Source organism: Mixophyes fleayi, chromosome 9, assembly GCF_038048845.1.
Source record: "Mixophyes fleayi isolate aMixFle1 chromosome 9, aMixFle1.hap1, whole genome shotgun sequence".
Taxonomy (NCBI): Eukaryota; Metazoa; Chordata; class Amphibia; order Anura; family Limnodynastidae; genus Mixophyes; species Mixophyes fleayi.
Genome location: NC_134410.1, coordinates 103939015 through 104011103, shown reverse-complemented (window position 1 = coordinate 104011103; position 72089 = coordinate 103939015). Strand labels below are relative to the sequence as shown.

The 72089-nt window shown below is 39.7% G+C and overlaps 2 protein-coding genes across 5 annotated transcripts; one reads left to right on the top strand and one right to left on the bottom strand.

Annotated features, from left to right (window-relative positions):
* Positions 1 to 32487: 32487 nt before the first annotated feature.
* MRRF (mitochondrial ribosome recycling factor) lies at positions 32488 to 42740 on the bottom strand. Of its 3 annotated transcripts, XM_075184756.1 has the most exons (8): positions 42673 to 42704; positions 41907 to 41994; positions 41387 to 41574; positions 37747 to 37902; positions 36185 to 36303; positions 35772 to 35863; positions 34971 to 35130; positions 32488 to 33406 (listed from the first exon to the last, which is right to left on the bottom strand). In XM_075184756.1, the coding sequence occupies exons 3-8, from the start codon at positions 41538 to 41540 to the stop codon at positions 33329 to 33331; spliced, it is 759 nt and encodes a 252-aa protein (XP_075040857.1). In that variant the 5' UTR covers positions 41541 to 41574; positions 41907 to 41994; positions 42673 to 42704; the 3' UTR covers positions 32488 to 33328. The 3 variants fall into 3 exon arrangements, with proteins under 3 accessions (XP_075040857.1, XP_075040858.1, XP_075040859.1); XM_075184757.1 differs by lacking the exon at positions 41907 to 41994 and having other exon boundaries at positions 42673 to 42740; XM_075184758.1 differs by lacking the exons at positions 41907 to 41994; positions 42673 to 42704 and adding an exon at positions 42521 to 42666.
* Positions 42707 to 69258, top strand: RBM18 (RNA binding motif protein 18). Of its 2 annotated transcripts, none has more exons than XM_075184760.1 (6): positions 42707 to 42814; positions 48694 to 48827; positions 50714 to 50840; positions 53519 to 53605; positions 54876 to 54961; positions 64906 to 69258. In XM_075184760.1, exons 2-6 carry the CDS (start codon positions 48715 to 48717, stop codon positions 65063 to 65065), a joined length of 573 nt encoding a protein of 190 aa, XP_075040861.1. In that variant the 5' UTR covers positions 42707 to 42814; positions 48694 to 48714; the 3' UTR covers positions 65066 to 69258. The 2 variants fall into 2 exon arrangements, with proteins under 2 accessions (XP_075040861.1, XP_075040862.1); XM_075184761.1 differs by lacking the exon at positions 42707 to 42814 and adding an exon at positions 42868 to 42947.
* The last annotated feature ends 2831 nt before the right edge of the window (positions 69259 to 72089 follow it).

Here is a 72089-nt window from a genome sequence, read left to right as displayed (position 1 = left end):
GGGGTGCTGGGAGAGGGGGTGAGAGAGCCGAAGGGGTGCTGGGAGAGGGGTGAGAGAGCCTAAGGGGAAGGGGTGCTGTGAGAGGGGTGAGAGAGCCTAAGGGGAAGGGGTGCTGTGAGAGGGGTGAGAGAGCCAGGGAAAAGGGGGTGCTGGGAGAGGGGATGAGAGAGCCAGGGGGTGCTGGGAGAGGGGGTGAGAGAGCCAGGGAGTGCTGGGAGAGGGGGAGAGAGAGCCAGGGACTGCTGGGAGAGGGGGTGAGAGAGCCAGGGTGTTCTGGGAGAGGGGGTGAGAGAGCCAGGGTGTTCTGGGAGAGGGGCTGAGAGCCAGGGTGTTCTGGGAGAAGGGGTGAGAGCCAGGGGGTGCTGGGAGAGGGGGTGAGAGAGCCGAAGGGGGTGCTGGGAAAGGTGGTGAGAGGGGGTAAAAAAGCCAGGGTGTTCTGGGAGAGGGGCTGAGAGACAGGGTGTTCTGGGAGAGGGGGTGAGAGAGCGAGGGGGTGCTGGGAGAGGGGGTGAGAGAGCCGAAGGGGAAGGGGGTTCTGGGAGAGGGGGTGAGAGAGCTGAAGGGGAAGGGGGTTCTGCGAGAGGGCGTGAGAGAGCCAAAGGGGAAGGGGGTTCTGGGAGAGGGGGTGAGAGAGCCAAGGGGAAAGGGGGTTCTGGGAGAGGGGGTGAGAGAGCCAAAGGGGAAGGGGGTGCTGGGAGAGGGGGGTGAGAGAGCCAAAGGGGAAGTGGGCGCTGGGAGAGGGGGTGAGAGAGCCACAGGGGAAGGGGGCACTGGGAGAGGGGGTGAGAGAGCAAAAGGGGAAGGGGGTGCTGGGAGAGGGGGTGAGAGAGCCAAAGGAGAAGGGGGTGCTGGGAGAGGGGGTGAGAGAGCCAAAGGGGAAGGGGGTGCTGGTAGAGGGGGTGAGAGAGCCAGGGGGAAGGGGGAGCTGGGAAAGGGGGTGAGAGAGCCAGGGTGGCAGGTGGTGCAGGAAGAGGAGTGAGAGAGCCGGGGGGTAGAGGGTGCAGGAAGACGTGTGAGTGCCAGGGGGGTAGACGGTGCAGGAAGACGTGTGAGAGAGCCATGGGAGTAGGTGGTGCAGGAAGATGTGTGAGAGCCAGCGGAGAAGGTGGTGCAGGGGGTTAAGTGAGAGGGATAAAGGAGAAGATGGTGCAGGGGCATAGGTAAAAGAAAGTGTAAAGGGAGAGACATCTTAAGAATTCGAATGTCAGGGATGCAGCCATCATAAAACACAAGTAGTAATGAAGAATGGAAATGCACAGAGGGGACAAGTGTTAAAAAAAAAAAAAATCAAGCCTTCATACTCCATTCACTTATATTTTCTATACCCCCACTTCTAAATTTCTGCTTCGACCACTGCCCTCTGTTCCTGCTCCCGACTGCCTGTGTGAGCTGACAGCTGCTGATCCCTCTTCGCCCAGCGCTCAGTAGGAGAACAGAAAACAGGATGCCATAATCAGGTAAGTTCATATATTTTCTCGTGTGCAATGTGTTTTTAACCAACCTTTCTTGAACTGGGGACACTACAGCGTATCCAATAATGTTTAACACTATGTATTGCTCATTATTGCGCTGTAATGTTTGTTGCATATTTATCTGTACAGAGATTTTTAATTAAGAGGAAAAAACATTGCTTGTCATAAATTGCATCTGATTGTGTCAATATATCTATTTTTGTTTGCATTGTAAATGATGAATTAAGCTGCTCTTGGGACTCACACTCAGTATCTGATATGCTGTACCAATTTTTATTTGTGAATGAGTTTTTGTCTGGGCACTACTAATGATCTGGGGGCACTACTATGGCATAATGTTATTTGGGGGCACTATTGTGGCATAATGTTATTTGGGGGCACTATTGTGGCATAATGTTATTTGGGGCACTATTGTGGCATAATATGATTTGGAGGCACTGTTGTGACATAATATGATTTGGGGGCACTACTGTATGGTATATGTTTTGGGGGCACTACTATGCCATAATATGATTTGTGGGCACTTTTGCATGACCAAATATGAATTGAGGGTAATACTATGTGGCATAATATGACCATGGGGCACTACGATGTGGCATAATATGAACTGGGCACACTACGGTGTGGCATCATATGAAATTCTGCCAAAGGCAAGTCTTTCATTGTTGAATATGATGGGAGCCCAAAGAAGTTGCTGTATCGGGGGCCAAAATTCCTCTTGTCAGCCCTGCCTGTGAGTCAAGGGGGTAGACGTCTCCATGTAAATAATCTAAATGTTTCCTATCTAATCAAACTGATGGATCACATCCATTTATTTCTCACCCACCTCCTCTATCCCCCTTAATTTATATACTGTGTTATTTAAAATGAATAGAAAAGACGCATATCCAGTTACTGTAGTAAAAAAAAAAAAATTTCTCTGACATTTTGCTGTAGATGGAAATACTTTTAATGCGGACGTGTGGGTTCAACTGAACATTCAATAGTTATGTTTTTTTTTAGATATATGTTAGTTTTATTTCATGTGGAATGATTCATGAAAATTCTGCCATTACTATTTAATTGAGGGAAAAGGGTACCTGTTACCTATATGTGTGTGTAAGTACTTTGTTCGTTGTTGCTATTTTGTGGGAGATTTGAAAAAAAACAAAACATTGGTTTCCTACAGTGGTGCCTGTATAATTGGTGGTATTGCTGCAGTACGGGGTGGCGTGCTGGTAGCAATGTTGTAGTGTGTTTGGGGCTTAGTATTGCTAATAAGTAGGAGAGGGTATTGCTATAATGTTGGGGGGTGACGCTGGACGCTGTAATGTGGGGGTTGATGCTGGTTGCTGTAATGTGGGAGGTCATGCTGGACACTGTAATGTGGAGGGTGATGCTGGATGCTGTAATGTGGGGGGTCATGTTGGTTGCTGTAATGTGGGTGGGTATCGATGTAGTATGAGTGTGTGCAGGGGGTTATTTATTGCTGTAATTTGGGTACTAATAATGTTTTGTCACAGTATTTATTGATGTAATTGGGGTGCTAACAATGTAATGTTGAGGGTCATTGGGAGAAATAAATACCCCCCCCACACACACACACACTCATACTACATCATGATGTACAGCGCCAGAATCAGTGTGCAACAATATAGTGCATGGAGCCCACAACACGTGGGCCTGTGTGCTTTAAATGCCAGGGCTGATTTTTAGTCCCAGTCCGGCCCTGCTCTTGACCGTGTGGGTATTTATTTACCAGAGCCTGTGTTTGGTCATGAACAATTGTATGTTGCATTTTCACGAGTACGGAGAAGCAGTGATGTGAAAGTGCAGGTTATGAATACTGCCCTTCAAGGAAGACTGATTGAGCACAGCGATAAGGTGTTTAGCAGAAACGTTGTGTATCGAGAGGTTTTAGAACAGTAAGACGATGGAGATTAAGGATGTGGTGATGAAGATGAAGGATGAGGTGACGGAGAAGAATGATGAGGTGGTGACATGTGGACAAAACCACGTTAAAAAAGGGCGCTTACGTCGGGAAGTAACGCTCTTCCCCTCAGGAGACCTGGCCTAGCCCCAAATGCATGACAAGAACCTTTTTAACACCTTATGTAGCTTGATTTGACTAGAATGCATGAGTATCATGCACGGGTTAACTTGTAACTTGTATATATATATATATATATATATATATACACACAAACATACACACATACGTGTACACATACTCTGCTCATTCTGCAAATCTCTAATCAGCCAATCACGTCCCAGTGACTCAATGCATGCAGACATGGTCAAAATTTTCAGTTTTTCAGACCAAACACTAGAATGGGGTAGAAATGTGATCGCGCACAACAGACTCTATAATTTTCTAGAGGATGGTGCGCAAAACATTCAGTGAATGGCAGTTCTGTAGGCAAAAATGCACAGCACATCGAACCTTGAAGTGGATGGGCTACAGTAGCAAAAGACACCATGGGCTTCCACTCCTGTCAGCTAAGACCAGGATACTGAGGCTACAGAGGGAACAGGCTCACCAAAACTGCACAGTTGCAGATCAGAAAAATGTAATCTGGTCTGATGAATCTAGATTTCTGCTGCATATGCAGATGGTAGGGTTAAAATTTGGAGTAAACAACATGAATCTATGGGTCCCTCCTGCTTTGTGTCAAAGGTACAGGCTGATGGTGGTGGTCTAATGGTGGGGCAATGTTTTCTTGGCACATATTGGACCCCTTAGGACCAATTGAACACTGTTTAAATGTCACAGCCTATCTGAGCATTGCTGCTGACTATATGCTTCTCTTTATGGCCATAGTCTATTCATCTTCTAATGGCTATTTCCAGGAGGATCACAAAGCACACATCTTATCTAACCAGTTCCACAAAAATGACAATGAATTCAGTGTACTCAAATGGCCTCCACAGTCACCAGATCTTAATACAATAGAGTGCCTTTGGAGATTCACAACATGTACAACCAAAAAATCTGCAGTAACTGTGTGATGCTATCATGTCAACCAAGACACTAATATCTAAGGGATGTTTCCAGTACCTTGTTGAATCCATGCAATGAAGAATTCAAGTTGTTCTGGGGTCAAATGGTAGTCCTACCCAGTACTGAAAAGGTATACCTAATAAAGTGGTCACTGAGTAGATAGATAGATAGATAGATAGATAGATTGATAGATAAAAATGTACATACGTATACGTGCAAAGTTATTAAAGTACCAAGATGCATCACATCCCAAAGGCAGAACCTGTTTCTTACAAAGAACTAGCTTGAACATATTTGAATGAAAATTCTTTTTTAATACATCATAAAATGACATGTAACATCTCATACAGTGGGAAAAAAAAGTTTTGAACATCCAAAAATACCATCCAACAGAGGGTGGTAGCAGAGTAAATTCACTAATTTAAATTTCAATAAATGGTTGGCATGGGCAAGCAATAAAACACTGATCAATAGTATATCAATGGATTCTCCTAAATCCCAGAATCTGATAATAAGGAACTGTCACAAAAGACTTGTGCAGGTTCAGGGTCTCAAACACAGGACACTCTTCCCACACTGGGAGTCTTGCAACTTGTACCTCTGTCAATGTCAAGCAGATGCCACATCTGAACTTAATAGGCTCCTGATACGAAGACGCTACCAAGGATTCACCAACAGCCACGCTGCAGATCCTCTTTCTACTATATTCTGGCTTATAGGCTCTGCCTAGATCCACTGGACCTCTTCAGTAACCACTACTTCAGAATATCCTCTTCTGTCCCCCTGTTCCTCAATATTTCAGGCTCACCTACAGGTTTCGCCCGTTGCCCTCTGAGAGAACCGCAACCTGCGGTTAGGGAGTCGCCAAGACCATACTCCCTTGCGGGAGCCTCTGTTGAAAATCTCCCTCTCCGTTAGACTCCGCACCTCAAAGATGATAGTGCTAAACCGGACAAACAAGTCAGGCACTCCTAGACCTCCATATCGTGACACAACCCCTTTGAGATGGACTTATTTTGAGTTACACAGATCCAGAAATATGTTAGCTACAAAGTGTTAATTTTGCATCTACATTAACTGATATTTTGGATCTAATGATGAGGATTGTCTCAACTTTGATTCGGACATGTATCTTAAGATGAGTGAAATACAGCCATGATAACACTCAGTGCTCAGGTACATCTATTTCATATGAAAATGGGGCATCTTTGAGTCATGCCTTTAGCAAACTATCACTTGAAGAAGAGGTTATTTGGCGTAAAACTAAGACCGTGCTTGAACCAATTTCAGCTTGAGGTGGGAGCCAGACTCCTGAACAGGTCTCTTGGGCAGGAAATATAAAGATTAAACGTCCAAGCCCAAGCTTAGTTGGACCCTGGTAATGTGTGCACAGCTTGGAAGAACACACCTCCCCACTACTGAGAACAATGTTAAAAAGTGAAACCATGCAGGCTGCTGCACTTGCTAGCTATATAAATCAGCCTAGATTGTTTAAAGGGGTAGGGGGCTGGATTACTCCCTGTCAACATGTCTGTATGTAGAAACTGCATGTAAATAAGCAGTAGAGGCAATTGTGGATATGCACAATTTTGCAATTGTGGGGTGATCATCCTTACCAACTAGGGGTGTGTAACAGTCCCTGTAAGGACTCTTAAAGAGCAATAAACACCAATTTGTTGATCATGCATGTTGCCTTTTACCTTCTGTAATCCTATGACCTACAGAAAAGAGCTAACTCCCTAATCAATTCGCCAGATGTCATATTTGAACTCAGCATCCTCAGGGAATGCTCTGGCTGCAACCCTGCAGTCTTGATTCAGAGGGAAACAGCCACAAAGTCACCAGAGGTGTTGGAGCAGCTATACAAAACATCCAGAAGTAAGCAGTTTCAGGTGGCAGTAAAAGAGCCTGGTGGTATCAACTGCTCTTCAACAACTAGAGCACAGTTTGCACTAGTAGTCAGTGAGTGTCTGGTGGCCGAATACCACCTGAAGGAGTAGTCTGTAATGGTGGGTTACTGATGGTAACAGGGAACCCCAAGGCAAGAATAGGATGGCAGAGTATGCCCATCCTGCCACAACAACCTGATGCATCGGTCTGCATTTTGCCTCATCATCTGAAGCTAGGGACAGCCAGAACAGGGGCTTGTGCTAGGTTGTCTTTAGCTGGTTGAAGGCCTGTTCACATGCTGGGAATCATGTCAGCGGTCAGTTGTTTTTTGGTTGTTTTTGTCAGGTCAGTCAGGGGCTTGGAGATGGAGCACAAACTTGCTGTAGTACCTAATGTCCCTAGAAAGGCTCAGATTTGTTTTTGATTGAAGGGTCAAGTTCAGGGTAACCTCGACTTTCGCCATCTCCATCCCAGTGCCACAGGTATAGCACCTCCGGCAGTGACTGCAAATTGGGCCAGTACACCACCCTCGTATCTCCTCATTTACGCTGCAATTCTGTGAATGCCCCTCATTGATTTGAACACTTGCAAGTGCGTGTTTATGTCTGTTATGACCTCATTGAATGTGGGCACCTCCCTGTAGCCCAGCTGGGGTCCAGTTCTCTACCCATGGTTGCTTCTGCTAGCCACAGGAGGTGGTGTGGGCAGCCTGATCTAGACCAACTGTCTTGATTTCTGCAGCATTTGATCCCAGGACTACCTGTAGCTCCAATAGGACCACAGAGTCACCCACTCCTGTCTGACCCAATATCAGAAGCCCTCCGCTGTAGTATGGCACTTTGCACATTCTTGTAAGTGTTGCTTCTTAGTCCTCTGACAGGATTGCTCCATGTCAGCAGAATTCTCTAAGCTAACTTCATGGGACATGTCTGCCTCTTGTGCAGGAAGTTGTTCAGCTAAGTACGCTGTCTGGTTGCTCAGTGACAGCTGTTTGCAGAGCTTTCTACCATACAGTGCAACTGCAGCTCCGCCGAGGTGAGTACCAAACCAAATTACAAACTTATTTCCGGGCGCTGAAAACTACATGCACTAAGTAATTAGTGGCTCAGTTCCTGCAGCTGAAAATGAGAACCGTTGAGTTCTCATACAATAGGAAACCATACAAAAAGACAACAAAACAGTGCTTGTAAATGATACACTAATCCTAAAATAAAGAGTTCATAGAATTATAAAATATCAACCTTTATTACAAACATAAATGACAATAAATATGTGTATACAGCCAAAAATATAAGGAGAGCAGAATGCCAAGAGAGCTATTGTAGCTTGAAGGATCCTGGTGTACAAGATATCAGCAAAAAGAACTCTGGGCAGGCATTGTAGTGCCGCTGCACCAAACCCTATCAGGGTAGTGTGTGGGGGAGCCGGTATCCCAGGCTGGGCAACATGGTAACTGTCTAGCTAAACGGTAATAGTAATATTGTGGGAGGATAAGACTCTGAGAGAGACTGAGATTATTACTTTGGAGTGCTGACTGCAAGAGGCTGCTGGAGGGTACATGCTACCATTTACCCTGTATCTTGTGAACATTTTGTTGTGTTGTGCCATCGTAATAAAGCCTTATTTTGGATACACTCTGGTCTACCCGAGTGAATTGAATTCCACAGAGGGTAACTGTCATCCCAGCCAAGGGTGGTATCCTCACAGCCGTGGACAATGGGGTGCCACGTTCGCCACTTGTTGCCCTAACCACATCCCCCTGTTATTTATGCAATGCTGCCAAAGCGCAGCACCTGCCCCCCCCCCACCCCCCTGGACAGAGATCACGATAAGGAAGAATAGTGCCGGCTCTCTGCTCACTGCAGCGTTGCTGATGTGGTCACACTGTCAGTGAAGAGGAGCAAGCAAGGAGAAGAAGGAAAGCTGAGAAGAGACCTACAGTAAATATAGAGAACTGGCAGATGGGAGAACGGGAGATCCAGAGGGAGGGAGAGGGGGAGAGGGAGTGATATTGACAATCCAACAGGGGCAGGCATACATATAGTTATGGCCCACAGAGGCACACAAAACCTATAATTAAAGTTATTGCCATATAGAGTGTCCATATAAATGTAAGAAGTCACAGGATGAAAGTCTGTGGATAGTTTTAGGACAACACTTAATTGTGACTAAAGAGCAGAGGACATAATCATGTTATTTCCCTATTTTTCATTCTTATGGTTTTCAAGCATACAAATGTTTAAAACTAGATGTAGTATTTATGGACTGTATCATTATCATCAGCTATTTATATAGCACCATTAATTCCACAGTGCTGTACAGAGAACTAACTTACATCAGTCCCTGCCCTATTGGAGCTTACAGTATAAATTCCCTAACATACACACACTCAGTCAGAGGGAGAGAGAGAGAGAGAGACTAGGGTCAATTTGATAGCAGCCAATTACCCTACTAGTATGTTTTTGTAGTGTGGGTGGTAACCGGAGTACCACAAACATGGGGAGAACATACAAACTCCACACAGCTAAGGCCATGGTCAGGAATTGAACACATGACCCCATTGCTGTGAGTGCTAACCACTAAGCCACCATGGTGCCCTATACACTAAACTTTTACAATTAGTGGTACTTTATGTGTTGTATCATGCCTGCATAAGATTTTTGACTATGAACTATGTTTTTTTTTTTGTCAATGTCTGTCTGCTTTAGGGACAATTTTTGATTCTTTATTTATGTATGTAAAAAGTCAGTAGAACCCCTGTCAGAGAAAGAATTTGACACCCATTCTCATAATATATAGCCCTATGTCACTAAAATTAATACCCTACTCCGAATCCCCTGATGCTCTCCTGTTCCTGCTAGCAGTGAGAGCAGGCAAGTGTGTAATACTGCCTCAGTTATTGGGTGGGGTGGGGATCATTGGTGGGCAGGAGTCAATCAGGGAGAGGGGGTGTTCTTTTACAAGTGAAAGCCTTATACAAATATACATAATAGAAGACAAGGACAAGTAATAAACTGATAGTATTAAATTAATATATTAATATTTTTTAAATTGCAGCTTACAACATCTATACACATATTTTCTGTACCTATTATACATGTGATTTTTTTGGGTGAAAAGTACCTCTCTCTATGGTAATTAAATTAAATTTAAATTATTTTGGGTAATAGCAGATTTGCTATTGGTAGATATTTTACAAAAATATTTTTGCAGTTGGCACTGTCTGTAATAACAATAATAGACTCTATTAAATGTGCTGGAAAGTTGTATGGTAATATAAATATTGGGTCTGGTTGTGGGAAATGGGAATACTATTAATTTAACGTCAGGTTGATGAGGTGGAGGAATATTCATATTTATTAAATGTCAATGATATTAATTCAGTTTTAGGACTGGTTAGGGTAGGGTGATGTGACTGGATCCCTTATAAATTACTTACTGTATAAATATATTTAAATCAGTGCAGTGCGCTAATTTATATCATTGCAAATGTACTGATTTTTATTATATTGTGTTGCACTTTTGTGTAGGAAATGTATTTATTGCTGAGACAGTATATCAGGGCAGGAAATTGGAATTGTGTAACTTTTTTAAAGTCCCCCATGCTAATTAGACCTTTTGATGTATGAGTGTCCAACACATTCCTTAGCCTGAAGGCCCAGCAGGAAGTCGTTACCAGTAGTCACATCTTGCTAGAGAGACAGGAACCTGTCTGAACAATGTAGATTCAGGATGCAAGTAATACAGGACTTAACATCCAGTTTTAGGAAATCAAGAGCTTTATGTAAATTTTGTTAAAGCTTAAATTGCGTGAGCTCCACAGTTAAAGGATATATTACATCCTAATGGTAATTATTGAATGTGATTCATCAGTCTTTGCAGAGCCATCTTGGATCAAAATGGTCCTGTTTAACTATGTAATGTATCATTCTATCTGTAACTCTTGAAAGATCGCTAGTACCACAAACTGACATTTAACTGTCCTTTTCAGGACTTCCTGAGCTAATAAACATCACAGCTTAAGGAACCCACTTTGATGCCTACTTTCCTGCTATAATTCCTGTGACCTGCAGATTAGACCAAATCTAATCCGTTTTTCAGCTGTCCAGCTGTTCTAAGGTTGGGACAACCGGTCCCCAGCAACAAGACAGATAGGGTGCCAAAGGCGGTCCATCCTGTCACAGATGAACTCAATGGTTCTTGTACTGCTTGGAGTTTCAGGAGATGAATAGTAACTATCTGTTTACAAACAGGATTCCAACATTCCAGCTAAGCTGCAACTGAGCTTAAGACACCAGCAGCAGCACCAGTTAATCAAAGCTGTAAGAACAGGTAGGAGAGCGCAGTAGAGGGATAGAGAACGGTCTAGCACTAGGGTTGGGCAGTATGCATCATTGTCCACCAAGATTGGGGAGAGAGGAACACAGTGGTCTCTCTTGCTCAGGGCACTAAAATGTCTAGTTACCACTCTGCTATTGGGACACTATTCTCATTACAATAAGCAATTTTTTTCCCAAACTTTTCACATTAGCAAAGGGTTTCAATGAGCTTCCTAAAAAAATTTTTTTTTTTTTTAAAAAAAAGAGGAAGATCAGTGTCTGTGTTTATAGGCACCAAGCAGTAGTGTAACCTGAACAAGTGAAAGCACACACACCACAAGGCAACTTTTTGATCCATGGGATTAGCAATTTAAAATGCAGACTAGACCTCTATGTGTACTTTCATTAAACTTTACAGACAAGACATTGATAAAGCCTCAATATGAAAAAGAAACAGTTTTGTTCAAACATTCCACTTCCAGGTTCGCCGTCACACGATCCCATTATTAGATCCCTCCCGCCTCATAAAGAGGCGAAGGGGGATAGTGAACAAGTATTATTCTGCCATGAAAAAGTCTCCAGGAGGAGTAGAAACGCGTCGGGTTCAGAAAACCCCTGCCCTCGGCTGGACATGCTCATAGGAGGAAGGACACCTCATTCCATCTTTGGGTTCTGCAGCCCTTTCTCACAGCTATTTTAGTCCAGACTTCTGGTAGGGTATATACACCCTGATTTATGGGCTTTTAAGAATATGTATGTCTCTCTTTGTTTACAAATGTTTTAATTAAAATGGTAATGCACTAGAGAGTTTTCCTTTATCCTTTTTTATGGTATTGATGTGAGTGGACATTGTTCAGAAAATTCATGCGGAGGATAAAGTTTGGTATCTATACATCGTCAGTATGAAAGAAGAAATTTTGTAAGCATACAGAAGGAAAGGGAGATGGTGGCACGAAACACATGATTAAGGAACTATTAACTTTTTTCACCGCTGGCTTTTGAAAGTCTTCTATCAATTTTTTGGATATTTCTGGGACTTTCCTTTATATTGGAAGACTGATTATTTGAACGTATTGCACTATATTATTGCATTTTATATTTTACATGTGAATTGTTCTATTTGTGGGAGTACAAGAGAAGATTTCATCCAATCTCCATATGCACGACATTGAGCGCTTAATGTACATAACATTTGATTATTAAACCAGCAGATAAGGGAGGTGGCATTGCTATTCTAAGCAAGGAAATGAAGGCATATAGAAGGCTGAAATAAGAAAACAACTTGAGGACCCGGAGACCTATGAGGTTCTCCCAAGAGATCCTACCAAGAGTTACCAAAATGAGTTAGAGTCACTTCTGGATGAAGCAGCCATAAAAGGTTTTCTCAACAAAAAGGAATACAGCTATCTATTAATTAAAAACTCTAGGCTGCCAGTTATATACCAACTTCTTCCTAAATTGTATAAAATGCTAGACAATCCTCCTGGGAGATCGATTGTCTACGAGATAGGAACCCTTACGAGCAGCCTCTCGAGCTATATTGATCACTATTTGCAACCAATAGTTCAGAAACAAAAAAGCTTTCTGAGGGATACTGGACACGTCTTTAATATCCTAAAGGATATAAAATGGGAGGATCATTACACTCTTATGACATGCAACGTTATGTCACTTTACACTATTATTGAACACCATACTGGATGTAGTCATGTTAGGAAAATATTGGAAAAGGAGTCCGACCTGCCCCGAGACCAAGTAGATTTCCTCCTAAAAAGCATTCACTACGTATTACAGTACAACTACTTCTGGTCCAGTGGGTCATATTATAGACAGGTTTGCGGAACTGCTATGGGCGCGAAGTTCACGCCTAGTTACGCAAACCTGTTTAATGCCCACTGGGAGAAAGAGAATATCTGAAATAACAATCCTTTTGCAGACAAAGTCCATACATGCCATCGCTATATAGATCATGTTCTGTGTATTTGGACAGGGGATTCGTACGAGTTGGACTCATTCATTGAATATATCAACCACAATAAATTGAACATTCAATTCACCTCCAGCATTAGTAAATCAAAGGTCAAATTCCTAGATTTGGAGACTTATGTTCTTAACAACAAGTTTGGAACTAAAACTTTTTTCAAACCCTATTGATTGCAACTCTTACATACCCACATCGAGTAACCACAACACCAATTTGTTGAAAAACATTCCTAAAGGCCAGTTCATCAGGCATCAGGCTGAGATGTAATTGCTTGGATATGGGACAGTAGGAGGATCAGGTAACTATTCTAAAACAGAGGTTCTTAGAGAAGGGCTATAGTGAGGTATTGATAGACAGGGCCTACACTGAAGTTAGAGACACTGAGAGAGATGATCTTTTGAAATTGAAAGAAAGAGAAAACAAAGAGAAGGGAACTGTTTTAATTCTGTCTATCACCAAACACAATAGAGATTCATACAAAATTGAAAAAGGCATCAAGAAACATTGGGGAGTTCTTCTAGATGATCACACACTGAAATAGAGGGCCATAGGTTTTTACAGGCCGTACAAAACCTGCAAATACTTTTAGATCCAATGTCACCAATGTAATTTACAACATAAAGGACAAATTATTCTGTGACACAGCAGGGATCGTCTATTTATTGGAATGTTACTGTGGGAAACAGTGTTATCGACAGAACAATCAGAAAACTAAGCACTAGGATCCAGGAACATCAAAGGAACATAAGAAATAAAATGACAACACATAGTGTTCCTGACCATTTCCATCATTTCTATGACCATGACCCTTCCAAGTTGAATTTTTTTGGTATACATAAGGTCAACAAACCCTATCGGGGAGCGGATTGCATATGGTTGATATCTCAAGAGGAGACAAAGTAGATCTTTAACTTAAAAACCTTATCACCTAATGGTCTAAATGTTGATGTTGACCTCAACACATTTTTATGAGCAACACTATGTGAATTTTTCTTTGAGCACTATAATTGTGATTTCTTAAAACGGAATAATTGAACCATTTTTAGTTTGTAATATTAGGCTGGTCACCACCAATATGGTTCCCTTAACGGTGGACAAATAAAGAACACAGGTTTTCAACGCACTAGTATCATTGCCCAGCAGAATTGAAAAATTGAACCAATAACCATGGCTATATGCAAATCAAGCGATCTTTGATTGGCTGGAACCTTCACAGCCTATTCCACCAATGATTGACTATATCTATTTCTTCATATCTATTTAAAGGTCTCATTCTCTCCGCTTTGTAACACATCCATCCCTGAGGAAGCCCAGTCTAGGCGAAACGCGTAGGTTACCCACTGACATTTGCTACATACTACATCTGACATCAGAGACCTACTACTAAGCCTGCCGTTAACTCCCCATCGTACATCTATTTGACTTCGTGGAGCTGCTAACAATGGACTCCTGTACAAGCAGAAACCGCCAAAAATGCTGCATATGCGCACGGACGCACCACCTGAATATCAGCCACCCGTTACTCTGGGTAGGTAATAGGAGGACGATTAAGGACGTTACATTGACTGCCCTGGAGATCTACCATTCAAGCGGAGGCCTGTTTATTTGGTTTATCGCTATATCATTATTTTTGAGGACGGAGAACCCCAGCAGTGGTGACCGTTACACTTTGGATCACTAAGAGACAAACTGGTGCCAATTAATTCCACACAGGGTTGTTGCATCTCTTTAACCTGATACAGCATCGCTAAAGAAAACATCTGACCACATCCTTCCTGCTTACAGTATCAAGGTTATTCAACAAGTGAGTGGGAGTTGTGCATGGTTCTCACTTAGGGTATGCTTTTTATTCTTATTGATTTACTGTAACCGGACTCTGGGCTTATACATTGGAAATCTATCCTTACTGAACTTGTCATATTTTATTGAGATGTTGGACTTCTATTTATTTCTCTTTACCTCCGGAGAGGATGTATATGTTGAGTATTGAACTTTTTGGACTAATATTGGAATTTGGTCATTCTGAATATTACTTTATTGCATATTTATGTATACGAAGTTCCTTTTAGTCCAAACCTTATATATGCTATATATGTTTTATTATTTTTCTGTTTGAATAAATTTTTGCACCTATTCCACATCCATTGTGCCAGGGAATACTGTTTTTTTTTACTATCTGACCTGAAACATAACTGATTTATAACTGATGGTGTATATGAAGGAAATCTGCTTGTCTTGATTGTCTTCTACAACGTATTAACAGCATAGGCAAACCAAGAGGGGGTTTCCTAGTGCCTGGAAACCCCCATCCAAGCCTGGGGCACTGTATAATTGAGGTGGCTGGACCCTGCCCCCGCTTCACACAGCTCTGCTTGAAAAGGGAGAGAGCTGCGTGCATCTAACAGTAGTGCACGCAGCATTGCCCATGTATTTTATGGGGATAGGAAGAGTTGGAGAGCAGCCAAGCACTGTCTAAAATTATAGTCACGTCCCCTGGCGGCGTGGTGTGGAAACACCCCTCTACAAATCCTGCGTTTGCCCCTGAACAGCCACATATTATTGGTGGGGACTGTTTAGAAGCATGCAATACTAGCCTTGGACAGCAGGTGGCCATAAAGAAAAGTCATTTTAGAAATGATATCCAGGTTTATATTGCAGTACAATATTTTATACATGAGATAAAACCTAAATGGCAAGGGCATTTAACTGTATCACCACAGCATAGTAGGGAAAAAGCATAATAATCATACTCATCTATTTAGTTCCATGATTAAATGTACATTGCTAAATATATAGGAAAAGATCTACAAGCAATTGATAAAAAACATTCCCTCCCATGTAATGTATAGTTCAGTTTCTTGTTTTCCTGCATCCATTAATCACACCATTGTGTGCTCAGCCAAATTGCGCAAAGTGGAACAATTGTTGATATATGAAGCCAATGCACAAAATATGTGTGTACTTTGCCATTTCTGAGCCAAAAGTGTGTTTACATAAGAACTGTAACATCCATAAAGCTTCTTACAAATACAATGGTTTTACAGAACAAACACTTCATTTCCATTCTGCTTCATGTACATTAACGTATGTGACATTACTTAAGCTGGGTACACACTACACAGTTTTCATCCAATAATCGGCTAAATCAGCCGACATACGACCGCTCGTTCAAAAGTCGGGTTAGTGTGTGCAGTGACACGATGGTTGAAAGTCTGCCCAAATGGACGATTGTCGCCTCATTTGGTTGGTCGTACCGTTTAATATTTTCGTTCCAATCTCGTTTCCTTTGTGTAGTGTGTATAAACTTCCGACCGATCCACAACAGTGAGTACGAAATTACAGTCATTGCTCACGACAACATGGCTGTAAAAAGTCACTAAAGGGACGTCCGCTCTTCCCTTTATCGTCCTAAACAAGGCTAGTGTGTATGCAGTCCATGGACCGAGCAATCGGAACATCGATCAAATGTAAAATCGCTCGGCATAAAAAGTTGGTTGAAATTTCTGTAGTGTGTACCCAGCTTTAGTCACACCCTGGAGGGTTATTGTTTTTTCAGCTACTAGATCTTATACTGTACATGTTTGTTGAACATATAAACTTGGTAAATGTACTAAATGCTATTCAATTCTTTAAAGATCACTTATCAACAAGTATTTTAGATTGTTTCTAATTAACAATGAACATCATTCTCATCAGTCCTTTTGCCACACAACATTTTTCTGCCCAACTATATCCATTCACGTAGCTGAAAATGTTCAAACTGATCCTGAGAGGCTGATATGAAGACTTCAAAAGCAAAATTATATTTACCTTTAAAGATGCATCAATGTTATTACAAACTTGTCTCCTAAAATCTGAACCTAAAGGAAACTTGGATAAAAAATGTGAAACAATAGCCAAAAAAAGGTGTTTTCTTTTTGTCTTTTTAGTATAAAAAACAGATAATTGTTTAATGTAATAGATAGAATAAGTGATGCTAATAGCAGAAGGTCTGTGAGATATGAAATAAAGGATTGTAGTTGAGTGATCATGAATAAACGCGGTCATGTATGGGTCCAAACAGCCACTGATTCCAGTTAAGAACTAATCGGGATCTATTAGATATTGATTGTGACTGGAGGAATTCAGATGATGACTGTACTGAGATCATGTTTGCAGTCATTGTCTAACCACACTTAGGCTAGACACACACTACAGAAAAATTCTACCAATGAGATATAGTTAATGATTTTACCAACGACTGAAAAAAGTCCTGATCAGCATGCCGATTCATGTGTACATACTAAACACATTTTACAAGTTTTACCTTCAGATCTGTGCTCTTCAATTGTCATAACCATCAGCTGAAAAGTTTGTGACTCTGCAAACTCCATAGAGATCTATGTACACTGCAGAATTGGAACGACATCATCCCATCGCTGAGTGATATTTTTAAAATTCAAATTAAACGATACAATGAGCTTTGGAATGATAATTGTTCACCTTTGGAGCCAGTGGCGCACGCAGGGGGGGGTTTCTGAATCTCCAGAAATCCCCCCTTGCGCTAACTCAGTGCCCACCATATCGGCAGTATCCCATACAGCAGCCGCGGCGTTGTCAAAGAAGCGTCCGCGGCGGTGCTGTATTGTATACAGCACCGCCGCGGACGCTGCTGTATAGGACAGCGCTGCCGAAACAGAGCTGCTGCGCATGCGCAGGCTCTCTCTCGTGTTTTGGTTTTTTTTGGTCGGGGGGGGGGGGGAACCCCCCCTGACAATCCTGCGTGCGCCCCTGGGAGCGTACACACTAATGCGATATCGGGCCGAATGGTCGTTTATTGTGTGATTGGCCTGATAATCGGCTGAAACCCCTGTAGTTTTGTGGTGTACCCAGCTTTATTATGCCCCACAAAATCTGGCTTTTCTATTGGCCAAATTGCACATTGATCCACCCTATTGGCGCTCAGGTTGAGCCGCAGGATCTATCTGGTTGTGTGGACACCATTTTTTATGAACCCTGGTGTACATGAATCCCTGACTTTCAGGGTCAGAGCTTCACAGGTTATGCCCATTAAAGAAAAGTGTTCTTGAAAAAAAAAAACTAATCAGTTTTAATAAGATTTTTTTGCTGCAGTAGTCCTTCCTTCCCCCAAATAACAGAATGGTAGTGGTCACAACGCTAGGACCCATAACACTTTCAAGATTAAGTCCTCCAACTTACTACAAGTGGTTTAAATGATATGAACTTATATCCAGGTATATTTTGGAGGGCTAAAGTTGTGTTTATTGTCTTCATTATTTTTCTTATTATTACCTTTAATTTTTAAAGTGCTGGATGTTATGCAGTGCCAGACATTGAAGGGATCAGGACACAAATAAATTACATACAATGACATGAAACAGAAGGTAAAGATAGCCCTGCTCAAATGAGCTCACAATCTAAGGAGGAGAGGAGTGGGGAACACATGATACATAAGGTAGAGGAATAACAATTGTGGCCGCTGGTGGGGAAGGTGTGTGTGGCTACTTTAGCAGACATTTTTTGGACTGCAACTACTGGTGTGCAGCACTGTTGGAATGAGGATAGCCCAGTGCTCTAAGTGGGGCGATATGTGCTGGTATGATATTCTGGCACTTCTCCTTCCCACTTCCTTTGAAGCCGATCACATGCTTTGCAAGAAGACACTTTGCTGGCAGAGCATGTGATGTGGCTATCACTCTCCAGGCAAGGTATGCGTGCAGGGGTGGGCTTGGTGCTCCAGTTACAGCTAATTGGGCTAATACCATTAATAAATTCATTGCAAAGGTAGTTTCTGGTCTAAGCTATGGAATACAAATCCTATTCTGCTATAAATCCACTAATATTTCTATCATATGCTTATGCATTTATTATCAAGAATAAACTGTGCGCAAGATGTAGCTTCATCTTAAATGTTTTGTACTCTTAATTTACATTCTGATTGTAACAATCTTCTACATACTATGTTCTGGGCATCTCAAAGTTACTTGTTTTTCTGCTGTATATCTTCCTCCAGCTATAGGGCTAGCTTAAGTACTAATCAGTAGTGATGACAGTCTTGTATGCTATAACATGTGTTTGCAGTCAGGAGCAACTGTAAAAAAATATTTTATGTTCACTTGACATTAAGAACATCCTAATAAATATATTTTTATGGGGGGGTTACACATTTTTTTGCCTTTTTATCACTAATACCTATATTGTTAACAGGTGACATTCATTTAATTGTTTTTTTTCCTGTGCATTCTTTTGCAAATTTATAATCCAAATATGTATTGGATGTATTCTGCAGTGTCTTGTATAGTAGAGCACAGCAGACCTACACTCAAATTCAACAGGGCACTTATCTTGAGCGGCAGTGATTGTGTAAAAAGATCCATCAGTCCTGTGTAATAATATTTAAAACCTTGCATGTGGGTGGAGCAACTCTGCCACAGGAAAGAGTCATTGTGTAATGCGGGTTCTTGAGTTGTCTCACAAAATTTGATATGCAAATGTAGGCAGATTCTTAGTCTAGAACAGATTTTACCACCTATGTATAACAATTCCAATATGTTAGAAAACTTAATATCAGGCACTAAGGACTGAAACTGAGAGGCATTACTTGTAATAGGAAAAACGAAAGCAAATGATGAGAGGTAAAGAGAAAAATTAGCTGAAAACAAAATATTTAACAGGATCTATTGAAAGTTCAGTGCCAACATGAAAAAAGTGCATTTGTACATTTTTTAACAGATAAATTACTCAGACGAAAATATAATAGCAGATAGTAGCATTAAGTGACTACAACGTGCGCTCTGCTCAGGTCATCCTCCAGTCCACCCATTCCACAATGCCACTTACCCTCTCCTGTAGGCCATTCCATTTTTGATCGCTGGAAATTGAGACTGCCCTACAAAAGTCTTGACTATTGGGAGGATGTCTATATAGCAGGAAATGACTAAATAATGTGATCAAGTAGAAGCCTAAGTGAAGCTGTACTCAAACCAGATGTAATAGTATGATTAATGGGGTTCTGACAGCTACTGGAGCATCACAATTTTTTTCTGAGGGTTAAAGTCTGCACTAGATTTGTGGGGAGGAAAATGTTCTCTCTTCTGTAACATATTTATTTTAGTTACTTTTATTTCTATGTATAACCCTCTTGCAAGAAAATGGGGTTAAGAAAAGGGCCACTCTTGGGGATTGATCTGATATTTGGCTTGTCTCAAGGCCCTGGAATATTTCAATATAAATGTCTGAAATTTGTACAGAGAACACATAAATAGTTTGATGGGAATCAGTTCAGATTCAATTGGATCCCTGCAGGACAGGGTGAGGTTTGTGTTTTGGCTACACATGTAGCTCATATCTCTGAGCTACTAAGCTGATATTTTGTTATCATACTTACAATATTTCACTCATTTGTCAAACCTATCATATTCATAGGGGCCGATGTAATTCTGCAACGTTCGTGTAGGAATAACGCAACGCTAATTATATTACTGTTAATACGGTAATTTTAACCCAGATTTTTACTCACGGCTCCGCAGGCTTCAAGCAAATATCAGCGTTAAAATTACTGTACTAACGGTAACACTGCGCACTATTACCATAGTAACGGTAATAGTGCGCATTCAATGCGGCCACATTATTCTAGGAATATGGCGGCCTGCGCACTCTTACCGCTACCATAATAGTGCGCATGCCGCAATATTCCTAGAATAACGCAACCAAATTGAATAGGCCCCATAGTAATTTGTAGGCCTCTTTGTTTAATTTGTTATCAGGATAATAACTAGAATAACATGGAAGGTGTTCCACGGCTAACGCAATTCTGTGCCAGACTGCTCTTTGTTCTGCATGAACATGCCCGTTGATATGGTAAAGCGCATGTCTCAGCGCATAATGTTTGTGGCAACTGACTTGGTGGTCAGGGCATTTTTTCCTCAATGTGAACTAGGAGTAGAAAAGCACCTCACTCTACCAACATGCAATTTTGGATATTTTTCATGCTTTAATGTTTTAAGGTGTGCTGGTTGTGCATTGGATGTTTAGGGGGCAGGGAAGTTCAGTCTTTGGAGGTGGCTACAACGACCTTTTCACCCTTTTTATCCAAAAATGACACATTTTACATTTTCTAACATTGTGGTGATCGTGTGTCAGCCTATACATTCAATGGGATTACTTTGACATCATTAAAATGCATTTTATACAAGAAAGTAGCATTTATAGGCTCATAAATGCCAGTATATTCAAAACCTCAAAATGTGCAAATGTGATACATGTAATAAAGGCAGTCCCAATGAGCCTTTACTTTTATGACTTATTTAGAACATAAATAAAAGACTCAAATAATCAGTATTTTAGAGGAAAAAAATTAAGGGGTTAGTCAAAAATCGACAGCAGACTAGACTTTCTAGTGACCTTTTTACACTACTCAGAATGCGAATTTGCATAGGATTAAGGTCCCACAAATGACTCTGCATTGTCCTTGCACAGGGGCACTTCCTAAAGTGGAATGTGGACACTGCGGTGGAACGACCATTGGTGCAGCAGGTGCTGTGCACCAGGCCAATGAAGATAATGACCCCACCTGCACGGGCAACTAACGTGCCGTGGGTCCATTTCTATACCTGATTTCAGTGGACTGCCCCGCTGTCCTGTCCGAGTTATAACTTGTCCCTGTATCGCATACTCTGATACCGGGACATAGCAGCCAGTTTCCCCGGTGGTCTAGGAGGAAGTGGGGCAGGACATGGGCAAAAGCCGCTTCTGCGCAATCGGACGGTTGTGGGCATTAACGGGGGGCGTGGCTTATGTGCCCCTCTTTCGGACCTTCAAATGTCGGGAGGTTTTTCCCTCCTCCCCGCATCCCTGCACCAGGACCCACAACTCACTAGTTCCGCCTCTGTGTCAGCCTGTACATATATATGAACACAGCAAATAACCAAAAAACACTGAAGATTTTTGCAGCTGTGTAAATGATACAGTCACCAGGAGCTTCTGAGCGCCTTCTAGTTTATTGAAACAGTAACGATGCAGTGGTACAGATACACATGTGCAGCAGTGGTGTAGCAGTTGTGCAAAACCAGCCAGAAAGGACTCTTGAGGTTTATATAACAGAACACAATGTGAGTTAAGCTCCAGTAAAACACGACAGGTAATAGATCTATTAATTTCAATGGTTTTTTCCGTCTGATCTGTCCACATGGACAACACAGAAATCCATGGCATTAGGATAGCAGGTTAACATGAGCAAATTGTAGCCTCATCATGCATCATATGTGGTGGTAATATAACCAACATAGTGATCAATAAATTGATTTTCTGAGGACCGTCCATGCTGCATTCACCTCACGGTGAACAAGGCCAAGCACTATGTTGGGTGGTTCTGCACTACAAGTGTCTCCTTCAGTATTTCTGCTGGTATTTTAAGATCCAGGGTCAGAAAGGCCATCCACCATCTTGCGGCCTCTGGGAGCACAATACTGCAAGGCTGGAAAATATGTAACCGCCAGATTTCTGCCCCCCATTGATGCCACAGAGGATCTAAGAAGAAGTGGTTACTAGGTCTTGTTCAAAAATGAACACTTCCTACTCTTGCTGTTATATACAATGGAGATAAGATACCGCCTGCCTCTCAGGTCGACATTGGGCTCTGCACTCTTTAAATACTGTTGGTTTCTCTTTCCAAGGAGATTGTTGGTGGAAAAAAAATGAATAAAAAGTGAAAAGTATATGAAAGTAGTAACAAAAGGAATACAAAAAAATGAAATGAAGGTGCAAATAAAATTGTACAATACCAATACAAAATATATATATGTATATATATATATATATATATATATATATATATATATATATATATATATATATATATATATATATATATATATATAGGCCCCAGCTTCCTTAGCTAGTGTATTATAGTGGAGGGTAATTTCTAGGTATAGTATATCTGGCAGCCTTTTTATGAGTCAGATTCTGCAATTTCCAAATAGTGGTCCAGTTCCAGTTCTTTACAAATCATTGAAAATTACCAAAATGTATTTTGATGCTAGCCTGTAGTAGGTTAATGGGCCTCTGGCATTTTGGGGTTTGGGATAGAATGAATTCAAAAAGACTGAATGATACTTGGAAGTTACCCACTAAATAAGTAAAGAAACAGGTAAGCAGTCAACATTGGCATTGTGGTAATAAAAGGGACTGTTTGAGCGAGACGTTGGGGGCAATATCCTGTAACTATTTTTCATGCATTGAATAGACCTCTGTTCAGTTCAAGAAATAGAGACCTGTTCAACAAAACATAAGCACATCAAATGTGTGTATGCATTATTGATGCACGTGTTCTTTTGATGCACTCTCAAAAGTTAATATATGTCAACAGTATTTTAACCTGCTATATATATTATTATGATTTGTCATGTTTTGTAAGCCATTCAGGCAGATTATTGATCATAGGTACTGATAACTACCTAGTAATGTTATGTTCATTTTCTTATATATTTTAAATAGCTTTTTTCAAATAGCAACATATTTTTTTAAAATTACAGCAACCCTCTTGGGTTACATACAAAATTGTGGACCACCTCTAGTCAAACGTCTTACAGTATTTCATATATGGTTTGCAGGTGTTGAGTTTTTGCCCATGTTGCATTGTAGGACTGCACTGTCACATTTATGCCGACTGCTGTTGCCAGGTCCAACATTATACACACACAGAAACACAGTCGGTTTCTGTGGTTTCCCTGGTGACCCTAGGGTTCATACAGCATATGGTGTGTTCCTTCTTTGAATTTTGTTTAAAATTCCCAGTCAATGTGTCTGCTGAAGACAAAGATTCTACTTTGTTAAAAAATTAAACTTTTTTTCAACTCAAAAATGAAAATGCTATTTTATAAATAATCACAGATTTGAGTGATGAAAATACATATTATACAGCTGAGTGATAATGAGACAAATAAAATACAATATCTAAGGCCATCCTGTGGCTATGTGTTCTGAACACATTCCCCTGCATTCTATGCCAGTCCATAGTTGGCAGAGCATGCTGGGCCTTGTAGTTTCACAAGACCTGGAGAGCCACAGGTTAGCCAGGCCTGCTGTAGCCTGAGAGTGATGACTCAATCAAATTCAAATTGGTATTTTATTTGATGTATTAATGTCACCCACAAAATAAAGTACTATGTGAGTGAAATGTTGAAGAGAATGCCACGGGCATGCGTATCTTCAAAAAGAGGAGGCTGCGAGCACTTCCTGTTACACCTACTGTTTACCAATTGGAATGTGCCACAGGAGTCTAGTGGTTTCTTGCCAATAATTACTATATGGCTGCAGAGCGACCCCTTGATCTGTGCTGGGAGTCTTGGGAAGTGAAACTTGCCACCCAAGATGTTTCTATGGTGGAGTAATCAGACTGCAGATTGGTTAGAAAAGCCTATGTGGCTTGTGCAGGCAAACCTTGCAGAACATTTGGTATACTTAGAAAGGGAGCCAATAGCCATGGTTTGCTGCTTACTGATGGAGAAACCAGCTAGTGAAAACTATAGGACCAAGCCCATGTGCTATTTATCGACCCTGATATTTGTGCTAGTTATTGAGCCCCTGGTGGTAAGAGTTCAGCTCTCCCTGGACTTCAGTCGGCTTGGAGAATTAAAAATATCCCAATGATGTTTGGAGATGATGCTTTTCTTACATTAACCTCCCCTTAGTCATCACTGCCCATTGTATTTAAAACTCTCTCATCATATGGGTCCACCTTAGGCTACAAGAGTAACAAGCCCTCCCACTCCATGAGTCGTTCTCTATCCTCTTAAGGGCCAACTATAATTTGTCATGGAAATTTAACAAGTTAAATACCTAGGGATCTATAGCACACATGGTTATGGCTCGCTCAGCAAAAAGCATAAATCAGCGGACAAGCTTTCCCAACTTAGGACACACAACTTCCAATGGCATAAAAGGTTTCCCAGATGTCAACTTTTAATATCTGGCCTACCTGCTAAGCAAAGCACTAGCCTGTTTGCCCCTAGGCATTTCAGGAGGTATAGACTAAGAAATTACTTCTTAAGTGTCGTTTTTAACTTCAGTTACTAGAGTACCTCAAAAAAAAGATTTGCACATGTCCTCATCAATTGATCTTGGAGATCTGGGATTACTGCAGAATCTACTTAAATTCACCTCACTTCCTTCACCGCTTACATCCATATGGAACAATCCCCTAGACATCTAATGGCACACTTCCTACCATGGTTTTACAAGGGCATCAGAACAGTATCGGATAGTAATGAGAATGATTTGTATGTGCCATTTGATGTTCTGCAACAAATATTTGATTTCCCTGCAGCAAATCCTTTTGAATATCTCCTGAAAATGCATTTTGTTAATTCCCTTCCAAGACCAGATACCACTAGATCCCTGATTACGTTTAAGACCCCGGACCTATATCAACAAACACAAAATCACACTGTGCATGCTCGGCACCAGAGCATATGCCAGTGAATGGAGTAATGTCCAATTCATCTTCCAGCACAAAGGACCCTTACGACAGCCTACGTTGCCAGTGATGAAAAGGGGTGAGGAGAGGTTGTATGCACATAGCCAATGTACAGTAAAGGCATTCCCTGGTGGATATGTGCAATTCAGGCTCTAACACACACAGAAGTATGCTGTTTTTAAGACATAAAGTTTGCACCTGCTCAATGTCAAGTCTAACTAACAGATGATAGTGATAACCAAACACAAAATTCACATCCTCCTCATCATTTGGGAGGATTGACTCTACAACTGCACACAGGGCCACTATCAGGGTGGTACATTTGTAAGGGGCCCGGACGTTATTCATAAAAATGTCTGTGCTGTACGGACGGGATATATTGCCCAGAACCCTTCCCCCTTTGACCCAGGGACCTGTATGATTCTTGTGGCTGTCACCATCTCCGGAACCTGCCACCTTACTTTATGCTGTTGTTGAATCACATACACGCAACAATGGGAGATCCTGTGAACCAGGAAGTTGGGATGTGTTCCACCGTGGAACGCATACCGCAGATTCATTTCTGAACGCGCTCTTGTTAGAAGCAGTTTATGGATTGACACTTACTGCTTTAACATATTTGAATTGTAAGGACACTGTTTAGAACCACTGTACAATTTCTCAGAAAGTGTATAAGGATCCAGGGAGCAGCAGAGGAGGACTCAGCAAACGCCACCACTGTATGTAAGTAAACTGACTGTGTATTACTTAATCAAATATTGAACTGATTCAAACTGTGAACACCAACACCTGGATAAGTACTCAGTGCTTTTTTAGTTAAAAAAAAAATATTTTGTTCTGATGTTATACGACTTATTGAGCCACTCTACAATGTATTACGCCGTGATTAGTGTATACAAACTGTACAATGGTTCCTTGCAAACATCTCTGTGCTAGATAATCAAATACTTCTCACTAAGCACTGCACCCGCAGGTTCGGTGCAAGGTTGCTCGGCACCCTGGGCAAAACTTAAGTCTACCGCCCCTCCTCCCCCCAATACTCTCTTCCTTGCCCCTCACACACTTGACAATTGTAAAATAAAAATAATAACTTGTACATCCTCCTGGCTGGCTGGCAAGGCTGCAGTCCTGATGCACTGTTGTCTAAAGCAGAATGCTGTCCAGTCTTCACTGCTGCCCAGGAGCAACCGCAGGATATCTAGAGGGGAGGCCCCAAATGTTAGATTTAATCATACAAAACAAAAACAACTGGACATCACTCACCGGATACACACTGACATGTCCCCTGCTGCCTACCAACTTTTCTCACATATGCCCACTAGCTATTCTCTCCCCTCATTTTTCTTTAGCCCTCTCTTTCTGCCCCCATTTTTCTGTAACCCTCTTTCTGCCCCCCTCGTTTTTTTGTAGCCCTCTCTTTCTGTCCCCCTCATTTTTCTGTAGTCCTCTCTTTCTGCGCCCCCTCGCCCGCTTTCTGTAGTGTGTACTTTCCTTCTATACTTCTTTTCTCGCTCTCTGCTTGTTTGATTATCATGGCTCATCTCACTGGCAGCGTCGTGACGTCACGACCCTGCCGGAGCCGGAAGCCAGCAGGACCCACACTAAGATGCAGTGCTGCACTGTAGCAGCACCGCAAAGAAAAAAAATGATAGAAGTCCACGTGTATCAAAAATCAAATGTTCAAAAGTTAATTTTAAAACTTGGAAAATTTGTCGAAAAAAGGTGCCCGAACACTGTTCCAGTGCATTCTATGATAAAAAAAAAAGCACTGACTACACTAGTAGTTAACATTAGGAACCACTGAGGTTTACACATCAGAATATGCTGAATCCTGGACAATTCTATACTGAATATATAGGAAACAGATTATGAACTTGTGTAAAGAACCCTAATTCTCATAAACCACTGACTTATCAACTTTTTTTTAATAAATCTAGCTGACTTTTAAGGCTCTTGAATATTAGTCCCAAGTGAGCAATTAAATTAGTAATAATGACCTAAACCATTCATACATCAACACAACAATGTGTAGCGATAAGTTGTCCATTCTCTTTAAAAATAATTTAGAGGCTGGATATCCCCACAACCTAGCAGCTCCTGCCCACACTAACCTTCAGCCCAAGCAGGATTTTGCCTGCAGGTCCACAGACCCTTTCACCATGCTTCATGTGGCTGCTGATCATAAGATCCGTTTCTCACTCTCTCTCTTCTCTTATGTGTGTCCACCACCTCCTATTTCTGTTCCTGTTTCTCACAAGGGACATGCATCACATGACAGGTGCATTGTTTCATGTGTGCAGCTTCAGCACTTGTGAAAGAAGGTAAGTGTGAGGGAAAGGGGGGGGGGATTTTTAACGAATGTGGCTGGGAGGTGGGTTAATTTAGGTTAGGAAGTTAATTTAATGGTGGGATGAGGGTGAGGGCTAATTATTTTATGATGGGTGCTTTCATTTATTTGTTGGTGATGATGGGGCTATTTAATTTTATAGTGGGTCTTATTAATTTAAGGTGGGGTGATGAGACCTTTAGTTTAATGCTGGGGTGGTTTGGGGCTAATAATTGAATGTGGAAGTTTGGGGATGAGGGCTAATTATTAAATGCAAATATTAATTATTTAATGGTGAAAATCTGAATTGCACACAGTGGGATGATTAGGATTGGGCTGAGGTTATACTTCGAATCAGCAGCTCGAATAAGGGAAAGTCCAATTCCTATCAATAGACTGTTGAGAAATTCAGCGCTCAAATCTATGTGATATAAATACTCTGTGTGTAATGGGACTGACTGAACGTATGAGTGGTAAAATAGACAGTTTAATATTTGCAAATAACAAAATCACAAATAGTCACAAATGATCAAAGTCAAATGAAAATATTAGGTATATGAGAAAATGTGCTTAATATTGATGTAAGTCCAGTGAGATACAATCCCATATAGTCCAATGGCATCCAAGTGGGAAGTGTCCCTAATTATGTGCCAGACTATGGTACAGAGCCTAATACCGAGGAAAAAAAGAGTTCGTGAGATAATGTTCAATTATGTATAGTAATCTCAAATACTTGCTCTTGTATCCCTCCTTAATGTCCCGATGATCGGTGGTGAGGAGAGGGGGACTGCGTCCTGAGTGGTGCAAGGTGGCTTGTTCAGAGTTCTAGTGACGTTGTGTATCGGGCTGTTGTGGGTTCCAAGCTGGACCGCACATAGCTAGTTCCGGATATGACATAATAGGCCAACGTGTTTTGTTACAATACGGTGACTTTCTCAAGACTGATGTTGTAATTATGTGGTCTCCGTATATAGTGCATGCTCGGCGTTGATTGGTCAGAGGGGTGTTGGTGATAGATCAGCATTCCAGTATTAGAAAATAACGGGAGTCACTCTTGCTTGAAGATGCAAGTGATGATATCCAGATATGCTGATTATTAGGGTTTAATTTAATATTGATATGTACCTCAGGTGCATAGATTACCATATAAATTAGAGGATAAGTAATTGGCTATTTTATTGCCCATTTTGAAATAGTAGGACATGTGGGGTTCATCTAGAAATTGTGTGTGTACCCCAGGAGAATGTATGCAGTGATGTTATATGTATCGAACTGCCAGACCTCACTATCTGGCGGCAGGGAGATCAACTCAGTGGACCAGTTACTCTACAGGACTTGGACTTCCACAGTGTTGCCACACAAGGTACTATTCAAGCCCACCCAGTATCCCTTCCAAGTTTGGGATGGGTTTGGGCATACACTGGGTGGTATGCCAGTACAGTACAGTCCTTACCATACCTACCCCGCAGTGAGGTGTCAAAGGGAGCTACAGATGTCAAAATCTATTTTCATACCTTCAGGGGACATTGTCCCGAGTTCATAAACCCAGATTTGAGCGCTGAACAAATTATTTAATGTCAGGATGGTTGTGGGAGAAGAGGTTTATTCAGTGTAAATGCTATTAATTCTTTGCTGAGAATGTTTGGGGGGACAGGTTGTTAAACTTTATTAAGCGTGGGTGCTACCGATTTAACACCAGTGCTGGTTGGGACTTTCTATATTTCATGTACCTGTCATTTTTCCAAATAGGGACCCAACATTCCAAGATTAGTCAAACAGCAACAGGGCTAAAGACTCCACTAGCAGCCATAGGTAGTGAAAGCTGCAAAAACAGGTAAGAGAGCGCAGGACAGTCTATCACTTTTGCGTCAACCTGTCCAAGAGAGATGGGGTCGAGGAGTAGGAGGGGGCCCCTGACTGTTTAATTTATACTGGGCCCCACAATTTCTGATGGCAGCCCTTCCTGCACACCTGACAGCACTCATACACCACTATATAAGAACATTTCATGAAACAGATGAATGTTTGCAGACATAGTAATATTTTATGAATATTGTAGAATTCTTTGACTGAAGTATATGCAAATTACCATGATAAAAGCTGAGGCAGCAGACCTTGCGAAAAATAATATTTGTGTCATTCTCAAAACTTTTGGCCATGACTGTAATGCTGGTATGATGAAATAGCCATAAAGTTTTCCAGAAATGATGCAGTAATATGACAGGCAATGTAAAATATGAACAAGGACAGTGAATAGCAAGTTTCTACAGTCGTAGGCAATGCAAGGTAGTAAATAATATCTGTTGTAGCAGAGTTAGTGCAAATATTCACAGAGTCTAGCAGTCAGTGGAAAGCCATACCAGACAGCATAGGATAGTTACCGCAGTCCTCGTCTGGGGATTCAGACCAGAAGACAGGAGATAAACAGAAGCAGAGCCAGGAAGTAGCAAACCTGTATGAAGCAGCCAGGTATCAGGAGCCCAAAATGAGCAGAGCCAGAACCAGCAAAACTGAATGATGAAGTCCAGAAGTCTAGATACAAATGAAATACTAAAGCCGGAACCATTGCAAGGTTAGTAACAAACAGGAGAAGATGCAGGAACCAAGAAGCATGCATGTTAAACACTATCACTGGCAAGGAGTGCATGACAAGTGAGGGTTTAAATACTAAACTCTTCCAATCGGGTCACAGGGCAAGGCACACTTACACTACAGCTCAGAATTAACTGAAAGCAGAAACAACCGTGTAGCTGAAGTGCATAGCAGATCTGCGTAGACAGAGGATGCCAGGCAGATTAACCATAACACCACCTTTTTTTTTATATCGAACCTTTAAAAATAAAATGAATCAGGGGGAAAAAAAAAAACTGATTTCTGTCAATATTTAGCACTTACCTTAAGAAAGCTTAAGATGGTGAAACAGACATTGTTTTATTTGTATTTTAGTCAAGTGTGAGGGTCTCCATTTTTTACTGTGTCAATTGTGCAAGTGACTAATAAATGTAACATTTATAGTGGAACAGGATCACTCCGAATAAGTGCTGCACTGTCTGTTTACACAGGCTTAAAAGGATATCTCAACCCACAAACTGATATTGTAACCACCAGCCAGGGAACCCAAAATTGTGAGATCCCCATGCCAGAGACTTCCCTCAGCTCTGGAATGCTCACCACTACTAGCGCAGCACTGGATATTCTTCTCACATAAATAACAGAGGGGGTGATAAAGAGTGCATAAATAATCTATTATTTATGTTTAATTTTATAACATATGACAGAGATTCAGTCACAGTTGAATTAGCACACTAGCTTTGCACAAAATCAGCCATCCTGCACCCCCCCCCCCATCTGGGACTATGGGTGGTAAGTAGTTGATAAACAGGTTTGAACATTTGGTCTGTAACTAGCATATGAAAGCCTGTAGCAAGCTTCTAGACTCCGCCCACTAGAGGGGTTTACACTGCACACAGAGAAATAATATCACTTTATACCTGGTGCTCGGACAGAGGGAGCAGGCTGCCTGCTGCTCATAGGTGAGCAGGCCTTAGGCCCTGACTAGTATGGAGTGTGCATGGCATGAAAGGTGAGTGTGAGCATGTTGTAATGTGTTGTTGAATGCAGGACATGAGTAAGTGAGAATGAAAGTTTGAATTGATTGGATTGATATGGACAGAGTGACATAAATGCATGCCTGGTTGGGATAAATGAAAGCATTTGTGTTTGAATTTGGATCGATTGGTTTTATACATAGTTAATGCGGTGATTTGTGGAGTGCTGTACTATACATAGTTTGAATTCCTGTTTGAATTGGGATCGATTGGTTAGGCTTTTGTAATGGAGACGTTTGTGCTATGTGTGAAATATCATGTGTTAAAATTGGCCAGTGGACATTGTGCATTAACCGCTAAATAGAGAGCTATTTGTGGTGGATTGGCTAAATACTGCTTGTAATGAGTAATGGGTCTGTACTGAGTTCACATTGTTTAGTAACTGTAATTGTTTAGTAGGCCTTGTGGGCCTACAAGCATGGCAAGTCAGCCATTTTGGATGGTGACTACATTGCATAGAAAGTGATGGATTAGGAAGTGATCAGATCGTTAAATATAACATTTTGTATTGGTGTTATACATAGACCTGTGTGGTTTTGTGTTGGTTTAAGGACGTGATCAGATTGTTAGATATGTATAGAAAGTGGGTGTATGCACAGAAAGTGTAGTAGATTGAACTGGTTGTAACAATGTGTTTGAAAATGGCCGCTAGGCTTTGAGTGAGGTGTGCATGTGGTCTATATGGATTCCCCTCCCCCTTCACTACACAATGCATGCACACACACACACACACACAATCATATATATATCTATATTACAGGCAATAAGTATGATATATTGCACTAAAATCTATATTTTGTGTACAATATTGTTACGCTGTTTATTGTTCTATAATATAATACAACACACTTTAAATTAATCTATATCTTGTCGTGATTATTCTTGAAACTTGTCGATATAAAGAAATATAAAAATGATCTTTCTTGGGTTAATTCAGAAATACCTTTTGCGAGGAGTTGGTTGACGGTAATAGTCATATATAGAACGGTATTAAATGGTCATACATACATTTGCCAGTATATTAAGGAGATTGTAACCCAAAAAGGAGGGAAAACCCCTTTAACAGGGGAGAAGATGAAAGCAGTGTTCTCCCCAGATCTGTTCGATAAGCGTCCATGTTAAAAAGTTAACAGCACAGTTCGCTTTTCAAATCTCCCTTGCTGCCAATGCAGTGAAAAGATTCGGCACAGTGCCAACAAGAGTGGGTAATCCAAAACTGTAGAGGTGCTTGGCGAGGCCATACAAAATAGGATATTCACTCAAATACTAATCTCGAAATCTCATATTGATCAGGTAACAGGTTTGTGGTGAACCTTAGAGATGAAGTCAGAGTTAAATATAATAAGAATGCAGTCACTAATGTGTTACAATAAAATATTTGATGCTATAATAAGATGACTACACAAAATTTAAATAGGAATACATGAAAATAATTTTAAATTCATGAAATATATAATGATTTATTAAATGGTTGTTTGAAGTATAGATATATAGCACAAGACTGTTAAATGCACTTATCCATAATCAGACATAGGATTGCTACTACAAATAGAAAGGGAAATATACCTTGGCATTAATAAGCTATACATTTTGAATAAAACCTATTTAGTACACAAGTCACTGTACTTAGCTTCAATTCTCTGCATGATTTCATTGCATAATATAATAAATCAACCCAGGTGAAAATTAAATATTGCAGACTATGATATATTCAAATAAAAGTACAGTACCTTTGTTTTAAACTAATATTTCTTCAGTGTTTCAGTAATGTTCTTTTAAGTACAGTAAATGCTCCTCGTTGTCGATGGCCATTTATTCTCCTGGTCAGGGCACCCCTGTATACTGTCTATTATGAGTCATTACTTGTAAGAGCAGAAACTCAAACTGAAACAGATTACACAGATTGCGTATGAGATTTACCTGGGACTCTGAACATACTCCATCAATCACTTCTGATTAGGACATGTACTCTATCAAACATTATAAACCGGGACGTGGATTTTTAATTTCATTGTTTTTATGCAGTCCAATTGCTGTACATTAGGTTCAAGGGCCTAATTATATATTTGCTGCAACAGTTGTGCAAATTAATCCCCACCACACTATGTTCTACATCTTCATGTCAATCTAGATCAATACATTTCTCTTGGAAAACTGCTGAGGGGTCACCTTGTTTCCAGGATATCGGGAGATAAAACTGTTATGCACTGTGCAGTAACAAGAATTCCAAGAATTACTCAGAGTTCACATTCTCTTTACTCCCATTGATAAATCTTATTCCAAAAGTTCCTTGGTCTTTGATGCCAACTGCTTATCCATTGCTGCTGCTGCATCGTCCGTCATCTGCTGGATCTATAAAAAAACACAATAATTCATACACATTTTACCATTGAAATTAATAGGAGAACTTCAGAAATAAATATTTTAAAATGAACACAAAACCTGAGAGCACCCCTCAAATAATTCAACCAGCCCCAGCACTAGCCCTGGGCTTATTTCCACTATTTACAGGGTGACCACAATCCAAAATAAAAATAAAAAATTGTAATCTTCCCTTAATGAGACTACCAGACCCTGGGCTCTTGGGGTCAGGATAATGTAGAAAATTGAGAACCCCTAGAGTGGCAACTTTGTCACTTCAGTGCTCTATATATCATGGAAAAGGGCGTCTTAAGACCCTGTTAAATTATTCTAAAGAAAGACAAATTAAAAAGTACACATGATGATAACGCAAACTTTATTGAACTATAAACTACCCTTGTTACCCATCTTGTTAACATAAAATATATATATATATATATATATATATATATATATATATATATATATATATATATATATATATATATATATATATTTGTTTAGGCAAATGTAATCCACAGGAAATCTTCATCTTTATTTGTAATCACCATGAAATAAGAATAAGAACTAGGAGACACCGCAAACATCTCGCTAGAAGCCCCATCGATGACTGAAAAATGGATTGACAGGGAGTGTTATTAGCTGCCCAGCCAATCACAATCACTTTCCCAAGCTGGTCATTTGTGGCTGGCAGTAAAGGGAGCTCTCTAGGACTCCATGCTTTCATAACACATTAATAGAGACTAATGGAATATATGCTGATGGAAAATGCTGTGGAGTTTCTACATGTACTGCATACCCCCATTTACACTGAACATAGAAATAGAAAAAGTAAAATTTTGCTGGTGTAATCACTCCAGTTAACCGCTGATGAGTATTTACACAATGCTCTCAGCAATCAAGACTGAAGTAAACCAGTTAACAAATCAGTGAATGTAGACTGCTAATTGCATTATTTAAGACAATTATGTATTCAAAAGTTAGAAAAATGGTAACAACTGAAAGACCAGGCCATCCAGTGGCTGACCGAGCAACCAGATCATACACTGGGCTTACAATCTGTGGTCAACAGATGAGTGCATACAGGTTAGCAGTCACATGCTGACCAATTTACAGACAAGGACATGGTATTTCAAATGGGTCATTATTGGGCATCAAGCTTATTTGGGACTGTACAGACAGCGATATGGGGCCAATTTACCAATACTGCAGGTGATAAGATGGTCACATGCATGCTCCCAAGTCTAAAACAGTTAACAATGGATGACAATAGCACAATAAGTCGATACAACAAATATCTATACAATTTCTAAAGTTAAATCAACGTCCTCAAACTATATTTAAGACAATTACAACATACCTTTTCACACTGGATGAGGTTGTATTCTTGTTTATGACATTTTAAAAAATAATGAAAACACCCAAAAACAAACAATCAAAAATAAATGTCTATAATATGTATGTATACACATTTTAGAAATAGTTATTTCAGAAGTTCCATAAACATTATCTCAAAATATATCAGAACTGCAGCGTATTTTTTTTATTGCATCACCTGTTTTTCTAACAGTTTTATTGTGTCTTCCGAAACCGTATCCTTGAATTTTTTGACATCCACAACGGCTGCTGAGCGTATTTTTCGCAACGAGTCCTTTGCTTTGTTTGTGAGCTGTTTCGCCAACTTTATCAAATTCTCTCTGTGCTCTCGAGTCACCCTTAAAAGAAGTAAATCTTTAATAGAACAAAAAGTCATGTGGTATCCTGTACAGAGTGGAGCTCTCATACTCTTAAGCTGGGTACACACTACATGGTTTTCATCCAATAACTGGCTCAATCAGCCGACATACGACCGCTCGTTCAAAAGTCGGGTCAGTGTGTGCAGTGACACGATGCTCGAAAGTCTGCCCAAATGAACGATTGTCGCCTCATTTGCTTGGTCGTACCGTTTAATATTTTCGTTCCAATCTCGTTTCCGTTGTGTAGTGTGTATAAACTTCCGACCAATAGACAACAGTGAGTACGAAATTACAGTCATTGTTCACGACAACATGGCTGTAAAAAGTCGCTAAAGGGACGCCCGCTCTTCCCTTTATCGTCCTAAACAAGACTAGTGTGTATGCAGACCATGGACCGAGCGATCGGAACATCGATCGCATGTAAAATCGCTCGGCATAAAAAGTTGGTTGAAATTTCTGTAGTGTGTACCCAGCTTTAGATAAAAATAGAATGCTACCACTTGCTAGCTAAATTATAATGGTAAATCATAGTATACAATTTCTCTTTCAAATATACATATTGCATACAGATGAACCTGTGTGTAAATTTCATACACAAATTAAGATGTTAAATTACTCACGGAGGGACTGGTACATGGATTAATGTGCCATCTAGCTCTGGGTTCAGGTTCATTTGACTCTGTCTTAAAGCATTAACAACTGCATCTGCACTCTAAAATAAAACATCAACCACAATATTACAAGAAAAACTAAAATCAACATATGTCAATAGATCCATTTAATCTTTAAAACTGACATTTTTCCGAAATACACACAGCCATACCTACTGAAGATTACATCTTTCTAATTGGTCAATTATTGGCTTCTATGTTGTCAACACTAATTAGTGTCGGCAGGCCTGAAGAAATGTGTATGCATATCTAAGTGTAGAACAACTAAAGATGCCTCTGTATTTGCTAATCTTAAGCATTGCTCTTTAGTTATTGAAACTATGGGACAGTAAGGTATACCTTATTTTTAAATCAGAACTAACCTCTGGAAAACTTGCCATGTTGATAACGAACAGCCGAGGAGATTTAAGGGTGATTTGTCCCAAATGACTTAATGGAAATTTACCATCTTTTGTTTTGACAATAATATGATCAAATGCACCTGTAAATAAAGTGGATATTGACAAGTAACACAGACAGGACTTAATTAAAAAAAAGAAAGAAAATAAAAATACACAACACAGGACAGGAGGACATGTAAAGAGGCTTTTAAGAAATGAACATTCCTTTTCTGCAAAACAGAATGGCTTCTTATTGATTGTTATAAACAATATTTTATTCCTGCTATGTACCAGGAACGGGCAGATTTTCTTATTTGCACCATGTTATGACATGAACTACACCCCAATATCTATAAAGACTCTTTCACACTAGGATTTACAAGCGGTGCAGTCAGACTGCACTGACCACATATCTATCACTTGTAAAGATCACAGTGACCTAGGTCAGCACACCTCCCCTGTACACAGAGGGTTCCTGATGTGGGGGTCTTTATCGTGCATTATCATCATTAGAACAGTGAAGGCATTGTCATAGCATATCGCAACAATAGATAATCAATAGGTCTTTAACTGCTTTACAGCATGTCTTAACTGTACGCTTATAAAGCACAGGCAAAATCTTAGGGAGGATGAGCTCTACGAAGACCTTTACAGTGTAAATTATACTAAGGACTCATTCACAACAATGTGTTTTATGACACTTTTCATTCACTACTTCAAAATATTAAACACATTGGTGCATGCTGAAGTTTCTGTTGCAATAGTACGTTAGACCACAATGGAAAATATAATATCCACATTGCAAACGTATGCATTAGATGTTTTAGATTAAGTGGGAGGGGGAAATAAGCCAATTATACTGACTGATGGGTTATCCCTTATTCAGCTGAATAGAGACATGAAAAAAGGTTGACACCCCAATAATGTGACTGTCGCTTCCATAGCTGCCATTGGTTGATATAACCATCTGCAAAGTGGGGGTGGGAGGTGAAGGAACATTAGGGCTGCCATGGAGTATTTCATGAAAATTAAATGAAATTATTGTCGAGTATAATTTGTGCTTATTTCATCTTCCTAGTCCATGGTAGTCCTTACTAATGGGATGTACCCAAAGCAATACCCTAGTGTGGGTTCTAGAAGGAATAAATCAGTCCCAACAATTGAGAATCTGCTTATAAAAGTATTTATTATTCGACAACTTGGTGGATCCTTCTTCCAAATTGTGAGTTTGCTGTTGCTGCCACATCCAGGACTTTATGCCTGGAAAAGTATGTAGAGAAGTCTAGCGTTCAACTCTACATAAGTCATTTGCCAAAGAAGGTGGGGCTTAGTGACTTCATTAAGCCCCACCCCTCCGATTTTTGAACCCTGTTTGCTATGACGAAGTCTCACTCATGCTTACAGTTGAATATGTTAAACAATTAAAGTGTATATATCCTTATAACAAATTACTGTAAATAAGTAAAATTACCCACTTGAAGCAGCCTGAAATTATGTACATTTTACATATGGATTTTTCTAACTAAATACTGAAATTCACTAACCTGGCGATGTTCTGATGGTTAGGTTTTTGTTAAAGTCTTCTTTAAGGCTATCAACAACATTTCTCATGTCTTGATCAACATCTTTCAGGTTGATAATGTCTTCAACTAACGCAGCATTTATATTTACCCGGGCTTTAGCTTGTCCTTTGCTTTTGCCTAAGTACAAAATAATAATTTAATATCACCAGCTGCATAACGTGTACAGGTAATGGAATCTGTTAAAAAAATAAATTAAAATGGTCACACACAGACATGGTCAACCAGTTTATCCCTACAGTAAATGTGAGAAGTACGGGTAAACTGTTTGCTAAGGAGAGGAATTCAAAGGGGAGTGTGAAGAAATACATTGCTAATTTTTAAATGTAAGTTAGGATATTTTAGGAGTGGTTCTCTAAATTACAGTAGAGACCCTTATCCAGAAAACCCTAACTCCCCGTTTATTTTTTTTTATTTATTTCGGGGCTAGGGGGGTTCAGACAAAAGCGGCTACACTAACGAAGGACTGCACATATTTTAACTATTTAACTCAACAGAGGTCTGCTTAGGGGACCCACACCTGTGAATATGTTTACCCATAACCTGCTTTTATCTTTTCCAAAGAGATCGCTGGGTCTGAAGTCATGTGGAAGAGAAATAGGATATGTGGCCAATAGCAACCTGGTCAGTGTCTACCGGTATATTATTGGATTAGCAAAACCAAACCAATTTCCCCACAACTGTCTGTCATACAGTCTTTGTTTTATTGGTCAATTCTGGCTGTCTAATCCAATAACAAGCAGCTCAGCCGAGGAAGGGGGTAAAGAACGGGACTGTTACAACTGTTGGACCCTGAACTTCCTAAAAGAATTAACTGTGGGTGTCCACACTTGAATTTAAAAACAGTGCTGTGCTTAAATACCTAATTTTACTTTTCACCTTAAAATGTTCTCTCTAAACACTGAGCATAGAGCCTGTGGTTAGCAGTGGCTGCACACATTGTGTCCAGTAGTGCTCACATACATATTGTGAGCAGAGGTATAGACACACACATACAATGACCATGCTTTAGGCACAAATCACTTGGGCATTATTTTACAAATCTAATGAAATATGAACAATTTATATATTAAAGAGATTTAACCAAATTCAATGCAAAGTCTCGGCACTCAATTTATCATCTCACCCTACAACTTGTCCACTCGACCCTATTCCCTCCCAACTACTCCGCTACTCCACTGCATGCCCACCTCTTCAACTTGTCTGCCTCCACTGGGACATTTTCATCCTCCTTTAAACATGCGCTCATCTCACCTATTCTAAAGAAACCATCTCTTGATCCAGCCTCTCTCTCCAACTACCACCCTATTTTTCTCCTCCCTGTTTACTCCAATCTACTTGAGCGATTAGTGTACAAACACCTGCCTCACTTTCTTTCCTCTCATTCCATTCTCGACTCTCTGCAATCAGGCTTCCGCCCCCAACATTTCACTGAAACTGCTCTCACAAAAGTGACCAATGATCTACTTACTGCAAAATCTAATGGTCATTTCTCCACACTCATTCTTCTGGACCTCTCTGCTGCTTTTGATACTGTTGATCACACTCTTTTGCTACATACCCTTCACTCCATTGGCATTCGACACACAGTCCTTTCCTGGTTCACTTCCAACCCATTGAACAGCTCCTTTAGTGTTTCTACCTCTGGCACATCCTCCCCTCCCACTATCTGTTTGGGTCCCACAAGGCTCTGTTCTTGGCCCTTTACTTTTTTCATTGTGCACCTCTTCTCTTGGGGCACTAATTCGCTTATTCGGCCTCCAATACCACCTCTATGCTGATGACACCCAAATCTATATCTCTTCCCCAGACCTCTTGTGTAACCAACTGTCTTTCTGTTATCTCCACATGGATGTCCCAACACTACCTGCCCTCAAATACTCAACATGCTACCAAAACTCTTATCCATTCTCTCCTCATCTCCCATCCATTCTCTCCTCATCTTCCGTCTTGACTATTCCAAAGGCAACCTCCTGCTATCTGGCATTCCTGACAGCCATATATCGACACTTCAACCCATCCTAAATGCTGCTGCAAGACTGATCTTCCTCTCTCACCGCTCCACATCTGCTGCACCACTTTGCAAATCCTTACACTGTCTCCCTGTGTCCTCCAGAATCAAATTCAAATTACTCACCCTACCCTACAAAGCCATCATCACCACCACCCCTGTTTATATCTCAAATCAAAATACTCTCCCTCCCGCCCTGTTATATCTACCTCTGAACCGCGCCTTGTCTTGTCTCTAATAACCACCTCTCACTCCCGCCTACAAGACTTCTCCCGTGCTGCTCCCCACTTATGGAATTCCCTACCACACTGAATCACTTTCCCACAGACTTCAAATCTTTAGATGCTCTTTGAAAACCCATCTCTTTTTTAGAGATGACCTTATCCTCGATCTATTCACACTAATGCACCCTTACAACTATCCCAATCTCCACTCTGAGCCACACTCGCTCCTCTTGTTTCAGCCGTGCCCTCTTCTCTTTAGAATGTAAGCTCTCTAATGAGCAGGGTCCTCCATACTCTTTGTTTTCATGTCTTCATTCACTTTGTCTGCCTTGTTTGTTCTTGTTTTACGTAAGTCCTGTTTTATGTATGCCCTTGTCTTCCCTACTGTACGGCGCTGCGGAGCACTGTGGCACCTTACAAATCTACGATAATATTAATAACAATGCAGCCCCATCTAGCCAGTAATAAATAGAGGCCATATTCTAGTGACTGGCATACATTCCAATGACAGGAGGACAGATATAACATATATAGGGTAAATCAGTGACCATTATAGAATAAAGTTCCCCAAGTCTATGGGGTCTATTCAATGCAGTCCCCAAGTTTCCAATGACAATACACTGCAGATCCATAGACCTCTGGTGGCAAGAGGAGTACTCACCAAAACACGCTGTCTCAACGAGCTGTTCTCTGGGGGAAGTGCCAGTCATAACAACTAAAACCACCTTGACTGGTGAATAGTGCCAGCCATCCACAAAAGTATCAGGCACTCTGTAATCTGACTTGTAAATGACCACACCTATCAGAGTATTGGGTGGGCAAAGCAGACACTAACTTGAGAATCCATGAAATCATCTTCACCTTTCTAATGGCATGGATAGAAGCTTCAGTCCCTACAACTTACAGAAACTGTTTGGGAGGTCAATGTACTCCATATTCTGTAAAAACGCAAACACTTTTACATTCATCTTACCACTTCTGAAGTGATGGCAAAATTTAGTAAAAGTGGTGACCGTTTCTTATCGTATATGAAGTACATTTACCACAAATTTATCTGCACTTTTTGCATTATCCACTTTATAAAATAGACCTTTAGAGTGTGCAGCCAATAATTGTTTTGTGTTTATTTGGAATGTTTCCTGAAATGTTGCTTATTTTCAAAATTACATGTTTATATTAACTTCTGTTAAGCAAAACTGAATTTCTTATATACTACAGTAATACAACATAAAAACCTTACCATTCATCATATTTAAATACTGATTCACAAGACATTATAAAAAAAAAACACAATTGGCTCACATATGTTTTCAATAAGCAAACATCAATACATGATAAAAACAGGAAAAAAAATGAACATCACTTGTACCTTTGCTACTTTTTGTAGCAAAATGTCGGTTCTTAAGAGTCATATGATGGTCTTGCTGTTGGACCACTAACAGTGTGTTCCATGTGCATGTTGTCGCAGTGGATTTCAGCTGTTGCAGTACAGGTCGGAACTTTCCCAAACACTTTAGAGCCATAACTAAACGACAACAGGAAGCATCAAAACTGCAGCTACAGAAAGAGAAAACTGTCATTCAACTTGTGGGATTTCAAAGTTTCATGTCATCTATTACCAACAACAAATTGAAATAGAAACTCCTATTCAAATGGCAAATATAATAAACAAAGCTTATTGCAAGTGATGTTAAAACATCCAAATCAATGTTGTATTGTGAACTTAGCTGTTATTATTGCATAATACAGGCACATTTATCCATATCATCTTAATATATGCATAGTAGCCAATAAAATGAAAATATTTTCCTGAGCCACTTTGATACCGAGCCTGTGCATCTACACAGGTTAAGCACCATACTGATAAAATATTATATAATAACATTAACCTGCTTGATTTCGAATCCAGCAATCACTTTCTGAATAGCTGGTACTCAGAGTCCAAGTAGTCAGATCCACATCGGATACTATATAGATCTTGGGAAATAGTATATTTAGTCAGTATTATTACAGAGGTACATATGTGCTATTGACAACAATCATGCCCAAATTGACTCTTTCCCCACATCTATATTATAAAGATGGAGGGAAAGAATCAGTTTAAACACCATGAATATATGCTACAACTATACTACATAATACCTACCTGCCTGGTTCAAATCTTTATTTAATATGGAGAGGCCTCAGTTATACTTTTAAAGCAATAAATCAATAAACCCAGCTGCCTGTCCCTAAAAATGGGCATGCATGGCATGCTGAATATTACAATACTAAACATGATTGTATTTTAAATACCTGTATCAATCAATGTTAACTTATAAAACCTAAAACATTGCATCTAACATGTAGAAAACTAGGAATTTCAAATTGCAATTGGACCAATACTGAATAAAAGACATTTCTAGGGACAAATCTTTAACACTTGGGAAATGAGAGTCAATTTCAGCTCTGTCAATGTATCTTCATATACTTAATAAAGCAGCTATATAACTAAAACATTTACAAGGGAGAATCCAGCCAGTCACGTTAACTGCAAAGCACCAGACATATGAGGAAGGGTGCTGCTGTCCTAGGGAGTAAGCAGATTGCCAATATGTGATGACAGTTCGTGCAATAAGGCTCTATCCCACACATGCAACAAAGTACTCCCATCACCTCCCAGTCTCTGCAGGAATTCACGAGTCTCTTACGTCATAACAGCGCGACGCGGACTGGTTACGTCGCCGGCTTGTTACGTTAGAGCAGGTCTTCGCCTAGTAGGATGATCGGGCGGCTGAAGTTAAGCGGATATTTCCGGGTAAAGAGCAATCTATGTCACAGAGAGCGGGATACATCGTTAAGCAGAGTCATATACGTTGATTTACTGTTGTGGTGACGGGTTGTTTATAATGGATAGATAGATAACGGGACAGTGCTCTGTGGTATTCGGGGTAAGGGGTGACTGCTGCTTCATTGATGTCAAAGTTGGAGTATTAACTGTTGGTAGAATGAAAAGAAAGAATCTATAGAATAGGATTTGGTAACCTGTGACCTTTCAGTTGCAGAACTACAAGTCTCAGCATGCCATTTCAGCTGTGCCATTTAAATATATTTAATTTACACCAACACTGTAGTGCATCATATACTGCACTCTACCCTACAGGTTAGGCAGCTTGCAGCTCTTCAGCTGTTATGGAATTACAGGACTTAGCATCCCCTTGGAGGACTTTTATTTTCACCATAGCTGTTGAGCCAAAGGTAACACAAGTCTGCTTTACTCTAAGTAAACACTGTGTTGTAGTACATTGTTGAAATCAAACTGTACTTGCACACAACTCTCCACTGATCATCTCCTGTGGTCGGCATGCCGCATTTATTGACGTGGGCGGAACAGTCGGTGAGAGAAGAGCCAGGTGCATCTTTTGTGTCTTCTCGCATTTTTAAATCGCAGTTTAGCATGCTAAATAGTCTTCTAATTGCTAAGTTCTCATATCTGAACTCTACAATTTTATATGGTATAATGCACTCTGTTATATTGATATTAGAAGTCACAGAGGAGTTCCGTGAACATATAAAAGCATGGGGCTTTACAGCCAACTGCATTTATACAGGTTGCAGAAATCTGAGGTGACTACTAATAGCCATAATAATTTATAGTAGAGGGTCCATTATTCTTTATAGCACACAGGCTTTCTTAATGTACACTTAAGTAATAACATGATAACACTGTTTATAAGCAATAATATCAGAAGCCGCAGTTTAGACATATATTTTTTTTTACAGGAGTTTATTTTATACATATGTTAAGCTCACTTGTGTATTACAAGCTGTTTTTTGCACATACATTCCTAGCCATATTAATGGATAATACATAGGATTGGGTACGAAATGCCTACATTCATAATGTTGACTTTCAAAATGAATATACCATTATGTCGACAGTCATAATGTCTACAATATTATAATGTCTACACATTCAAAATGTTGACATGAAAACACTGTTATAATGTTTACATACAGGGCTGTAATGTCGACATTCCATATATAGATGTAGAACCAAAAAGCAATACATATAATAATTAAAAAACAATGGTGTGTACCACTCCCCAAACAGCTTAACCAACCCTAGTGCTGCCAGCTGGTAATAGCAATATCGTAGGGACAAAAAGTGTGGGGTCCCCCAGATTTTACTATTTACATTCTCTAGGCTCGCCCCCCCCCCCCCCCCCCCAAGGTTTAACCAGCCTCGCACCGATAGCACGAGGCTATCAATTTTGTTCCTGGCGCACTATAGGTCCCAGCATGCCCAGGCTGCCATTAAGAGTTTGGACATGCTGGTACTTGAAGTACTACAAGCACCAGCATAATAATGGCTGCCAGGGCATCCGGGCACTTGGGAAACCACAAGTGTCAGCATGCCCTAGCACCCAGGGCCGGCTGAGACCTGTAGTGCATTGAGAAAAATGTAAATAAACCACAGACACAAGTGTAAAAATAACTTTATTTGAGGAGAAAGACAGACCTGTCATGCTTAAATAGTTGTAAGCTTGCAAGCAAATCCCTCTTTGTCTGTCTGTTAATACCTAGGGCTAGATTTACTAAGCTGCGAGTTTGAAAAAGTGGGGATGTTGCCTATAGCAACCAATCAGATTCTAGCTGTCATTTTGTAGAAAGCACTAAATAAATGAAAGCTAGAATCTGATTGGTTGCTATAAGCAACATCCCCACTTTTTCAAACCCGCAGCTTAGTAAATCTAGCTCCTAGTCTTGTTTTATTACTGCATTTGTTCCCAATTGTTATGGGCTGCAGAGTATGCTTGCACTATATAATTGTTAATAATAATTCCCTCTCCTACATTACTGGAATAAAGTGGCAAGTCTGACTAATTTTATTGCAGCAGCCACCTAAATAGCAGCAATGTTTTGTAGAGATTTGCAGATAGACATAGTGGGACTTAGCCAGGGAATTCACTGTATGGCCTGATGCAAGCAGTTTTCTTGCTCCCACGGTACAGTCTTCTCTTTATAGTGATAACTGATCCCTAGGAAGAATGTACGGACAGTGCAGATGGTGTTTATAGAGGATACAATGTGTCTTACTACTGTATCCTCCCTTCATGCACATGGTGCATGCCCATGTGTAATGTAGGCTTGTTCCTCTTGAGTATTAAATGCATGTTCTAAATGGTGGTTATGAGTGAAGGTCAGGAGGAACGTACATTTAGGGTGCATTAAAAATACCCATGTGTATGAGCCTACAATTTAAGCCGAGCATGCTTTCCTCTGTTACTTGAGTCGAGCATTGAGCTATTGTGAGGGGATACTAGGAGAGGTGACCTGTGGAAACAATGATTTGAGTCCATTTGAGTGTGTAGTGCTAGGTTTTCTAAATGAATAACCATACAGGTCACTGAGGCTGTTTAACATGGTGGTGATTGACAAAGCTGTGGGATATGGTTTTTAATGTTAATTATAGAAGCAATAGAGCAATGAGTAGCAATAGAGAGACTTTGAGACAATATTTCCTATGAAGATTGGGCTGTAGTGGTAGAAAACTAAAAGTGAGAAAGGGACTTGATGAGGGAGGTCTGGTATTGTGTAGTGTTTGTTATTGCGGCTATATATTATGCTGGTCATTAGGGTTTTTAATTATTGAGTGCTTTAAGGGGGTTATCCACTTTTGGATAAACCCCCTCTGTAATTAAATCATTATCCTATCAATTAGGGGTCCCCAACCACAGTGTTACTTTAAACTATCAGTTTGTGCTCATTTGTGCGGACTATATGGTATCTATTGGTTTTTTATGGCGTTCTATTGAAGCACTATAGACAGTCTGGCAGTCCTGCAGTGGTAAGAGCTGTAGTGGATGCCAACTCTTGGCTTTAAGTAACTGGGGGAAGTTCTCCTTTTTGCTGTATGCGGGGGACATGTTTGATTAGGCAGGAGAGCAGTTTACATGAGACTCGCCAGTTTAGAAAGGTCATATGAAGCTTTGTGCATGCTTAATTTCCATGAGGTTGCACATTTTAGCATAAGCAATATATCTTCAGAATGATGGTTAGCACTTCTGCCTTACAGCACTGGGGTCATGAGTTCAATTCCCACCATGGCCTTATCTGTGAGGAGTTTGTATGTTCTCCCCGTGTTTGCGTGGGTTTCCTCCGGGTTCTCCAGTTTCCTCCCACACTCCAAAAACCTTTTGGTAGGTTAATTGCCCCCAATGGGGCAGGGACTGGTGTGAGCGAGTTCTCTGTACAGCGCTGCGGAATTAGTGGCGCTATAAAAAATAAAAATAAATGATGATGATCTTCAGTTCTTTCTGAAGTTGGATACATTTAGGATGATTGAAAACCCAATAGTTTATTATTGTGCTTTTTTCTACAATGTACTATGTAACAAAAGGCTAATTTTCTATATTTTTTCTTTATCCATTTCCACGTGATCACTACCTAAACAATCTGCATTGTTTTGCCAGAGAACATCCTTGTATAAAGATTTTGGTCTGAGATTGTTCATGTTGCCCGCACTCCAATGTGTCTGTGTCCTGATGATACCTTAGCCAGACATTTCTTTACACTTTACAAGTATAATGCAGTTCTTGGTGTTTGTAAAAGAAGTTCAGCAGTGAATTAGAAATAATGATTTGTGTTGGAAGAGCATTCTTGATCTCAGAGGCCATTCCTTGGCTGTGATTCTACATAACTGTCTCACAGGGATCATTGCTTGTCTAAGAGCAAAATTCATGGAAAGACACTGATGCATAACAGAGCTGGATGAGGACAGATTACATATAATTTGATTTAATTGTGGCTGAATCTGTGGTGTTCTTGTTATGCACCATTATATTAAACAAGGCCAATTTTGTAGATATCTGCTAAATATAGCAATGCTTGTGGCTGCAAATTAATCAATTTGGTTGCATCATTTTTCAGCATGTTTGTTTGTGATCATTGGCCACACTTAGAGGTCCTCATGTCCTCTGGCCACTTGGAGCACAGAACGCCCAGATATTCAAGTTGGCCACCCACATATGTAACCAAAATAAAAAGTGATCCTCTTGCTCGTGCTGGATTACATGGGTTAGTGTACTGCCAGATGACGGCACACATACAGGCCTTTAGCTGTCATCTTTCATACAATATTATAGGTATTCCCAAAAATTGTGATGGTTGTTTTTTGTGTTTATGGTGAAGAAATCGGCACGTGTTATTTTGTTACTTTTTTTGTTGTTGCTTTCTCCATTTGAATCTGAGGATAAAATGCACCTTAAAAAAACACACATTTACTGCATTTTCATGTGAGTACAAACTGGTGTTTTCTCAACATTAAGAGCACTTTTAACTGGGTTGCATATTTATATATAAGCACAATTGCTCCTATGTCATGTCCAAGTCATATTGTGACTGCAAAGTTCTCTGATCTGACAGACAGCAAAAACTACAACTTCATAAGGTCCTTAGGCTGAGCTACAACCCAATATTGGGAAATATGACCGAACTGCTACCAACTCTAAATATCGGTGCTTTGCTATATGTCATTATGTCATTGTCACTTCAAGTCAAGCGCAACACATACATTTGTGACAAGCGAGATATTGAAACTTTCTCTTCTCATGAGTATATTGCCTGTAATAATTACATATGTCAGGGGGGAGGCCATGTCCTGCACCCAGGTAGAAGTCCTATAGAGATCTGTTAGCCATGTTCCAGAAACTTGAAACCTATGGGGAGTTGGACAAAGGAAGTAGCTACACGGTGAGAGCATAATTAGTGACCGTTCTGTACTGTATGTAATGCTAGCTGAAAAAGATGTATAATTCCCTGCAATGTTATGTTCTAATTCTGCACCTGTACCATTATCAGGGATACCATATTTACTCTTAACCTGTACCCAAAGTTTTATAAGACACCCTAAGAATGTTCGGGAAGGTCAATTGCTTGTGTAGCTAAGTACATGGCAAGGGTAGTTATATTTAATTATGCACATAATCTCAGGACATTGTATTTAGCCTGTGTCCAGCTATCAACCATATGTATAGGATAAAGTTGTGTTGTTTCTATATCAGAATTACCACCCCATCAAACAGTAATGAGCTACATTTTGTTTCAGTACAATCTGTAGGAACCAATATAAGCAGTTCACGGATATTAAAGAATTCTGAATAGAACTATGTGTTAATGCTTTTAGAACAGTACTTGCACACTCACCGGAACCCACATTAATATCATAGTGGTTTCCCAATACAAGTTAGAGCCCCTGGGTCTAATAAGGTCCAAATTGGCTGTCCCAAAATTCTGAAGTATCAAACTGGATGCTCTTAATCCACGGGAATGGCAAAAAAATAATATTGTAATGATCTTTCGGAGCAGATGATCTAGAATGAGTTTAAGGATATATTTATATGGTGTATATCAAAATAACTATGAGCTGAACAATGGTTCAAGACTGTTTTTTCTATTACATGTCCCTTTTCCCTGTATAATTGAAACAGAATAAAAAGATACTTGTTCCCTATCTGTAGCCAAAAAAGCTCTGCTTGTTCCAAAAAAATAGGACATTCACTAAGGCAGTTTAATAATAAAAAGAAAAAAGTAATGTGTGGTACATCAAACACATTCTATGGATGTGAAAATTGTCTTGGACGTGCTTTGGGATGTTAGATGTTACTAACATTACTCCACTTGATTTATTTTAAGCGCTGTTTCTAAGACAAATCGATGGAGGAAGAATTCAAAACTTTGCCACTGGAGAATGCATCAATCCTGTCTGAGGGTTCCTTACAGGATGGGCATCGGTTATGGATTGGCAACTTGGATCCTAAGATTACCGAGTAAGTGATGACATTCACAAGCAGATATTCACTTGAAGTCCAATATACGACTAGATTTGAAGCATTTGGAATATCATTGTCAAGCCTATGTGCTTCAGATGCTTTGTACTTATTTAGACATTATTATTTTTATTACTACTCTTTATCTGCCGCCAACCTATGAAAAGAAAAAAAAAAATGTTCTTTAAAGATAACATTTTGCCTTAATACAGTGGAGGCAGCCGTGTTGTGGGCTGAGCCACTATGTATGAGAATAGAGTCCAGGTCAAATAATAAAGAAGAACAAGTAGGACGGCTCTCTATAAAAACCATACACTTTATTAAACAATATTGCGAGATCACATTAATATGTGATCTGTAAAAACTAATACTAATAACACATAAAATACACATATACTAATCAATACTACAATAACATGCAACATGAAATCACGTGAAGACAATCGTGGAGGTTATATGTGTATACACCTATTTACAGCGTCTCTGAAAAGAATTAGATCACTTATGCAATTCTACTAAGTAATAGAATAGACAGTGGGAACATACTGAACTACACTCTATCCAAGTTGGAGACCACCCATACCTATATCCGATAAAGCAGAAAAGATCACCGTAGCACCTTTGTGTATCAGTGCCGATTGTGGCATAGGGAGAATAGCGTTTATCGAAGATGACGAGAGTAGATCACTGCAGCACGCTTTTCAATCAGTGCTGATCGTGACATAAGGAGAAATAACATTATCTTAAAGTTTATCAAGAAACTCCGACATAGGAAGCGGCTCCTTTAACATCTTCACCGCCCAACGGTTGTTTCGAGCATCCAGACGGAGGTGTATGTTTCAACTCTACTAAGGAGTATGTATTAATTATCCTCCAAAGTCACTACAGCTTTGAAAACATATATACTTTTAAAACATACTTATGATTGAAGTGTATTTATCAGACAATATCAGCTTTAAATCGGAGCTTAAAAGTATTTTATTAAGACAATTTTTTTACCATTCAAGTAGCTACTTGGTGAAATCGGATACATTATTGGATATGACACACTGGATTTTGAGTGTCGATATTACATTGTGCTATTTATGGCAGTTTCATAAGTTTGTAGACATATATATGCTTTTACTTGATAGAATTGCATAAGTGATCTAATTCCTTTCAGATACGCTGTGAGTAGGTGTATACACATATAACCTCCACATGATTGTCTTCATGTGATTTGATGTTGCATGTTATTGAAGTATTGATTAGTTTGTGTATTTTAATATCTTATTAGTATTCGTTTTTATAGATCATATATTAATGTGATCTCGCAATATTGATTAATAAAGTGTATGGTTTTCATAGAGAACTGTCCTTTTTGAGCTGGACTCTATTTTTCGTTATTCATCTATCTCCAAGTTATATTGATATACTATTTATAGTTGATACTAATGAGGTCTTTTGTCAGCACTGTTGAAGATATATTGTTATATTTCTCTGTCAGTTGGGATACTAGCAAGGTCCTGTTTTATCACTACTGTAACACATTTAGACTTTGTAATTGTCACTAAAGAGCTCAGCACCAGATTTATATAACCTTTTTTACTATATATGAGAATACAGCATATCACTTCCAAGTTTGTGCATCAATGATATTTAATAACTGATAGGCTGCAATGTTGTAAATATTGCTTCAGCTCACAAAATGAATGCTTCCCCCTGTGTACAGGTGCAGGGTAGAGTCTAAAGCATTGTGAGCTGCTAATATGTGGATGACTTAACTGACAAGTGGACAGCACTACTGTTAATTCTTTAGTCAAGATTACCAATAATAACTTTATTTTTATTTATTTAGTAAAAAGCATATGTATTATTAGTATTTTTTTATTCCTTCATTTATGCAGGTACCATCTGTTAAAACTACTGCAGAAATTTGGAAAAGTGAAGCAATTTGATTTTTTATTTCACAAATCTGGGCCACTAGAAGGCCAGCCCCGGGGATACTGTTTTGTGAATTTTGAAACAAAAGCGGTAAGTCCGTCGCTACAATTTCCCACTCAGCCGTACATTGTGCAGCATAGTACACGTCCACAGATAGCCAGAATAAAATACACATCCTATAGGTTTGCCACAAACATTTCCTTATTTATCGTTAAAACCTTAAGGGACTTTATTAGAACACATGAAATTTATTGTGGATGAATGTATATCCCCTAGATGTATAATGAATGAAACCAGGTTATTTAAACAGGATCATAATCTGTCCAATAACAGCGCATAGGAAGGCGGCTCTGTACCATCCCTGAACCGCTATTGTAGTAAAGAGATGTCAATCATTCATATCCACACCCATCCTAATCTGTTACGTCAGAGAGTAGGAGTGTCTTGGAGAGTATAAAATCCTTGTCTGATCTAATAATCGGTTAGTCCTTGAAAAAGCTTAGCGAAACGCGTGTCGGCGGTTATAGGATGCTCACCCTGACTTATTAGATTTAATACAACTAGACTAAGATCATAGCAAGCTTCCATATAGCGACCATGCTACTGTGCTATTAATATTCCTAAGATCTTGCAGATCAAATCATTATAGCGCTGTGATTTCTAAATGGAAAATATATTTTGAGACCAGCCTATTATAGGATATGTAGTCAGTGAACAAATTGAGGATACAGTCATTATAAAAAATAATTGATTCCCATGGGTTTAGGAGCGCAAACATATTTCTATCAGTGTTCAGGATTATGCCTAATTTCAATATAAGAACTACTTATTGAGGCTGGATATTTTTCTTGATCTAACTTAATATTGTCAACATTAAATCCAGACCTCAGATAGCCTCTATATCGCTACTATGCTATATGGCAATGACATTATACGGTGAATACTAATTCACCTTGGCGCAGACATTTATTTATATAGCGCTTATTAAACATTTACCAGTTTATTAGAGGTTATTAAATTTATAGGTTAATTCAGGACATATATCAAAAGGGAAAGGAAGACTGCACCAAGCATCCCATTTTTTACCTCCTCAAAATATGTATTTCTCTCATTCTTAATTATATAAGAGATACTAATAGTTTAGTTTGCCTAAGTGAAAGCTAATAGCGAAACGCGCGTCGGCGGACGCCGCGCTCGCTGCTTTGAATTTGTTATCCCCTAATAATCATACAATAGCCCGGCAATTAGAACCTAGAGCGGTTTATTCCGCTAAAGATAGATAGCGAGTGTTACTAGGAGGGGATAGTGGGGCACGGAGTGCAGACAGTCTTGCACCTCATAGTCAAGAGGTGTGGTTTAGCAGACAGGATTGGTTTAACAATACAAATAATTACACATGTCTGCCACGGAGTTTATAGCCTAAGAGGACATATTGAGGGTAAATATTTTCCCTGTGGATGTATGAGGGAATGCCCTAAACTGTAGCCAGATAATTATAACCTAGAGCGGTCTATTCCGCCATAGATAGGTGGCAGAGTGCTACAAGGAGGAGATAGTGGGGCACGAAGTGCAGATAGTATTGCACCTCACAGCTACAGAGGTCAGTTTTAAGCAGACAGGATTGGTCAATCAATATCAATATATACATTTGTCTGCAACGGAGTTTACAGCTTAAGAGGAACTAGTGAGGGCTAATATTTTTCCTGTGGCTGTATGAGGGAATGCCCCAAACTGTAGCAAAATCACAATAGATACATTGTAATTATTGGACGGTAACACTGAATCTGCCACCTACAAGGAGATATTCTTTTGGCTGAGAGCAAGGGTGAAATTAAGTTAAAACAAGGGCTGGTGATACAATTGAATATATTTGCTAATAATCAATAAACCAGTTAATCAGAGCAGGATTGCGGCAGGACAAGGGTTACTTGTCTTCTTAACAGTTTATGTTTCAATTCACATGATATGTCATTACAAGTTTTAATATTTCGCTACTAGGACAATTTTATCAATGTACTAATAAAGATTTATCTAAAGTTTTTATCTACGAAGTCAATACACATTTATATTTCTTTATACTCCTTTCAAGAGTGCCCCATAAGATCATCCTTTTCTTTCCCCTCAATCTGTATTAATTCAGGACATAACCACGAGTCTAATAGTAGTCTTTGATGGATGTAAGATAGTACACACAAGCAGATTTATTTACACTGCTCAGTACTCTATTCGATCTAACGCAGGAATCGTTTATTGATTACTTCCTCATATTATACCATAAAAGTATAATGGTAGAGCATCCTAGTTTTAATTTCACTATTTCACCATAATTATTTCGCTAATTTTATTATTTTAATTTTTCTTGAATAAAAGTTATATTTTATCTTGCTTGCATTATATTTGAATTGGGAGATATTGTGCACCTTTGAAATTTACTTCTAGGGGTAAATGTATTAAAGTCCGTTTTTTTCAACTCGCCGGAAATCGGCAAGTTGACAGCTAAAATTTAAAGCGGCGCTGGCTTATAAAGGCAGTTTGCCTTTACAAGCCAGGGCTGCTTTAAATTTTAGTTGTCAACTTGCCGATTTCCGGCGAGTTGAAAAAAACGGACTTTAATACATTTACCCCCTAGTCTTTTCTTTGTATACAAGCATTTCCTTCCAAGAAATTGGATGTGTTATAAGGCGAAATGCATGTATCCATGTCTATTTTTTTCATAGTACATGTATGTAATTTGTTGAGTAAGTAAACTTATATGTTGTTTCAAACAGGAAGCAGAAAATGCCATTCAATGTCTCAATGGAAAACTTGCTCTATCCAAGAAATTGGTCGTTAGATGGGCACATGCACAAATTAAGGTAATGGTGCTATAAATCTTGCCTTTGTAGTAACATTAGAATATTATATAATAATCTTATTGAAATTGTCATGCCAGGTCCTACATGATATACATTAAGGCAACCAAAGTTACTATCCTGCTTTATGCAGCTATTTTATGCTTTTGTTCTGAAAATTATAGCTTGGATATTTGAATCTTGACCAGTGATATTGGGTATGATTAGAATATCTAAGGTTAAGAAGAGTTTACTAAAAGGCTGCCAATAACCTAATTTCATCATTACAGAACATATCGATTAGTTAGGAATTGTAAGTTTCACTAAAGTTTGGGAAATAAAAGCACAATGTAACGAGCCACTGGTTTTTAATTACAAATGCATTATAGGTAAATGAAGAACAATGTCTCTTCAAAACAATGTAACTTTTTTTTTTTCTTCATTACTTTTTCTAATAGAAAATGGTAAATATCATAGTTATTTTTACTAACTAAGAATATCTGCTGTCTTTGTCTTCTCTCCTTTCATGCAGTGCCACTATAAGTAGAAGGAAAATAAACACAAAAAATACTTGTGTTTAAAACATTGAGTAAAATATATCCACACCTGTATACCCTAGAATGTGACAAAAGAGTAATATGCTGACTTAAATAAACATAATAGAAACATATCCAGGGAGTATTAATAGCCACTGCTACGGGGGCCCCATCGGCAGCCAGTGCCACTGCTACGGGGGCCCCATCGGCAGCCCGTGCCACTGCTACGGGGGCCCATCAGCAGCCCGTGCCTCTGCTACGGGGGCCCCATCGGCAGCCGTGCCTCTGCTACGGGGGCCCCATCGGCAGCCCGTGCCTCTGCTACGGGGGCCCCATCGGCAGCCCGTGCCTCTGCTACGGGGGCCCCATCGGCAGTCCGTGCCACTGCTACGGGGGCCCCATCGGCAGTCCGTGCCACTGCTACGGGGGCCCCATCGGCAGTCCGTGCCACTGCTACGGGGGCCCCATCGGCAGCCCGGGTCTAAACTATTTTGGTCATAATTCCCCTATAATTTTTTTGCGGTGGACTTCTTCCTTTCATGTATTCCTCCTCAATGTCATTACATAGAATCGTAAAGCAAAAGTTGTACTCTTAAGATTGTGTCCCGGAACGTTGCAAAACACCGCCGCAAGTTCGCTCACCTCTGTTACTCAAATACTTGTCAAAGTGTTTTTCTCAACTGTGATATATTTGAAAATGACTATTTATCACAATATCATCATGGTGTTTAAAATCCATTTGTTCTATATTATTTCAGAGATATGACAACTATAAAAGTGAAAAAGTTTTACCGATAAGTCTGGAACCATCTTCGAGCACAGAACCAACACAGTCCACGCTAAGGTCAGTTAAATGTGATCTTTTTTAATTTTTCAAGACATTCTCATAAGCATTATTGTCACTGATACATGTAAATTTCTGTGCAAATTACTGTATAATCAGTGAGTTGTGATGTTATAAGTGTAACTTCTTCACTATTCAGTTGAAACGCTCCTTTAGATCTTCTGTTTAACCTTGTGTATATCAATGACTTGCAGTTCTTTAGAAAGAGTCTAGGTGCCACAATGCAGCTAGAACTCATTATAAATAATCTATTGTTTAAAACCTTATTTCACATTCAATATACGGTAAAATATATTCAAGAACCAGACAAAATATAATTATAATTTTTTAATTTTCCTTTGCGTATTTTTTAATTTCTGAAAGTAATATCATGAACACAACAGCTTAGTGTCTGCAGAGCTGTAAATATAGTTAATTGGTCACTTCCCTGGTGCATAAAATTGAAAAGAGCCTAAATACAAACAGAGCTACATATAGAGCAGTTTATTTACAGTTCACCAAGCAAATTTGTGTCCATAACTTGTGTTCTGAAGCCTGAGGAAAAAGTGTCTACCATTGAAGCGCGTTCCTGAATGTGACTGGATCCAGCCTAAACTGTGTAGTTTTGACTGATCGTAGATAGCCTATAAATGTCAAGTTCATTGTGTATTTCCAGTTAAATGTTAGTGCAATACTATTATTGTTGTGAATGTGAAATTACTTGATCTATTTGTTGTTACTGTTTTAGCATTTACAGCGCCTTACTGGTTATCTAGTTTTAGCGTTCAGCGATATAGTAGTGTAATCATAGTCAGAATATTCCCTTCTGGAGGTGCTGGTTTTTTTTTCCACATATATGTGTGTGTATGTATATATGTATGTGTGTATGTATGTATATGTGTATATATATGTATATATGTGTATATATGTGTGTATATATATGTATATATATGTATATATGTGTGTATATATATATATATATATATATATATATATATATATATATATATAAACACAAATAGAGATATAACTGGCGCTGATCACCACAGCGTAACCACTTCAAATAAATGAGGTGGAAAGATTATATATATATAAAAAGATATACATACAATATATATGAAAATTCAGTCCCAAATCCACAATGCATAAAAAACACTTGACTCTTGTAAGAGTGGCAGCCTCGATAGCCTGAAACAAGATGGTTAATCCGGATGGGATGGATTGCTGTAACAGAAGAACAAGCAGGGCGCCTCTGAGTGTATTATCAATTGTGTATATATATATATATATATGTGTATATAATTATGTAGCAGCACAGTGACTTAGTGGTTAGCACTTCTGCTTCACAGCACTGGGGTAATGAATTCGATTTTCGACCATGGCCTTATTTGCGTGGAGGTTGTATGTTCTCCCCGTGTTTGCGTGGGTTTCCTCCCGGTGCTCCGATTTCATCCCACTCTCCAAAAACATACTAGTAGGTTAATTGTCTGCTATTAAATTGACCCTAGTTTCTATCGGTGTGTGTGTGTGTGTGTGTGTGTGTGTGTGTGTGTTAGGGAATTTAGACTGTAACCCCCTATGGGGCAGGGACTGATGCGAGTGAGTTCTCTGTACAGCGCTGCGGAATTACTGATGCTATATAAATAGCTGATGATGATATATATTATGTGGAGTATTTAACTATTCCTGATGTTAAAGGGTAGATTGGACTCATTTTACTTTTACTAAATGGTAGATATGACCATGTTAATGTCAGCATATACTACAGCATAGGCTGTAAAGTGCAGTCAGGGAATATTGCATCCTGTCCTCAGTGTGATCAGACAATAGAAACTCCAGGGATTCCTAATGCTTTGTCGGAATTTAAAAAAAATACAATTTAGAAGAAAAAAGTGTTTGGACGCCCCATATAGTGTGTTTCTCTTAGTGCAATGTGTAGTTCTGCTTAGTTCCAATCCAAGTCTTAGGAGGGAAATCTGCACAATATGGAATATTTTCCAATATTGTCAGAAAGTGGTGGTAAAAGTTCTCAGTTTTCACTAAATCATTTTCACTCTTTTGTGCGTTTTGCCACCAAAAATGGCAGGAGCCTGGAGCTAAGTGGCGGTCTGTTATGTAGAGCAGTGGTTCCCAAACTGTGTGCCGTGGCTCCCTGGGGCGCGTCAGCGATCTCACAGGGGTGCCTCGGCCAGGGCCGTTTTTAAGCAAGGCAGGGGACTTCTTGGTAAATATTTTGGCTTTGGGGTGCCACAAACTGAGAAAGTTTGAGATCCACTGATGTAGAGTATGGATTTATTTCCTGCCATTTTACACCTGTTTAACACCACTTATGTACAGTATGCTCCCATTTTTTTGTTCATTTTTTTTAAAATTTCTTTTTTCAGTTTGATAAAGCACATTTTTGTTACTATCCTCTTCTAACTCTTCTGCTTCCTTCTGGTAGAAGAATTTTACAGTTTTATTAATTCTTTTAACTGTTATGTTTATTGAGGAAATATTTGCAGATAAATGACAAGCGATTTGTTACAACAAACAATATTGTTTCCTCGTAGTTTTTTCTAAATATATATAACTGAAGGGTAGAGGGTAAGGAATGATAGGTACATACAAAACAAGAGTACAGTGACTATTCTAATAACAGGATATTAAACAGCTGCAGTTTTATTTTTAAAATTTTGAGATGAAGATTTTGGCTGACGTTTATCAATCTAGTTTGGAAAGAGTGTAATCAGAGCCCTCGCTCTCCTCACTTTACTTTTCACTACACCAGAACTTGGCAGAAAACCAAGAGGGATCTTATGCTGACCACACGCACTGATTCATGTGATATGTGGCCCGATATCTCTGTATGAGTGATGTCAAAATTACTGCTTTGCTTGATTACGATCAGAATCAATAATGTCATTTTCAGGTATGTTGGTTAATATGTTCGGAAGAGGACTGCTATTGACCTGTGTGTGAGTTGTACTCTTTTGACAATGTTAACAGACCCTTAATGGCACAAGAAACAGTCTGGATGAGTCTGAGTGCCAAATGGCTAAAACTGGTCTATATTGGAAGTCCATATGTGTAGCTCCCACGTGTACGCCCAGATTTTGCTTTGTTGTAGTTCTCTGGAAAATAGTGTTATAGGGAGACTGTTAATTTAATATATTGTTGTTTAACCATAAGGGAGTAGAAAAATCACTATTGCTTGCAAAGCACCTTATAAATAAAAAAAAACAGCAGACAAAGGGCGAAAAATTGGCTGTAATGATGTTTCATTTAATGATAAATAACATCAGTAAGAACAGTAATACACATCAGTGTTCTTCCCTGAAAATGTTGCCAGCCGGGTGGCAGTAAGAAGTAGCCCGGTGGGGGGAGTTGTAATACTTTGCAATAATAATGAAAAATGTTTGATGTTATTGCCCACACCTGCCAGGACTGGTCACACTGGTGGTCAGTGGTCTAATACACACTGCTGGCTGTAGTGCTCACATAGTACCTGTTCTAATAGGAGAAACAATGGTTTATTATTCTATTATAATAGGACTCTGTTGGTGACAAGTATAAACAGCCCTTATTACATAAAGAAGTGGTCCACTCAAATGTTTTTGTTTAATACCTTCCATCTGATAAAAAGATGATTTGCAAACAGTTTTTTTAATTTTTCTGCTCCTTTTATGATTGAAAACAAGATATGAAATTATTAGTTTGTGTGCAACACTAAGTTTGAACGTGTTACATAAAACTCCAATCTTTTTGCAACAGTGTAAAAAAAGTAACAGTACTCTTGGCTGCTTGGTTATGGGTGCTTTGATATTTCTTTTTCAGCTTGAATGTCCACTGAATTCTCCAGGTCACAAGCAGACTTTTAGGAAAAAAATTTAAGACCCCTGGTCCACTGGAGTTAAAAATCATTCTTTTTTTTACTGGTGTCTTTTAAAGCTGGTAAAAGCATATAAACAAGTTTAGGGATGGAGCCTGTTGGTTCCAAAGCCCCTTCACCCACTTGCTGCCACTTCTTTTGGCTTTTGGACGATGTCTGCTGCATTTATTCGGATCCATTGAGTATAAACCACAGCTCCTTCCACTCCAGTCAACAAGATCCAGCGCTGGGTACCACCATATGTCAATCATGGTTGACATGTATTGTCACTGGCAAGTGGATGACCAGCCTAATATATTCTTTTACAAGACATTGGTAGAAAAGTTCTTGACAATAATTTGCAAGTCATAATATCAATTCAATAATTTTTTAAAAAAAATGCATTGAGATCCCTTTTCTGAATATAGTTTTGTTAAAGATGGTGTTGTCTGCTCATAGAAAGCTCTATTACAACTGGAACAATGTGATGATAAAATTAGATTTTCTCTTTCTCACTAGTTGGTGGACACTGCTCATCTTGGAGTATAGAGGGCACTGTGGGGAGTATTAGCACTAAAAACTTGTCTAGCCTGCTCCTATCCCCTCTATGCCCCTCCACAGGAAGAGCTCAGTTTTTTCTTAGTGCCTACGGAGTAGGGCACTTTAGTCTAGTCTTAAAGTTTTTTGTGTTTTTTTTTATAGATAGCTAGGATTTCTCAGTGTCGATCACTGGGTGACCGCCGCGGCTACTTCAGGGAGAGCGCCTTGCACAGGTTGACCAGAGTGTCTAATTCCATTGAAAAATTGTTTCATTCGAGTATGGCAGGTGGACAGTGTAATCGCTTGGGTCTGCCTATTGCCCAGGAGTTAGTAGATACGAACACGGATCTATCCAAATTCGGAGATGGTGATGTCCTAGAGGATTCTGACTGTGAGGACTTGCCCATAGGTGAGGAGGATATGTCCAATAGACAGGGCATTGAGGACCTTATCCAGGCAGTGCGAAAGGTTCTCAACATATCTGATTGGGAATATTCTGTATCACAGTCCTCCATGTTTAAAACGGCAAAGAAAAAACCGTTTTTCTTCCCTCCTTCTGCACAACTGTTGGAAATTTGGGACAAGGCCAGACTAATAAATTTCAGATTCCCAGATGATACTTTTCTACCCCTTTCCAGATTCGGAGGTAGGATCATGGGAGACTCATTCCAGTATCGATGCTCCTATAGCACACTTGGCGAAGTCTACTGTCAAATTGCATGGGACTTGGACGCCGGAGGAAGCACGGTTTCCCATAAATGTTCTGGAACTACGGGCAGTATTGAATGCTCTAGTTCAGGCACAGTACTTCCTGACATGTCGGCCGATCCGAATACAGTTGGACAATGCTACTGCAGTAGCTAACATAAATCATCAAGGAGGAACAAGGAGTACTTTTGACATGAAGGAAGTGTCAAAGATCATGAAATGGGTGGAACAACAGCTTACTGCAATTTCAGTGGTGTTCATTCCGGGGATGGACAACTGGGAGGCCGACTACTTAAGTCGGCATGCCCTTCACCCAGGCGAATGATCACTCCATCCTGAGGTGTTTTTCAAATAGTCCTCCGGTGGGGTAGGCCAGAAATAGACACGGTGGCCTTGCGGCACAACCACCAGGTAGAAAGGTATTGTTCCAGGTCAAGAGACCCTCAGGCTTTCTTAGTGGACGCTATGACGGTACACTGGAACTTCAAGTTGGTGTACCTTTACCCTCCACTTCCGATGCTGCCGCGGATCTTGCAGAAAGTGAGAGGCGAAAGGGTTCCAGTGATTCTACTGGCACGAGAAGAGCGTGACACTCGGATCTTCTAGACATGTCGGTGGATCGTCCTTGGCGTCTGCCTCTCAGGAAGGATCTTCTCAGTCAAGGTCCATTCTTTCATCAGGACCTAGATCGATTGTCTTTGATGGCTTGGAGGTTGAATCCTAGTTTGTCAGAATGAAAGGATTTTCAGAGAGAGTGGTTAAAACCATGATCCAGGCAAGAAAAACGTCATCATTCACCATTTATCACTGCATTTGGAAAGCATATATATGTTGGTGTGAGACGATCAAAGTGCCTACTAATTCTTTTCATTTAGCCAGGGTGTTGGCTTTTCTGCAAGATGGTCTGGACAAGAGATTGAGTTTGTCATACCTTAAGGTCCAGGTTGCTGCGTTGTCGCTCTGTTACCGGAGGTGCAGACATTTCTACAGGGTGTATTTCATGTACAACTGCCTTTTGTTATGCCAGTGGTCCCCCTGGGACCTAAACTTGATCCTTTCGGTGCTTCAAAAGTCGCCCTTTGAACCTTTTGGAGTCTGTTTCTTTAAAACTTCTCTTGTGGAAAGTGAACTTTTTGCTGGCCATTGCTTCAGCCAGACGGGTTTCAGAGTTGGCAGCCCTGTCATGTCGGGCTCCTTTTTTGATTTTCCATGATGATCGTGCGCTGCTTAGAACTAAGTCTTCATTTCAACCAAAGGTGGTCTCGTGGTTTCACATAAATAAGGATATTGTTTTGCTAGTTCTTCCTCAGTATTCGCTGGCGCCTGGTCGGGAATCGGTCTCTTTATATGTGGTCAAAGCTGTGAGGATTTATGTGGCTAGATGGATTACCGCTACTATCCGGCAGGGGTACATTTCGGAGGGTTCTCCGGTTCCTGAAGGTCTGACCGTTTATTCCACGAGATCGGTTAGCACCTTTTGGGTGGCGCAACATGTGGCCTCGGCTAAGCAGTTGTGTAGGGCAGCTATTTTGTCTTCTGTTCATACATTCACTAGGTTTTATCGTTTCCACGTCTTTGCTTCAATAGACGCTAGTTTCGGCCATAAAGTTTTACTGCCGCTCCATCTGAGCATTCCCACCCATAGGGGCAGCTTTGGAACATCCCCAAGGTGAGCAGTGTCCCTCAACTAGTGTGAAAGAGAAAATAGGATTTTTGTACTCACCATAAAATCTCTTTCTCTGAACACGAGTTGGGGGGCACTGCGCTCCCACCCTTTATTCAGTCAGTTCTGTTGGTTGTGTTTTCACCCTCTCTTGTGGCTTGGTTAGTAAATAAACTGAGCTCTTCCTATGGAGGGGAGCAGGTTAGACAAGTTTTTTTATTCCATTACTCCCACAGCGCCCTCTATACCCCAAGGTGAGCAGTGTCCCACAACTCATGTTCAGAGCAAGAGATTATATGGTAAGTACAAAAATTCTATTTTTTGGCTGTTAAAGTGGCTAATGTATTTGTCTTTCCACTGTTGTATAAACAGGCTTGTAACTCTACTATCAAACAACATAATACTTTTCCCATCACCACATAGTTCCCCTAATATTAGAAAAATACTATTCAGTACCAACTGCAACATGAAATATAATGCATTTTACTCACTGATTTAAATGTCATCAATGTGGTTTGTATGTTTATTAATAAACTAGAAAATGTGGTGCTCCCCAATCAAGAACCTCCTTAATTAGCCGGAGGTCTTTAAACAAACAAACGTTTCACTCTTTTTGCTGATCCTGTCAATCTTAAAGCGTAGTCGTTTGGGATAGATGGGTAAGATGCTGATCAAACAACCTGTGTGTTTCCAAGCGATCAGGAAATGGAAGGCCAAATGCAGTCTACTAGCCTGAGGCTACAGGCTGGGCCAGGAGAGGTTAAACTGATTGATTGAACACTGATTTGTACGCTGTTGGTTCAACAGGAAGCTTATTTACTCTGGGGACTAACAATGAACTTTAGGTCTAGAAAATAAAGGTCAGATATCCAATAATCAAGGATGAAAAGTGAATATTATGTTGTCAAACTGTCTGCTCGCTCTGTGCTCGATTTTATGTGGTGAGGTTGTCTTGTCTGAGAGGCAACATTTTAACTCTAAATACTACCTGATTTTAAGTCTAAGCAAGGTCGTACAGTGCAAAATAACTGGTTTTATATTCTACGAACAAATAGTGATCACTCAGCCATACCTTTTATCTGTTTGGTTATTTTATAGATACTATTTAGAGCCCAGAAGTGCTGTAAGTAATGGCAGATAACTGTTTTATGCCTCTAGATTTGTATGTTAGGTATTGTGTTTTTGCCATATGTTTGTGGATAAAAAGTTTCAAAATGAAAATGTTTATGTGGGTGATTTCAAGAAAAAATGGCAAGATAAAGGGAAATAGGCAGGAATAGAGATCCTGTAAGAAGTTGTTTGCAGAAATGGCATTCCATTTGCTAATACATGGCTTAACAAAATAAGAAGTTAGAAGTCAAAATAAATTTGATGCTACTTGTGGCTGAGTATATTTAGCCGTTTTTGGAGTCCAGGGATTATATTTACTAAACCTCAGGTTTGAAAAAGTGAAGATATTGCCCATCAGATTCTAGTTATCGTTGATTTAGTACAATCTACAAAATGAGAGCTAGAATCTGATTGGTTGCTATAGGCAACATCTCCACTTTTTCAAACCCCCAGTTTAGTAAATATACCCCCAGATATGTGAGAGAGAAAAAAAAGTGTATTTGACGGTGATAGTTGTCACAAGGTAATATTATTCACATTTCTAGAGAGTTTAGTAAAATATAGATACCTGTCACGCTGTCCCCCTCCTCTGCCCTCTGTCACGCTGTCCCCCTCCTCTGCCCTCTGTCATGCTGTCCCCCTCCTCTGCCCTCTGTCACGCTGTCCCCCTCCTCTGCTCTCTGTCACGCTGTCCCCCTCCTCTGCCCTCTGTCACGCTGTCCCCCTCCTCTGCCCCCTGTCACGCTGTCCCCCTCCTCTGCCCTCTGTCACGCTGTCCCCCTCCTCTGCCCTCTGTCACGCTGTCCCCCTCCTCTGCCCTCTGTCACGCTGTCCCCCTCCTCTGCCCTCTGTCACGCTGTCCCCCTCCTCTGCCCTCTGTCACGCTGTCCCCCTCCTCTGCCCTCTGTCACGCTGTCCCCCTCCTCTGCCCTCTGTCACGCTGTCCCCCTCCTCTGCCCTCTGCCACGCTGTCCCCCTCCTCTGCCACGCTGTCACGCTGTCCCCCTCCTCTGCCACGCTGTCACGCTGTCCCCCTCCTCTGCCACGCTGTCACGCTGTCCCCCTCCTCTGCCACGCTGTCACGCTGTCCCCCTCCTCTGCCACGCTGTCCCCCTCCGCTGTCCCCCTCCTCTGCCACGCTGTCCCCCTCCGCTGTCCCCCTCCTCTGCCACGCTGTCCCCCTCCGCTGTCCCCCTCCTCTGCTCTCTTCCCCTCCTCTGCTACGATCCCTCTCACTCTGCCCTGTGCCAGGCGCCAGCCCTAGAAAAAAGAAAGAAAACAGAAACTTGCCAATCCGCGCAGCGCTGGGACCCAGCAGCCTCCTCTCTCCCGCAGCTGTCACTGACGTCGATATTCAGTGACAGCTGCGGGAGAGAGGAGGCTGCTGGGTCCCAGCGCCGCGCGGATTGGTAAGTTTCTGTTTTCTTTCTTTTTTCTAGGGCTGGCCCGCGGCACCCCTGGGAGCCGCAGCGCACAGTTTAGGAACCACCGGGCTAGACTAATATTCATGGGAATGCAGGCTTTCATTATGCTAGGTCCCAGTGCTTCATGAATATTGTTCATTACATACCTCTGATGTCACTGAAGTTTATTATAAGATATTAACGCAAGCAAGCTCCCAATGATAGCAACCCTAAGCTAATGGGTTTCACTCTATACAGTGGTTATTCTGGGCGGCAAACAACATGAAATATTTTGGTGCATTTTGCAGTCTGTAACTTTGAGAGCCTGCTCGCATTAATATTTTATAATAAACTATAAAATTATTTCCTGAGATGGATGAACGTCTTTCTTCATTGAGTATTCCAGCCAAGAACAGCCTTGTCCTGCCAGCACCATTGAGATTTGGTTATATAAGCGATGAGTTTATCAATGGGAACTATGTCACTTCATTACATTGGTTTTGATTAAAAACACGTTTCCGCATTTTGACAATAAAACAGCCTGAATTGCGCATTCTGCATTGAGATTGACATAAACATCATACGTTTTATTTATTTTGCATTTGTATCTATGCTGTGTAGAGATTTGTGAAGGCTAATAATACGAAGGCCATTTTGGTTTTTACATTATTATTTTTTCCTTCTTGTGTAGTGTCACTGCGAAGATTAAAGCAATAGAGGCAAAGCTGAAAATGATGGCAGAAAATCCAGACGATGAGCTACCTGGACAACCATCCTACTCCTATTTCAAGGCCTCAGAGAAGAAAAGGAGCACCCCATACTCTAGAGCTTCTTGGAAGTCTAAGAGATGATATCATTATTCCTGCTGATTTTGGAGGAACAGCACAGACTTTGAGCACATACAATGTATAGAACCTGTAATAATAATAATAGTACAGACCTCATGCAATTTTTTCCTCACAGACTTGAATTCTCTGGGTTTCACAAACATCCAAAGTTTGGTTATTGTTTGCGTTCTTGGGGATGTGTGTGTGTATTTTGGGGGAGTTGTTGTTTTTGTTTTATCTATTTTGCCTACAGTGTTTCTGTTTATATTTCTTCATTGTTACAGGAAAACTGAATTTAAAATCTACGTTGACCCAACATGAAAGAGACATCCTGAAATATTTTACAAATATATTTGTAAATGTTTCCATGCCATGACAGAACATGAATCGTTTGACATTGTTTTGAAGCTTGCTAGGTGCCTAAATGCAAGTTGTTATTCTCCTCTAAGCCGTTTCAGATTCTGAAAAGCTCTTTGCAATCGCCTTCCATAGGATCATTGACAGGAAGTTTGATATGCACAACTCCTCCCACCCCCCCAAAAAATATTTACAGTTCTGATCAGTGTTTCACACTTTAATTTATATGTTTGTATGTTATTTGTAGGCAACTTGTATTTTATATTTAGTGACCCTAGAAATGGCAACATTACTTAACTGTACAGCCTTGCACTGCAAAACAAAGTCTGCCTTGTGTTTCTTAAATAACATAAACACTATAATTTATTATTTTTTACCTAAATTAGCGACTTCACTTGAGAAATGAAAATACTTGTTACACTTAGCAATATTAGATTTTATTGTGCTTTTTTCAACTAAAAAAAAATCTTTGGAAGATGAAAATATTATAGCGTTTGAATGTTTTACCATGGTTTCATTTAATTTTTTTATATTACATAGTGCAAATTTATTTTATGCCTGGCACAGGATCATTTTATTCAAAACATACCATTGCAAAATATAAAATCAACATATACCATTTTCAGACTAATGTAAATCCTATTTATAAACGTTTTCCACTTCAAGTTCTATATTGTAGGGTTCCCTTGCTGGATAAACGTGTGTTTTTCTTAATAATGAAACCAATAAATCAATAGCTACAGGTTTTAGTTTGTGGTGGGTTTTTTTGTAGAGAGAAAGGGCCTGATGCAGAATTGCCCGTAATTTCATCTGCAGGCGCAAATTGCGTTCAGTAAAACCCACAACTGCAGCCATATGCAAACTAAGTACATGTCTGTACTAGTAGTATATGCACCCAGTTTACATCAGATATGCAGTACATACACTTACACCTATGTAGTTTAACAATTTGTTTTGTTTGCAAATTTCATATATTATGCTTCAATAAAGCTTCAAAAACCTCTCCAATACAATAGAAACAATTCACCCCCCCCCCCCCACCCCAATCCCACATGCATGAATAAAAGTCAGCAGAGCATTCAGAGCCAATCACAAGCTGTTCACTATTGCTAACAACAGTCATTCCTTGACCACCCACAATTAATATTGCTTTCACAGGTTTACATGCACCTGTGGTTTCGGTCTGCACCTATTCGCAACTGCACGAACACACCTTTACTGTATTCGGTTTATGTTAGAACTCTCCATCCCGCATCTACTGGCACCAGCGGCTGTAAGTACCTGGATCACAGAAATCTGTATAGGCACATATGTGTCTGACCACTTTTATGGACATAAGGAGACTCACAGTTTCTCACAGCTATTATACTAATGGGCATATTCAATTCCGATCCCGATTCGCGGGATCGTGCCGGAACGGCCGCGAACCTAATCCGCGGTACCGCAATAACGTGGATTTTCGTTCGCAGCCCATAGGGCTGCGTACGAAAATCCGCGTTATTGCGATACCGTATTACCGGCAGTAGTGCGCGTTACCGCGGATCGGAATTGAATATGCCCCCTTAAGTGTCATTGAATATGCCCCCTTAAGTGTCAAGTATATACTATTTATGGAGAAACACTTTTCATAGACCGCAGTAATAAACAACGCAACACAGACTGAAGAGGCATTGTGCCTAGAAAATAATGTGTTTATTTTAAAGCGAACCTCTCACCAGAAGAGGTGAGCTGAAGAAGAGCTTATTATTTAGCGCACTAAATTTCTCACAGGAAGACTTCCTCCAGGCCAGCTCACGCAACAGTAGAACTATGAGGTATAGAGGAAACCAATCGAGCGAGCATAGTGCAGTCTGAAAATTCATTCAGAAGGCAGGTCACACTGGCAAGAGTAGAATGCTCGTTCACCGGGCGGCAAGAGTAGAATGCTCGTTCACTGAGCGGCAAGAGTAGAACGCTCGTTCACCGGGCAGCTTCCTGTATACCTCACAGCTCTTCTACTGGAAGAAGCCTCTCTAACAGAGAGCCTGATGCATTAACAGCACTTTGAATAAAATGTTTTCTCCCAAGCAGGAGTACCCTGTTATTTATATGTAATTTCCATCTTAATTTAATTATAGGATCCGATGAGAAGTCCACTTTAATAACATGAGTAAGCAGTCTGTCAGCAACAGTTGTACACAACTATCTATTTTGCATTTTACTTACAAAAATGGCAGGCAGCTTTAGGATAGTTTCCTTTCAGCCTGTTTGGTTAACTATTTCATGTAGGTTCTTTTGTTGATAAATTATTCGACAGACCGTTAAATCTCAAAAGTGGGATAGTCATACATGTCGCATATAGAGCGAAATGTAGTGTCCATGCGATGGAATACTTTGGATCCTTTGCTCATCAGTCACTCAGAAGCATTACGCGTCTTTGCACTGTCTCTGCTCTCTTTATTCTAGAGTGATCGAAGATAGAGAAGCTTTACCTCTGAAAGTATTATTCCTGTCCTATGACATGAAATTGATGGGGCACATAGCATGCTTTATACGATTACTTATAGAGGATTTCCGAAGCACACAGGGATTTTCCATAGCAGATGTCCCACCTCTGGTATCCTTGTTATAAGCTTTAGTACATTTTATTAATGGTTTAATTGGGGCCTGGCAGCCATCCAGTTAAGGTGCCTCAGTCTCTACATCTTTGTATGTTCTAAAGACAGTCCAATGTTTGGTAGTCTGTAATGGACAAACCTCTCCATTCTGGATTTATATATACAAAAAACTTGATGTGTCATCCATCTTAATGTAAATCGTATCTTATGTGCCACTTGACGAGGATGATAATTTGCCAATCATTGTTAATTTTCTTCTGTTTTGTGTTTGAAAAACCTTTTTGTACAAATAAACAACAAACAGTAATCCTGACAACCTAGCCAGGTTTGTTGTAGTGAATAGAAAGCTTTGCGGATCTCCATATTTTCCTCTTGATGCAGGTTAGCAGACTTACAAATCACTGATAGCAGGATATAAGTTATGAGTGTAGAATCCCCTCTTACATATAATTTTTTTTGCAATGAACAGGCTGAAATACAAATTAATATCCTCTTGTTCTTTAACCACTTTAAGACCACAAGTGTCTTCTACTTTACAGATTACTTTGTGCCTATGGAACAGAGAATTAGATGATTACTTTGTGTATGCAATGGAATGCTATGTTTTATTCTACAAACAATTCTTTTGGTTATATTTTATTCCTTTGGTTTTTTGTTTTTGTTTTATTTTATGGAATATTGTCAGGAAGTTAAAAATGTAAAGTAAATACTGTTCAATGATTCGACCCTGAAACAAATTGTGTAATAGTTGATGTATACTAGAAAAACGTGTTCAGCTATCTCACCTATTTATAAGACTACCAAAAAAGTCTTCTGAGGATATCCTACAATAAAGCTGTATGTTTTTGTTCCAACACTCCTATATTTCTCTCAGTATCTCATGACTGAAGTGCCAAAATACCTCCAGTGTTACATAATGTAGAAATCTATCCTCATACTGTCCAAGGTATTTATCTCAAGATATTTTGGTCTGCTGTTATTTTTCCATTTCATTGCAAGTTGGTTAAAAAAAAAATGCAAATTGTATTTTCAAAACGTTAAAGCAATACTGAACAAAACAGTTGTATAAGATTGTCAGCAGTTTCTGTATGATGATTTAGGGTGTTGGTTGTTTTCACCAGGTAGTCTGTTTATCACTTATTTCTCTTCTTCAGGGACAGTGATATGCAAGGAAATCATTGTATAAATTTGTTTAAAATGCACATCTTTGTTGGAATACCCAAACAATAAATAAAGCACACACATGTATCCTCATAAACCAAACTGCCTGAATGTGTTTCATCAAATTCATACCCTGTTTGAAAATGAAACCATTGCATTGAAGCATTGATATTTGTAATTAGTTTTTTTGCCATGATGATGCAAATTTGGTCCCACATTACAGTAATTTTTTAATTGATCCCAAGAGTAATGCATATGTGTAGCCTCTGCCACTTACACATGGTTAAGGTTCTGCTGTCTTATACGTACATGTGAATAAGCCTTTTTTTATACCCATATAGAAAGCAAGATCCCAGTTTCAATCCTATTAAATCCTAGTGTTTAAATTGTGTAGCTGGAAGTGGTATTTGGGATATTAGGGTTAGTTTGCTCAGCCATTTCCTCCAAATTTATTGTAACAAAAATGTGGCAACATTTCCGTTTGGACGTTAACTATATTTGCATGTTAACAGGTTACCAGAGATCTTTTCAAACCATACATAATTTTAACAGTCTTCACTCCTGAAACTGTGCAGTGACACACTTTTCAGCCACCAGAAATCGTGAATCTACCATGAAAAATGGGACTGGTGTTAGGGTATGTTGCTCTTCAGAACATACACACTATTAGTACAACTTGTACTAAGTGTGTGACACTGTTGGCTCTAACCTCTGATTATTTTAACCTTGTATTACACTCGCTGCTAGTGCGGTCTCTTTCTGATTGTGGACCATCAGCATCCGAATCTCTAGAAGTTATATCATATCATTATATCTCTACTATTAATGAGCACATATACTATGAACATCTGAACTTTTGCAAGCTTTATAGACTTTTATTTACCATAATTCAAGACACATCTGTAAATAAAAGATTGAAAAAGTTTTAGATTGCAAACTCGAGAAAGCAGGCCCTTTGAACACATCAACATATCTAGGTGGAGGTTGAGAGGTCTACAAATTGTTAATATAAACACTTGGCTTAACCATGCTTCGGTTTCATTATTTTCAAATTCATAAATATTCTAATAAAACCATACCTACTTTTAAAGATCAAAGCCTACCTCATCAAAAAACACCCCATGTCTACTGTCACAGTGTGGATCTGATTATAATACTTAAACCCTATGAATATAGTACATCTATTCTACCTTAAGAATCCCCAATATTTCATGTTCTATGAGAACTACATTCAGGAACATCCTGAGTAACTATAGTAGACAAGGTTAAGGTGCTACATGTCGGCTTAAGGGTATAATAAATTTAATGTGAAGATTTAATCTATCACAAGTATAGGAAAAAGATTTTCATTAATATATTGAATTGAGAACATATTAATATAAAAAGTACACTCACTCAGATTTTTTTTTTATACACAATACAATTATATTAAAAGTGGATAAAAAACCTATAGGGGTAGATTTACTAAAGCGTCTAAAAATGAATAGTGGAGGTGTTGCCCATAGCAACCATTCAGATTCTAGATATAATTTTCTAGTCTATTAGAAACATTATAGCTAGAATCTGGTTGCTATGAGCAACACCTCCACTATTCCTTTTTAGAAGCTTTAGTATTACTGTAGTTTAAAAACTGACAGTAGTTTTTATCACTGTGACAGTGATATTTTTATTGTTTGCATAAATAGGTGATTACAATCTACCGCATTCAATAGCAAATATATAAAGATAGTACAACATAAATAAACATTTCACCAGTAGCCCAGGATAAAACAAGAGCTTGTGCTTCAGAGTGCAAATATGCTATACTAGCTGGGATCACTGCTGACGGTTTGCTGAATGGCCGCCTGTGAAACACCTGCTGCTACAATACAACTTACATTCTACTCTGTTCCTGCATTCACTCCTGCTGAGTCCATTGTCTGCATACCTTTGAGCTCAATGGCATAGATGAGACGTGAGTGCCATGTAGGTACCTGCTTCTACTTCATGGATGACGCTGTGCATCATATTGCAGTGTCAACGCTGTACTTCAGCTCATCAGCTTCTCTGTCTTGTTGCCATTCCGGATTCCGTGAGTTCAGCTTGCTCTAAATATTAGTGCTATACATCAGCTAGTATGTGATTGCTAAGCTACTATAAGTAACTGTGAGGGGCCTCTGTACAGCCTTTCAGCTTCTTTCTGTTGGCACATATTGCCATTACAGTTCTATGAGTGCATTTATTTCAATCTAGTACTATCACAAGCTTTATGTATTAACAAGCATGAACTTTACATTACTATTTGCTGTTGATTATCTGAAATACCAACACTGACATTTCCTGAAATAATGACTGCTTACTATGAATATGAATAATATATTTTTGCATCTTTTGGGACGTGTCAAGTTATTATTCATACATTGTGGTTCAATTGTGTTCCTGTCTTCATTGTAGTCTGATACTAACCTATGAAAGAAGTGCTGGAGATAATTTATCATATTAAAGATTGCTACAAAACACCAACCCAAAAAGGTTCGAATCAGTTGAAATATAGATCTTACTTGGTGTTTATATGAACCATTCACCAATAGTAATCTTATACCCATATATAGCGACTACAAATATGCATAAGACGACCAAACACTATTCAGCACAGGTGTATTTCTATAATTAAAACCCACCAATACAACTTTCCAATACAACTTTCCAATACATATAAAATGCAATAATATCTGGATGGCATATTATTGTGTGTCTTGATATTTGGATGGCTAATAAAAGCTCTATTTGGTAGAACATATTCACTTCTTTATAACTTTATTATTTCATAGTTTAATTTGTAGGATTACTGCACAGTTAATCCTTGATTAGAAGCAACAGGTTTTGCAGACATATCGATGTTAATTCATATGTGTTTTAGTATTCTTGTGTATACTCATATTTTCTATATGTGG

What these genes read in the sequence shown, in the direction of transcription:
- MRRF (XM_075184757.1), bottom strand. Translation starts at nt 41,540, where the DNA reads ATGGCTCTAAAGTGTTTGGGAAAGTTCCGACCTGTACTGCAACAGCTG. An exon ending in AACCATCAGAACATCGCCAG is followed by an intron (nt 36,304 to 37,746) that starts GTTAGTGAATTT and finishes CTTTATTTACAG; the next exon opens with GTGCATTTGATCATATTATT. An exon ending in TAAAACTGTTAGAAAAACAG is followed by an intron (nt 33,407 to 34,970) that starts GTGATGCAATAA and finishes GTTTTTTTATAG; the next exon opens with ATCCAGCAGATGACGGACGA.
- RBM18 (XM_075184760.1), top strand. Translation starts at nt 48,715, where the DNA reads ATGGAGGAAGAATTCAAAACTTTGCCACTGGAGAATGCATCAATCCTG. An exon ending in GGGCACATGCACAAATTAAG is followed by an intron (nt 53,606 to 54,875) that starts GTAATGGTGCTA and finishes ATATTATTTCAG; the next exon opens with AGATATGACAACTATAAAAG. An exon ending in CCAACACAGTCCACGCTAAG is followed by an intron (nt 54,962 to 64,905) that starts GTCAGTTAAATG and finishes CTTCTTGTGTAG; the next exon opens with TGTCACTGCGAAGATTAAAG.